This window comes from Haemorhous mexicanus, chromosome 2, assembly GCF_027477595.1.
Source record: "Haemorhous mexicanus isolate bHaeMex1 chromosome 2, bHaeMex1.pri, whole genome shotgun sequence".
NCBI classification, from domain to species: domain Eukaryota; kingdom Metazoa; phylum Chordata; class Aves; order Passeriformes; family Fringillidae; genus Haemorhous; species Haemorhous mexicanus.
Window position 1 is genome coordinate 121,203,173 of NC_082342.1, and position 69,996 is coordinate 121,273,168.

The window sequence follows — 69,996 nt, forward strand, 5'->3', positions numbered from 1 at the left end:
TCATTTAAGAGCTGACAGGTCTCATGTCAGGCTCGACACTGTTTTTCAAGCTGTCACACCCACGCTCTGCCTAAAAGCTGTGGAGTACAAGCGTCATCATTTATAATGCAAAAAGGGATCATTGATTATGCCCTGATTATTCATCATAATGCTTTCTTTCACGTCTACTTAATCATTGTGGTTTCTTGGAATATGCAAACCTTTCAGGCAAATCTTGCTGCAGAGCAATCCAAACAGAGCTGGGAGCTGACACCAGCTGGGCAAACAGGGCAGGAAGAGGGAACAATGCAGGGAACAGACCCCACCTCTGCTGGAGGAAGGGGCTTTGGGGTGGGGTCGGGGGGAAGGACCTGTAGCATCTGCAGGGCTGAGGGTTGAGTGCCAGTGCTGGAGAAATTCCTGGCTCGGGGTCGGTGTTTGCTGTGATGTCTTTGGGAGGATCGTGGCAAACCCTCCACACAGGGGATCAGCCAGCAAGAGTGAAAGCAGCAGGGAAAGAGAATTCACAGAACTCACAGAATTCACAAAAATCATTTCCATTGAGGTTGGAAAAGCCCTCCCAGCCCAGGGAGTGCCAGCTGTGCCCCATGGCCACCCTGTGCCCAGCCCAGAGCACTCAGTGCCACCTCCAGGGGACACCTGCAGGGATGGGCACTGCAGAGCTCCCTGGGCAGCCCCTGCCAAGGCCTGAGCACCCTTTCCATGGGCAAATTCCTGCTGCTGGCCAAGCTGAGCCTGCCCTGGCCCAGCCTGAGGCCGTTCCCTCTGCTCCTGTCCCTGTTCCCTGGGAGCAGAGCCCGACCCCCCCGGCTGTCCCCTCCTGGCAGGGACTTGTGCAGAGCCACAAGGGCCCCCTGAGCCTCCTTTTCTCTCTTCCCTCCGCCTTTTCTCTTATCTTTTGTTATCTCTAGACATAACAGTGAGGTCAGATAATTCCCTTCATCACCCTTAAGAAATCATTTCTAGGAAAAGCTGGTGGGGCAGCAGAATCTATCTCTGTCTGACCTCCAAAGAAAAGGATTTTATTCCACTAAGGAGTTCAGGGCTGGCCAACACCTTCCTGGAACCCTGTGGATGTTCTGGTTCTTGGGGCTGTTGTTGCTGCCAGATTGATTTGTTGAGGCATTTGTGTTCCCCACTCGTGCTGCACACAGAGGACATGGGACTGGCAGTGCCACCAGCAGTGTCACAGTGTCACAGTGTCACTTTGGGCCCTCACTGATCCCAGACCACCGAGCCCTGGAGCAAAGCAGAAGGTGCCTCTGGAATGAGATCCACTGTGCTTGGAGCTCCACCTTTGCTCCTGTGAAAGTGTTGTCAGGAGAGAGCTCAAACCTGAAAGGATGGATCAGTGAGAGGAGCAGAGCCGGAGGGCCCAAGTGCTCTGGGGCAGAGCCTTGAGGAGCCTGCATTTCTCCATCTAAAAAAGGGTGTGAGGCCATCTCCAAACTCCAGCTCCAGCAGTGCCTCAGCCAGCAGAGGTGGAATTCACAGAATCACAGCATGAAATAGATTGGAGAAGACCTCTGAGGTCATCAAGTCCAGCCTAAGAGCTAACCTAACACCTCCTCATCAACTAAACCCAGTGCCACATCCAGGCTTCCTTTAAACATACCCAGTGACTCCAGCACCTCCCTGGGCAGACAATTCCACTGCCCAAGGAATTATCCAAAGAATTCCCAGAATTCCCAGAACCCCTGGGTTGGAAGAGACCTCCAAGCCCATCGAGTCCAGCCCAGCCCCAACAGCCCAGCTGAGCCCTGGCACCCAGTGCCACCTCCAGGCTTTGTCAAACACACCCAGGGATGGGGACTCCACCACCTTCCCTGGGCAGCCAGGCCAGAACTTTCTCCCCCTTGCTGGAAAAACCTTTTCCCTGCTCTCCAACCTGTATTCCCTTGACAATTCCCTTGGAATTATCCCCAGGGGAGCTCTGTTTCTCCTATTAAAACCTTCTTGGTTTTCCCCCCTGTGAGCAGGAGCTGGGGCTGTTTGGCAGATGGATAACAAAGTTCTTGGAAAGGCAGAGCATCATTTTATGGGATCCTGTGGATTTTGGGATCACTGTGTGGCACAAGTCGGAGCAGGAGGCACCCAAAGCATGGGTGGCACCTTCCCTGTGCCGTGGGAGGCAAAGAGGGAGAGGAGACTTGGAGTTTTGATCCTACAGGGCACCTTGTCACCTCAGGCAGGACCAAAAATGCAGCACCCCTAGGGTAGTAGAAGATGTTTATGATTTTAAAATGTTCTGAAACATCTGCTGTACCTTTACTAAAATAAAGGCATATTTCAAACCATCTTCTTTTTCCTAAAGAGGCCACAGCATCAGGGGTGTTTAGGTTAGATTAGATTAGATTAGATTACCTTAGATTAGAGTAGAATAGATAAAAAAAAATCCCTGGCAGAGTGGTCAGGCCTTGGGCTGAGCTTTCCAGGGAGGTTTGGAATCACTGGAATTGTCCCAGAGCAGTCTGGATGTGGCCTTGGGGACAGGGTTTGGTGGGATCTTGCAAAATTTGCATTCCTTCCTTGAATAAAACCTACTCACAGAAAGAAATATCCATCTACAATACATTGATTTCTCTGTGGGTAATTCTACAGTCCTCAGAGAAGGGTTTTCTAGTTTTCCAAAGCAAAACTGAGCCATACAAATACTAAAAGGTTGCACAAAATCCAGGAAGAAAACTCAGAGAGCTGAGCAGACAGTGCTTGATGCCTTGTGCAGGCTGACCCAGAGCAGAGGCTGGGCAGAGTTCCAGAATAAAGCAGGGATTGATTCCAAGGATCTCCTGCATGGACCCACCTTGGGCAGCACCAGAGCCCAGCCAGGGCTGCACCCAAGATGCCCCAAAATGGCCCCAAAATGCACGGCCGGGCACGGGGTCTCTCCCTGGGATCAGCTCTGCTCCATTTGCACCTTGCAGTTCATTGTCCCAGCCCAGCTTTAGCCCAGGCACTCCCACCCTGCTTGTTTTTCTCTCTCCAGCCCACGGGGTTTGTGCTCCTGGCCTGAGATTTGGCTCCTTTGTCCTTGGTGCCCAGCTGGAGCAGGAATTGTTTTGTCTCCCTGCTCTGTGCACAGAGCTCTCCATCCCATAATATGAAGCTCAGACCCACACACTAAAGCAGCACAGAATGTGAAACATAGAAAAGCTCAAACCTGAGGCATCAGCCTGACCAACTAAACTCTTCCTCCTTTGCAAAACGCAGCCTTGGGGACAAAGGAAAGCTGCTGAGGAGTCTCCAAGAACCTGCAGGCTGAGAAAACCCCCTGAGAACCTTTAAAGCCTGGAGTTCCTGAAGCAGTGTCAACGCTGAGATTAAAACTGAGAAAGGCCCAGAAGTTCATAATGGCAGAAAAAGTAATGCTGATAACATTATCTGTGAGGTTAATTAATGCATAATCATTCCTGGGAAGCCTTTTCCTTTTGTTCCAGAGCAGGTTGTTTGCCAAGCAAACGCCAGGAGATGTGTGAACCACCTACAGCAAATGTTCCTACAATGAAATTCTCAGCAGTGAGTGGGGATGTTTGCTCAGGTTTGATTTCCACCACCTGTGCTGGGTTTACCAAGCGGGCTGGGAGCCCTCCCTATCTTTTGTGTTTCCAGCTTTTGTTGCCCAACAACCACAGCTCCTTCCCAAGTGTGGGAATGGGAATGGGCCTGGCTGGTTTCTCCCTCTGCCTGAAGCTCAGGGAAAGGCAAAGGGAGCTTGGAAAGGAGACTCCCTGCACTTGAACTCTGGAAGTGCTGTGGTTTGAGAGCCATTGCGGAACAGGGGATCCCAGGATTCTGGAATCATCAAGGTGGGAAGAGCCCCCCAGGATCACCCAGTGCCACCCCAGCAGCACCCCAAACCCTGTCCCCAAGGCCACACCCAGCTCTAAAGCTCACCTGAACTTCATCTCATCCCTTGGACTTTGCAGGAACCTGACCTTTGGCTGGGAGGGACCATCCTGGAGACTCCTGACAGCCCTCCAGGTGCTGGGTCTGGCAGCAGAGGAATTGTGAGTGGGAGCACCCTCAGGGTTTGTTTGGTGGCTGTGCAGGAGCCTTCTGCTTGGATTGCCTGGAATCACCAGGGTGGGAAGAGCCCCCCAGGATCACCCAGTGCCACCCCAGCCCCAGCAGCAGCACCCCAAACCCTGTCCCCAAGGCCACATCCAGACTGCTCTGGGACAATCCCAGGGACTCCAAACCTCCCTGGGCAGCTCAGCCCAAGGCCTGACCACTCTGCCAGGGACATTTTCTGTCCCAGTCTCCAACCTGAGCCTGCCCTGGTGCCATCTGAGGCCATTTCCTCTCCTCCTTTCCCTTGGGACAGGGCAGCAGAGCCCGACCCCCCTCACTGCCCCTCCTGGCAGGAGCTCCCACCCATATTTTGTTTCTATCCCCTCAGAGGAGCAGTGCACCCCTTTTTTATTGTCATGTTAAACGTGGCATTTACCGGAGCACTTTCAAAGCAGGCACACCCTCCCTCCATAGTCAGCCCAATGCTCTGTCCCTGCTGGGATGTAAAACGGGATAAAAAATTGGCTGGAGCAGATCCTGGGGTAAATCACTGCTGGGGTTGAGGTGGGAGCTGCTGCTGTGCTGCTCAAGTTTTCTTTGAGCTTCTGGTCTTTATTTAAGAGGTAACAGGTAACCAGATAATCTTCTAAAGGTTCAGAATAGAGATTAGAAACAAAATGTCCCTGGCAGAGTGGTCAGGCCTTGGGCTGAGCTGCCCAGGGAGGTTTGGAGTCCCTGGAATTGTCCCAGAGCAGTCTGGATGTGGCCTTGGGGACAGGGTTTGGGGTGATGCTGGTGGGGCTGGGTGGTCCTGAAGGCTCTTCCCACCTTGATGTCTCTGTAATTCTCTGTGATTCTCCCAGGATAATCTCACTTGCCAACACAAATGAATCCTCATCCTGGTGGGTCAGAGATCCACCTCCCTCATCCAGGTCAGCTCCTGCTGCCCAAACACAAACCTTGCTGCCCCTTTGCTGTCTCTTGATGGGTTTCTTGCTGTCAGCTCAACGCCAGGACTGCAGGTGAGGTCCTGCCCCCATTCCCTGCCCCCTCCTGCTGGGATGCAGAGCTCTCCACAGCTGCCCTGGGAAGGAGGATGTCCCAGGCAGGGTAGCAGCTGCTCCATGTGCAGAGCTGATAGCTGAGGACACTGCAGAAAACCTCCACATGTCATCAAAGACATTATCATCAAGGAGGTTTTTGCTCTTCAGGGTGGAAGCCTGCAGTTGTCTTCAAATATTCAGGAGGCGTGGTGCCCACATTCCTGCAGAAGGAGTGGAAACAGATGGAAACCTCAGCACAGGAAGAGGAGCTCAGGCCAGAGAGGTTTTCCTCATCCTGACACGTGTTCAGCGTGGTGCTCTGCAGGCTTAAAACTCTGGGTGGGCCACAGGAGTGGCTGCTGCTACTTCAAAAGTTGGTCAGGGCTGTTATTTCCTTCAGCTCAGGTTGAAGTTCAGGTTTTACAGCCCCAAGGTCAGAGCTGCTGCCAGTGACAGCCTGAAAAGCACAGCACCTTCTCACAGACAGGACAGAAAAGGGCAACAGAGCCCTGGTAGGTGTTGAAAACAGAGAATTACCCTCTGTTTTTTCTAACAGAGGGTTGGAAAAACCCTCCAAGAGTTATCAGGGTGGGAAGAGCCCCCCAGGATCACCCAGTGCCACCCCAGCCCCACCAGCAGCACCCCAAACCCTGTCCCCAAGGCCACATCCAGACTGCTCTGGGACAATTCCAGGGACTCCAAACCTCCCTGGGCAGCTCAGCCCAAGGCCTGACCACTCTGCCAGGGACATTTTCTGTCCCAGTCTCCAACCTGAGTCTGCCCTGGTGCCATCTGAGGCCATTTCCTCTCCTCCTTTCCCTTGGGACACAGCAGAGCCTGACCCCCCGGCTGTCCCCTCCTGGCAGGGACTTGTGCAGAGCCACAAGGGCCCCCTGAGCCTCCTCTGTTCCAGGCTCAGCCCCTGCCCAGCTCCCTCAGGAATTCTCCAGCCCCTTCCCAGCTCCCTTCCCTGCCCTGGACACGCTCCAGCCCCTCCAGGGCTCTCCTGCAGGAGCAGAACTGGACCCAGCCCTGAGGGACCCCAGCACAGAGGGACAATCCCTGCCCTGCTCCTGCTGGACACACAATTCCTCACCCAGCCCAGCTGGACTAACCCTGCAGTGCTCAGTGCCAGGTGAACATCCAGAGTGCCCAAATCCTCCAGGACTCACACTAAAACCTCTCACAGAATGAAGATGTCCTGGAAAAGCAAAAACCCCTGAAGTGGTTGGTTTGTGATTCATGCAGAGCTCCAGGTGTGTGCAACATGGAAATGCAATGGAATCATGGAATGATTCAGCTGAAAAAACCCTCCAAGACCATCAAGTCCAACCATTCCCCAGCATTGCCAGGCCACCACTGACCCATGTCCCCAAGTGCCACATCTGCAGGGCTTTAAATCCCTCCATGAGAGGAATGGCAGATTTGTCTTTCCAAAGCAGCTGTGGGGCTGCTGGGAGATAAAACCAGCCCTGGGAGAGAACAGAAATCAATGGGGAGGATTGCACTGAGTGATGAATGGGAAAAGAGATTTGCTTTTACAAATAAACTTTAGGTTTGCTGATAAATTAAATGGGACATTGAAAGATGAAAGAAAGAATGGGGAAGGAAACCCCCTGAATTCCATAAGAATTAAAAATGAAAAGGGAGGGTTGTACATTAGAGGGGAATCTCTGGGATCAGGTGTTCTGGGAAGTCTGAACCTCTCAAGTGCCTCAGAAATGGGGAAAGAGAGAAGGTAAATGTGGGAAATTGGGATAAAAAGGAGGCTGCATCCTCCAAAAATGTGAGAGACCCCAGGGGCTGCCCCATGGCCTCTCCTTTTATTGGAACAAAGTCAAAGGACTCCTCTGTCTCCTTTTGGACATCAACCCCTGGAGTTTGTGGATTGATTTCCCTAGCACCCAGGAATGGTGGTTGCACCACTTCCCTGGGCTGGATAACCCTTCCTCCCCTGGCCCTGAACCCTGCCCAGGCTGGGCAGGGTGAGGCTCAAGGCACCACCTCCTGCAAATCCACGAGCCCATGAATATCCCAAATGTCTGGGCAGGACCAGCATCCCCGAGCAGTGCTGCAGGATGCTCTCTAAATATTTCATCTAATATCCAGGTAAATTTGCAGAAAGCTCTCAGCACACATCCCCTGTCTTATTCCCTCGATACAATCCTCTATAAATCAGTCAGAAGAGTAATAAAAATTATCTTTACAGGGGAAAAGCTGTAAAACTCCTGTCTTTAAGACATTTCTTTGGCTCTGTAGCCATGCTGGGAGAATTACCCATGATGTCACCTTTGGTTTGGGTTCTCCAAGGTGCCCAAGGCAATCAGGCACTTGAAATGTTGATTTTCTTTGGGTGCACTTTTGAAAACTCCAGCTGGGTTTTTTTTCCCAGGAAAATCTTCCAGCGTGGCTTTGCAGCTCCTTTCCACCTCTCAGGGAGAGCCAAGGAGTTGTTTCAATCCCTCTGCAGGAGTGTATCAGCACTGAGGTTTTCGTGGTGAGCTGGGAGAGGAGTTAACAGCGCTATCAAACCTCAGTGTTTTATCCCAACACGGCTGTGGTTTGGTCTTCAAACAAACCCAGAGATAAGGAAATATCTGCTGTGAGCCTTCTTGCATCATGGATATTTGATGGGAGCAAACGGCGCCGTGTCTGGGTGATTCACACCTCGCTGCTGCTCCACAGGAGGTGCTCCAAGGGCTCTTATTCCTCCCCAAAGGGCACTGGGAGCTGCCCAGGGAGGAGGTGGTGATGCCTCAGGTTTGGCTTTTCTGTTTTTCACACTCTGTGCTGCTTTAGTGTGTGGGTCTGGGCTTCATATTATGGGATGGTGAGTTCCCTGCCCAGAGCAGGGAGACAAAACAATTCCTGCTCCAGCTGGGCACCAAGGACAAATGAGCCAAATCTCAGGCCAGGAGCACAAACCCCGTGGGCTGGAGAGAGAAAAACAAGCAGGGTGGGAGTGCCTGGGCTAAAGCTGGGCTGGGACAATGAACTGCAAGGTGCAAATGGAGCAGAGCTGATCCCAGGGAGAGACCCCGTGCCCGGCCGTGCATTTTGGGGCCATTTTGGGTCATCTTGGGTGCAGCCCTGGCTGGGCTCTGGTGCTGCCCAAGGTGGGTCCATGCAGGAGATCCTTGGAATCAATCCCTGCTTTATTCTGGAGCTCTGCCCAGCCTCTGCTCTGGGTCAGGTCCATGAGGCATCACTGGAGTCGCTGTGTCTGGGAGTGCTCCAGAGGTTCTGGATGTGCCTTTGGGGACAGGGTTTGGGATGATGATGATGATGGTGGCAGTGGATGATCCTAAGGCCTCTCCCATTGATTTTGGGATCTGCTCTCCCTAGAGCTATAGGAGCATCCAGAGGATCCTGTACTGGCTTTGCTCCAATTCTCACAGTGAATTCCTCATGAAAAGACCTGGGAAAAATCAGCTTTTCTGCTCCTATTCCCTGCTTAGCTCCCTCTCTGGCTCCCCTGTTACAATCCCATATTGGATGATTTGGTTTTGGCTTAAAACAACATCAGGACAACACAAAGAAGAGAATTTTATTGCAGAGAAATTGCAAAAGGATCCTGGGAAGAGCAGGAAAAGGCACAAACCCCCATTCACGTCATGAATCACACCAGTCCAAACCAAAAACAATTGCAATATTTCTCAACTCCCTCCAGACCTGACATTTAAAGCTCACATACATTTCCTGCAAGCCTTACAAGAGCTTCTTAAAAATATTCTTGGCTGCAGATAAGTGGTGAAGCACCAAATCCACGCCGTGCACACCAAGAATTTTAACCCAAATATTCATTAGCCTTTACTCTTTCAAAAAATTAAATTAAGGAATCAAAAAATCTGAGTAAGACACACACTGAGCCACATCTGGAGGATTGTGAGGGAGAAATTAAACAGCACTTGGTTTCGAGAGGGATGATCAGGACCTTAAGGCCCTGAAATGTCACTAAAATCCACTGAACAGGTCATGTTTTTCTTTTAAACCCTGCTGGATTTAAAATTACGTGCTGTTGAAGGAGTAGGACACAGTGCCAGTCCTTTTCCCTTAAAAGCTCATCACAGCTAAGTCAAACTTCCAAACCCAGAAAGGATTTACCCAAGAAAGGCTCCTTAAGACTGAAATAATAAAAGTGTTGGGCAGTTGCTAAGCCTGGCCTTAAGTCACAAAGTCAGAGAGCTTAGAGCAGACCCGGGATTTGTACAGGGTGATTCCCTGTGAGGGTGGGGAGGCCCTGGCACGGGATTCCCAGAGAAATTGTGGATATTCCCTCCCTGGAAGAGTCCAAGGCCAGGCTGGATGGGGCTTGGAGCAACCTGGGGCTGTGGAAGGTGTCCCTGCCCATGGCAATCAGATGATTTTAATCACTTGTTATAGATACATATTATAATATTGGCTTTTTGCAAATACTAAAATGGATTTTATATGTGTGGTGTTAGAGTAACTTTGTTATAAAGATATGGTTTTTATTCTGTTGTTAATTAAGCTCAGTGCAATAGCTGATATCAGTGTGCTTGTGTTAAAATGCCTGCTTGGGTGGGATGACACCCAATGCACACAGGATGAGCTCACCTGCTCAGATCTGCCAGCTACCAGCGCTCACCCTCTGAAGGCAGGGTGGGCCAGGGCCCAAAAACTGGAGGTGATGATAAAAAAGGACTAAAAGCACACCCAAGGAATACACATGCTCTAGAAAAGTGAACCCAAGAAAAAGATAACAATTAAACAATTCTTTGAAGGTGTAAAGTAGTTTGGGGAAAAGTTTACTGTGCATGAGGGGCTATGAATATGCAAAGGGCTGATGTAGTTAAAAGGTATTTAAGGGGTGTCCCCAAGGATAACAGGGTGCTCTTGGCTGAGCAATAACCTTTGCTCTGTGCTCCTTGTCTCCTCTTGTCCTTCACTAAACTTTTCACATTTTCACAGGAGAGGGAACGTGATTTTGACACCTTTGCTCTGTGCTCCTTGTCTCCCATTGTTCTTTATTAAACTTTTACATTTTCACAGGAGAGGGAACGTGATTTTGACACCTTTGCTCTGTGCTCCTTGTCTCCCATTGTTCTTTATTAAACTTTTACATTTTCACAGGAGAGGGAACCTGTATTTCACACCTTGGTGATCCTCTCCATTCAGGAACTCCCCCCAGTGCCCAGTTTGTGGCTGCCAGACCCATCCCACACCTCTGGTGGGGACAGAACTCGAGGAGAGGGAGGGGCAGAAGCATCAGGGCTGTGGAAACATCATCTGGCAGCTTCCCAAACCGGAGAGAGAAACAGCAGCTCCTGATGGGAACGGACAGAATCCATCCCAGCGTCCAGCCGGGACAGGGACTCCAGGGAAAAGCCAAAACCAGAGAACAAAGTGATGCTCTTGTCCCAGTTCCATCCAGGCTGTTGGCGCTGTCCCTGTCCCAACCCTTCTGGAAAATGTTTCTCCTTTTGGCCTCCAGGACATCTTGAGGCAATAAAGCTCCGTGAACCAACTCCACACTGCTGGGAAAAGCTCTTTCCTTTTGTTTTTGGGCTTTATAATCCCACCAGGCACCCCCTACTGCTTGTGTTTTGGGAAAGAAGATTTCAGCTCTCCCTATCTGCCTTCTCCGTGCTATTCAGGATTTTATAGGCACCCACCGTGACCCTTTCTACCCCATTTGTCCATTTTCCCAAACTCAAGGAAATTTCTATCTTTAATCTTCATTTCTGCAGGGATCACTTCAATCTCTGCTCTTTTCTTTAATTCTGCTGGATTCCAGAAGTGATGCCCAAAGCAGTGTCTGTTATATTTATTGTATTATATTAAATAAATATATTTAAATATATTATATATTAAATATAATTAAATATATTAATTAATATATATTATATAAGATATTTAATTATATTTAAGATAATTAAATATAATTAAATATATTATATAATATTAAATATATATTAAATGTATAATAATATATTAAATATAATATATTATATTAATTATATTAATTATATTATACTATATTATATTCCTATATTATATTCCTATATTATATTCCTATATTATATTCCTACATTATGTTATATCATATTATATTATTCATGTATTCTATTCTATTTCTATATTATGTAATATAATAATGTATTTATATTATATTATATTATATTACATTATATTATATTATATCATATTACATTACATTACATTACATTATATTAATTATATTATATTATATTATATTATATTATATTATATTATATTATATTATATTATATTATATTATATTATATTATATTATATTATCTAGGTGTTCCATTCTATTATATTCTATTCTATTTTATATCATAATATATCTATATCACTTATATATTCTATCATATCATACTCTATTCTATTCTATTCTATTCTATTCTTCCTGTCTATAAGGATTTACATCCATGAGTCATAAAGGGCACAAAAAATGCTCTGTTCATTAATTTTTGCCTCTTGCTGAGCTCTGAACCAGCATTTTCCCCCACCCCAACCCAGCTGTCCCAAGGTGACCCCAACACCCTGCAGGCAGCCAAATCCCCAAATTAAATTTGCCAGGGAACTTCCAAGAGGCTCAGGTGAAGAGTAAATCTGTAATGGGGTAAATGCATTCCTGAAGCAAAAGCTGGGATATGGCATCTGGGAGGGATCAGGACAGGCTGGACCCAGGGGATGAGGCCACCACAACCCCGTGGAGCTCCAGGCTGGGCAGAGGGGCTGGAGAGCTGGAAAAGGCCCTGGGGGTGCTGCTGACAGGGGCTGGACACGAGCCCAGGGGTGCCCAGGTGGGCAAGAGGCCCCTGGCAGCTGGGCTGGGTGAGGAATTGTGTGTCCAGCAGGAGCAGGGCAGGGATTGTTCCTCTGTGCTGGCTCTGACTCAAGGGCTGGGTCCAGTTCTGCTCCTGCAGGAGAGCCCTGGAGGGGCTGGAGCATGTCCAGGGCAGGGAAGGGAGCTGGGAAGGGGCTGGAGAATCCCTGAGGGAGCTGGGAAGGGGCTGAGCCTGGAGCAGAGGAGGCTCAGGGGGCCCTTGTGGCTCTGCACAAGTCCCTGCCAGGAGGGGACAGCCGGGGGGGTCGGGCTCTGCTCCCAGGGCACAGGGACAGGAGCAGAGGGAACGGCCTCAGGCTGGGCCAGGGCAGGCTCAGCTTGACCAGCAGCAGGAATTTGCCCATGGAAAGGGGGCTCAGGCCTTGGCAGGGCTGCCCAGGGAGCTCTGCAGTGCCCATCCCTGCAGGTGTCCCCTGGAGGTGGCACTGAGTGCTCTGGGCTGGGCACAGGGTGGCCATGGGGCACAGCTGGCACTCTGTGACATTGGAAACCTTTCCCAGCATCAGAGATTCTGGGATTCTCTGATCTGCTGGATGCTCCAACATCTCCAGGGGTGTCTGGGCTTCTCTTGCCTTTTCTCTGAGCACACAGCCCTGCACAGTCAGAATTGAGTGACACTGTGGGGTCTGGCATTCCACTCTCTCCTTCTGGTGGAAACACTTTCTCAATAAAATCCTGATCATTTCTCACCCACATCACCGAGTCCTCAGCTCCTCACGCCAGCACAAGGGAGAAAAACAAAGGGGTTTTGTGCATTTAGTGTTCTGCTGATTGGTGACAAAAATAAAGCAAAACATCCCTGAATACTCTTAATAAGATTGACAAGAAGACAACAGTAACTGCTGGAGGATAATCACTAAACACAAAGCTTTTGACTTGTCAGAGTTTGCCTTTAATTTTCCTCACAATTTCACATGGTTTTGTTCAATCACTGTTGGTTTTGTGCTGTTGGCTTAGGAGTCTCTGATGTGGCATTAATTTGGGAACTGTGAAAAAGTGACAATCAACAGAGTCAGGGCAGATGTGGCCCAACAGCCACAAAAAATAAAAAAAATACTCATATTGTTGAATTCTGCACTGTGTGTTATTGCACCAAGTTACTTCATAGGCAGCAGAATTAATAAATCCCCTTTTCCAAGGGGTCTGAATCTGCCAGATCCACTGAGATGGGGTCTGGTGTCTCCTGCCCTGTCCCAAGGGAAAGGAGGAGAGGAAATGGCCTCAGATGGCACCAGGGCAGACTCAGGTTGGAGACTGGGACAGAAAATGTCCCTGGCAGAGTGGTCAGGCCTTGGGCTGAGCTGCCCAGGGAGGTTTGGAGTCCCTGGAATTGTCCCAGAGCAGTCTGGATGTGGCTTTGGGGACAGGGTTTGGGGTGGGGCTGCTGGGGCTGGGGTGGCACTGGCTGATCCTGGGGGGCTCTTCCCACCCTGGTGATCCCAGGCAATCCAAGCAGAAGGCTCCTGCACAGCCACCAAACAAACCCTGAGGGTGCTCCCACTCACAATTCCTCTGCTGCCAGACCCAGCACCTGGAGGGCTGTCAGGAGTCTCCAGGATGGTCCCTCCCAGCCAAAGGTCAGGTTCCTGCAAAGTCCAAGGGAGAGATGAAGTTCAGGTGAGCTTTAGAGCTGGGTGTGGCCTTGGGGACAGGGTTTGGGGTGGGGCTGGTGGGGCTGGGGTGGCACTGGGTGATCCTGGGGGGCTCTTCCACTTTGATGATTCTGTGCCTTTCTCAAGAGTCTGGAGAGGAGAAGCTCCAGGGAGAGCTCAGAGCCCCTGCCAGGGCCTGAAGGGGCTCCAGGAGAGCTGCAGAGGGACTGGGGACAAGGATGGAGGGACAGGAGCCAGGGAATGGCTCCCAGTGCCAGAGGATGAGATCTTGGGGATGAGGAATTGTTCCTGGCAGGGTGGGCAGGGCTGGGATGGAATTCCCAGAGCAGCTGGGGCTGCCCCTGGATCCCTGGCAGTGCCCAAGGCCAGGCTGGACACTGGGGCTGGAGCAGCCTGGCACGGTGGGAGGTGTCCCTGCCATGGCACTGGCTGACCTTTAGTGTTCCTTCCAGCCCAAACCATTCCATGATTCCACAATTCCATGCCAGCTGTGCAGTTATGATCCCCAGGGCTAATGTAACATTCTGTCTGTCCTCTCTCTGAGTGACCCAAAATCTCAGGGGCAGAGCAGAGGTGCCCAGGGCAGTGCCACCTCTGTACAACTGCAGCAGGGAAAAGCTGATTTATGGCACGGGAAGCTCAGAGCAGGACATCCCTTAGGAAGGAGCCACCAGAAGAAATCCACTTTTAACCACAACCCCAGCTGAAATGCAATAGCCACAGCTATCACTGAGACAATCTGCCACTTGCCAAGGAGAAAACCACAAGAAATGGCTAATAAAAACCGACCTCTGTGAAGCACAAAAAGAAAACGTACATTACTGTTATGTTGTGGTTAATTCCCAGACAATACTGCAAAACCAGGGTGAAGTGCTACTTCCTGTCCCTGAAAGGCAGAGAAACCCAAACAGGGAGAATTCCTCCGCCTGAGGAATGCAGACATACATCATGTCTGCAGGAATCATAAAAAAGATCAAATGCAATATTTTCTTTCAGTGCAGACAGCAGCTTTGAGATTTTCCATGCAGACAGCCTCGAAAAGCGCCTCCAGCGTTTGCCAATTACTCCTGACAAAAACCATTTGGTCGTGAGTGATGTTTTCAGTGAAATAAAGCAGCGGAGAAAACGGACCATGATGAAAGGGTTCTTTTCCTGCCTCTGAAGTTTCGGGAGGTTCTGCACTCAGGGCTGGGTCTGTGCTTCCTGCCGGGGACAAATCCCGCGGGATGCCAGCGGGGAGGTGAGCTTTGTTTGACAGTCAGAGGAAAGGAACTGCTTTTCATGTTCTGTTCAGCAGCCAGAGAGTTTCTGGCTCTAAACAAAGGAGGAGTTGCTGGGACTTCTGTTCCACATCATTCCTCAGAAATTTCAGGGCGTTAATGGAGGGAATGATTCCCCAGTTGAAGGGGCTGGGGCTTTCTGCCACCAGCAGTCGATTTATGAGTCAGCTGCAATCAGTAAGAGCCAGGATATTCCCTATTTTTTCATTATTAGTATTTTTAAAATATTATTTCTATTTACTTTTAATTATTTATTAATCCTGGAAAGCTTCAAGACAGGTAAAAATAGCTCAAGCTCTCCAACAGTGTTTAAAGAATGATTTAAATACCTCACTGTTAGCTCTTTCTGGACTTTTCTCCTTTTAGGCAGAGGATTGGGGTCCATTTAGCTGCACAGGAGTGCTTGCCTCACTCCTCGTGTCCTCTTTGCTGTCTGCTGGGCTCACGAAGCACCACAACCCTGCTGCCCCTGGAACCCCAAATCAGCAGAAATTTGTCTCTTCCTCCCAAGGGGAGCTGCATCTTTCCCTAAGTAACACCACCACCCGCAGCAGCTGCTGTGTGAATTACCCAAGGAACGCTCCCATTTCCCCCCCTGACATTCAACAGTTGCATTTTTGTTGGCTTGGATCCAAATCTTGAACCAGTGGGGAAAGCAGGGGGAAGCTCCAGAGAATCTGGGTGAATTAAGAACATTTTTCACGCTGTTTCATCTTGCAGGGGTCTGGGGTTTCTTGGTTTCACAACCCTCTGCCCATTTTCTCTAACAAAAACATTTTATTTGGAAATTAGGAGTGTTTAACCATTTGGTTTTTCTCAGTGTTGTTTCTCTCTTCCTTTTTTTTCCTTGCTCTCCACAACTCCCTGACTGATTTATCCTGTGGAAGGAGTTCCTGCCCATGGCAGGAGTGGAACTGGGTGGTCTCTAAGGTTCATTCCAACCTAAAAAATTCTGGAATCCTGGGATTCACTGATAAAACAGAAAATGGGAGAGTTCCCACCTGGGATCTGTGTCCATATCCATCTGTGCAAGGAGCAGTGACACCCCCAGGACAGTACAACAAAAAGGCTCCAGCACTGCCAAAAAAATTCCCAAAGGTCCCTCTTGATCCCTCCCCAACATCCTCTGCAGGCCAGACCAGCCCCACCGAGCATCCCTGTCCTGGCAGAGATCATCTCGTGGGAAGGACACCCAAATTCCCTGAGATTCCATCCCTGGGACACCCAAATTCCCTGAGATTCCATCCCTGGGACACCCAAATTCCCCAAAATTCCATCCCTGGGACACCCAAATTCCCTGAAATTCCATCCCTGTCCTTTCAGCTCTCATCTCGTGGGAAGGACACCCAAATTCCCTGAAATTCTCTTGGATTAAGCCCTTTTCTGACCCAGAGATGGGGTAACTGAGAGGCATTTTAAAAACTTTTATTCCATTTTCAGTCTCATGTGAAGGCTGAGACAATACAGATGTTATAATTCTCCCCATCACAATCAGAAGCCAATTATTCCCTAATTACAATAAACTGTAAGTTTGCTGTTTATTGATTGTGGTGTAAAGTGAAGTACACAAGGCACTATTATTGACATTGTTACTGTAATAATTTATTTATAGAAATATCATGTTATGTTATATTATGCTATTATATTAATTATAATAATATTATATTATATTATATTATATTATATTATATTATATTATATTATATTATATTATATTATATTATATTATATTATATTGTATTATATATTAGAATATTATATGTATTATATTATATTATATTATATTATATTATATTATATTATATATTTAATGTATTAAATATATATTTAATATTATATGTATTAAATATATATTTTATATATTATATAATACATGTATTAAATATTATAAATTTAATTCTATAAACCTAAAATAAATAAATATAAACATACACTGTAACACACTATGCTTACTGTAATAAACTTATTTTGTATGCACACTAGATAAGCTTTTTATTAAATGTCAGATTTTTTCTATAAATCCATTTCCCACCCAATTCCTTGTTGGTTTCTTCTGGACAAGCTCTGGAAGCCAGCCCAGGCAGGCTGGTAGAGCCAGGAGTGGCCCCAGGCTCCTGCTGAGAGTGTCCCTTGTCCCCTCATCGCTGCCTGCCAGGGGTGCCAAGGGCCCAGCTGGCCCTGCCAGCTCCTGCCAGAGCAGCCCCAGCAGGAGGGAGCCCTGAAGGGGCACATCCAGAGCCTCTGGAATGTCTGCAAGGGATGCAGAGCTCAGCTGGAGATTCCTCCTGCCCCACTCCAGCACCATGGAATGGTTTGGGTGGGAGGGACCTGAAATCCCACCCATGCCCACCCCTGCCATGGCAGGGACACCTCCCACTGTGCCAGGCTGCCCCAGCCCCAGTGTCCAGCCTGGCCTTGGGCACTGCCAGGGATCCAGGGATGGAATTCCATCCCAGCCCTGCCCACCCTGCCAGGGAACAATTCCTCATTGCCAAGATCCCACCCAGCCCTGCCCTCTGGCTCTGGGAGCCATTCCCTGGGTGCTGTCCCTGCATCCCCTGGGAATTGTCTCTCTCCAGCTTTCCTGGGGCTCCTCCAGGCCCTGCAAGGCCACCCTGAGCTCAGCCCAAAGCTTCTCCTGTGCAGGTGAGCAATGCCAGCTGTGCCAGCCTTTCCTCCCAGCAGAGCTGCTCCAGCCCTCTGCCCATCCTGGTTCCAAAGCCCCTCCATCCTCCAGGGGTTCCATGCCAATCATCCTCCCTGATTTCCCCAGATGATGCCCCAGGAGTCTCAACAGGTGAATGTTTAATCCCATTATTTCCTATTTCATGGGGAATTTTCCCTCCCAACCCCATGGAACAGTTCATTGAATCATTACTGATCTCTAATTCTGGGTGACTCAAAGTTCCCATGAGAATTCCAGCTCTGCTCTCTGGCAGTGGGAGCCATTCCCTGTGTCCTGTCCCTCCAGCCCTTGGAAATTGCCTCTTTCCATGTTTCTTTCAGCTCCTTCAGGTCCTGGAAGGCCACAATGAGGTCACCCTGAAGTTGCCCTTCTCCAGATTCCCCCCAGGCAGTGGAAATGTTTCAATCTGCTCCATCCAAGGAAATTATTGAGAGGGATTTGTGCCAGAGATCCATCAGGCCCCTAATTCTGAAGGAATAAAACACAGGAACAGACATTTCTCCGCTGCAATTCCACTCATTAAACCATCAGAGTGGAGTTCATGGAATCATCAGGGTTGGAAGAGACCCCCAAGACCATCCAGGCAATGATTTGAACTCTGTCTCTAGTGACAGTTCCAAGAGGAATGCCACGAGGAAACTTGTGAGAGAAACAAAAACTAAGTTACATCCCAATAAAACTGAGAGGATAAAAGGCTACAAACCTTCGTGTTTCACTGTCAGAGCAGAAAGAAAATTACATTTTGAACTAATTATCTAAATACAGCTGGGGTCTATCACTGAAGGCAATGCTTTTTTCTGTTGTAAATGTAGTACAGAAAACAGGATTGTAATTGGATGTGGATTTACTGGAATTCTTTGTTTCCCTGCAGTACAGCTGCATCATCTAGCGGACAGCACAGAGATTGCACTGGTTTTACATTTTATACCATTGATTTGGGGTTAATTACCTGTGGTTTTCCCCTAAATGCACCTCAGTGCAGTGATTTCTAAACCTGAATTCTGGGATTATAGATATCCACTGGAACATGCAGTGAAATGAGCTGGAAATTGAACTTTTTTTCTTTCCATTTCTGGAATATTTTGGGTTGGGAGGGACATTACAAATTTTTTCACCCCCTGCCAGGTTACTCCAAATCCCATCCAGCCTGGCCTTGGACACTTCCAGGGATCCAGGGGTAGCCACCTGACCCTGTTACTGTTTAAAGAAACCCATAAATATTTTTTGGGATATTTCCCAGTGTCCCAGACAATATTAAATCCATCACTTGAATCACTGACTGCAAACAAACATTTCAAATCCTGCCCAAGTGTGGCACTTTTTGGACAACATCATTTTTAAAATCATTTCTTTGGGAATGTCATCTTGGCAGTGTTTTCATGGCTTATTTAAAAGCTGTAATTATCAGGCTGTGAAGTTGATACTCCCTTATCTTGTCCCAAACCAGACAGGCCTGAGGGCACTCAGCAGTGATGGATGAGCTGCACACATTACAGGGGAAACCTCTCAACTGGGAGCCACTTTCTGCAGCAGATCAAAGGAAATCCAGGTTTTATTGACATAAACTGACACGGCAAAGATTTTGTCAGGAGGTTTCATGTTTATAATTTTTCAGTGACTTCAGTGAGTGCACTAAATCAACACCTCTCTTAGAAAATAAAAAAATCAACTGTGCTATTTCTGCCTTGTGCTCTTTACACGTGAAATCTGGTGGTTCTTATTGCCTAAACAAACCCAGTTTGTCTTTGAGTGCCTTCCCACTTCTGCTCTCCTTGATTCTGGAATCACCAGGGTGAGAAGAGCCCCCCAGGATCACCCAGTGCCCCCCAAACCCTGTCCCCAAGGCCACACCCAGCTCTAAAGCTCACCTGAACTTCATCTCTCCCTTGGACTTTGCAGGAACCTGACCTTTGGCTGGGAGGGACCATCCTGGAGACTCCTGACAGCCCTCCAGGTGCTGGGTCTGGCAGCAGAGGAATTGTGAGTGGGAGCACCCTCAGGGTTTGTTTGGTGGCTGTGCAGGAGCCTTCTGCTTGGATTGCCTGGAATCACCAGGGTGGGAAGAGCCCCCCAGGATCACCCAGTGCCACCCCAGCCCCAGCAGCAGCACCCCAAACCCTGTCCCCAAGGCCACATCCAGACTGCTCTGGGACAATTCCAGGGACTCCAAACCTCCCTGGGCAGCTCAGCCCAAGGCCTGACCACTCTGCCAGGGACATTTTCTGTCCCAGTCTCCAACCTGAGCCTCCCCTGGTGCCATCTGAGGCCATTTCCTCTCCTCCTTTCCCTGCCCCTCCTGGCAGGAGCTGTGCAGAGCAGTGAGGTCCCCCCTGAGCCTCCTTTTCTCCAGGCTGAGCCCCCCAGCTCAGCTGTTCCCCCCAGGATTTGTTCTCCAGCCCTTTCCCAGTGATTTTTGCCCTCTCTGGCCCAGCTCCAACCCCTCAGTGTCATTTTTTGGGTGACACTGCACAAGCTGGGAGAGAATCCAACTCCCTGCCCAGCTCTGGCCCAGGTCTGTAGCACACTGAGTTTATTCCCACTGTTGCTCAGATTTGCAGCTTCAATCTGAAAGGGAATTTAGACCAAGAGGGAAATCAAGCTTTTCTTTTTTTTTTTTTTTTTTTTTTTTCCCCACAGTAAGATCCCAGCTCAGTCCTTTTTCAGGGAACAGAGAGCCAGAGTGAAATGTTATCACTGAGGAGATGCTGTTTGCAGCTCAAAGTAGAGGCTGAGAGGGAGAATTTTCACTCTGAAAACTTGATTTAGTCTGTAAAACATGGAGAGAGCACTCCCAGGGCTGCTGCCTCCTCAGGCACCTCAGCCTCAGCTCTGTCTTGCACACAGTTTAGGTTGAATCAAAAAAGTTTAAGCTTAAATTTAAGGTATATTTTTATATGTGCACATAAATTGCTGTGCTCTGCCTTCTTTCCTGCACTCCCAGACCCCTTTCTGCTCTCCCTGGAGGGTGTGTGGGAGTTCCAGGAGCAGAGCTCATATCCAAAGCACCTGGAATAAACGTGGAGCCCCCAGCAAAAGCAAATCAACTTCTGTCAAACTCAGATTCACCTCGCCAGGCACATTGCACAGGAGCTGTTCTTAAAATAATCCTTAGGAAAAAAACAAAGGGAAACAGCCAAACAGCCTTATCTCCTTTAACTCTGGCACCATTCTGTGACAAAATGATAAAATTAGAAACACAGCTGGTGTTAGAGAATGAAAAGGGGTTTATTAAAGGAAGGTCAAACAGTCACAGGGGCAGGGCTGAGCCAGTCACAGAAGGACCTGGAGAAAAGCTGGTGCGAATTCCCTACAGAACAGCATTCCCAATCCCAAGGAACCTCAGGAGGCACTCAGAGCCTGCAAATCCCAGAATCCTTAAGGCTGGAAAAGAGTTTAAGCTCAAAGTCCAACCATCACCCCATGGTCACCATCAAACCAAGTCCTCAAGTGCCACATCCACGTTTTTGGACACTCCCAGGCATGGGGGACTCTTCCCTGGGGATCCTGTTCCAATGTTTTACAGCCCTTCCCATGAAAAAAAAATCCTGCTATCCAGTCTGAACTGATCAGGGCTTAATGGGACTGATCAGAGGGTAAAATATGGTGGCAAGTGAGTTAAAAACATAATTTAGGTAAATCTGAAGGTGAATTTGGCCTCAAGGATGTAATAAATGGAGTTCCAGCTCCAGAAAGGATTTTAGAAAAATAAAACAGACAAGTCTGGTAGAAAATGAGGTAATATATTTACAAAAAATAAACACTTTTTAAAATCACATCATGGAAAATAATGACAAGAGAATCCCAATTCCAAATGGAGTTTCTGCAGCTTAAATAAGGGTCCTGCCCTGAAATGCCCTTTAGAAAAATTCTCTTTTCTCCAAAGCAAGGAGCTCGAGCTCTCCACTTCAGCAGAACCTTTTGTGTGAAGGTCAGCAAAGAGCAAAATTATCCTGATGAATTTTTAAATTATTCTTTGCTGCTCAGGTCCACTAAAAGAGTAATAATCTGGCAATAATCCCTGAGCAGTTACAGCTGTCACAGCTCCAGGGGGCTCAAGTTGTTCCTAAATTCGAGTTGCAAAGAATCTCAGCTGATTTTTGAAGGATCTTGAGGTCTTCTGAGCGCAGCATTTCCACCAAAGCCAGGTGGCTTTTGAGGTTCTCTCTGTCCCTTTTCAACTGGGAAATCTGCAGTTGAGACAAACGGGATGAAATGATTCAAAATTTTGATTATTTAACAGGACACGAAGAGAAAATCTGTGGAAATCTGTAAGGATTTTATTATGTTAAAATAGTGGGGTTTTTAATTCCACAAGAGGAACTTTAGCTGTAAAAAGGGGGAAAAAAAGAGGGAAAGGGAAAAATCATCAAAATTCTTACTCAGAAAATGACAATGTTCTGATAGAGAAAGGAACCTGAGCTCCTTGTTTTCCCAAGTTACCTGGAGAAGGACATGCTGGGTCTCCTCTATTAAAAACTGACAAATTTTTGCTGCTGTAGCCAAAGCCTGCTGTTCATTCCTGGCTGAAGGGACATCACCAAGCAGGATCCTCCTCCAGCAGGCACTGGAACCAAAATGTTTAAAGAATACAGAATTATTTGCTGCCCTCCCCAGCTGGATGCCAAACGTGGCTCTGCTGCCCTGGCCCTCACCTGGGCTCGTAACCCAGCCCAGGGATTTATTTTTAGTTCTCAGATCAATTTCTTCCACTCAGCAATGAATCTTCAAAGCACAAACAACTCTGAACAAGCCTTTTCTCATTAATTTATTCCCTCATTTCATTTATTTCAAGCAAAGTGCAGGTAATCATTTTCCATCCCTGATATTTGAGGCAGATTTGCCATTTGGAATAAATGCTCCAAGTGCACTGAGAGTCCCTGGAGATGAATTACAGCAACTTCCTTGGCCCTGGAATTCCAGCCTGTGGAACACATGACTCAAGGAAATCAAGCCAGGTTAAGAGCATTTAAAATTTCATCAAACCAACAGGAAAAAGGCCTGAAAGGAGCCTGAACCTTGGGGGATTATCTGGAGCTTGAAAGAGAAAATAATATAGGAAAGAAAATCACCAAAGGAGAGGGAGTTTAGAGTCACTGGTGTTCTCTGCCTTTCCTCTTTTCACTTCTCACCTGGGGTCAGCAAATCAGACACAGGAGATCCAAAAATTGCCCCAGTGTGTCACTCCCAGCCAGTAGAGAACAAAGAGTGAGGGGAAACAAAATATTGAAGGGGCTGGAAAACAAATCCTGGGAGGAGGGGCTGAAGGAGCTGGGGGGCTCAGCCTGGAGCAAAGGAGGCTCAGGGGGGACCTCACTGCTCTGCACAGCTCCTGCCAGGAGGGGCAGGGAAAGGAGGAGAGGAAATGGCCTCAGATGGCACCAGGGCAGGCTCAGCTTGGAGACTGGGACAGAAAATGTCCCTGGCAGAGTGGTCAGGCCTTGGGCTGAGCTGCCCAGGGAGGTTTGGAGTCCCTGGAATTGTCCCAGAGCAGTCTGGATGTGGCCTTGGGGACAGGGTTTGGGGTGCTGCTGCTGGGGCTGGGGTGGCACTGGGTGATCCTGGGGGGCTCTTCCCACCCTGGTGATCCCAGGCAATCCAAGCAGAAGGCTCCTGCACAGCCACCACACAAACCCTGAGGGTGCTCCCACTCACAATTCCTCTGCTGCCAGACCCAGCACCTGGAGGGCTGTCAGGAGTCTCCAGGATGGTCCCTCCCAGCCAAAGGTCAGGTTCCTGCAAAGTCCAAGGGAGAGATGAAGTTCAGGTGAGCTTTACAATGAGTTTTCTTCCTGAGACACATCAGCCATGGAAGATCTCCAGCTTTGACACTGCTGTTTATAACCTCTCCATCTCTCCCAAGCAGTGAGTTTGCTAAAAAACAAATAATTCTATTTTTTTGCTGGATTTTGATACTAGAAGCAAAATTTTTCTCCCAGAAAAACTGAATAAAAATCTCACCAAGAAACAAAAAACTCCAAATACTTACTCTAGGAAATCATGATCCTTTAGAATGGAAACTTTGGCCTTTCTCTGCTTGTCCAGTGGCGAGAAATATTTGAGGAGAGTATCTGCAGAAAAATACAGTTTAAATATTTAAATAAATTGTATGTAAGAGAAACCACAACCATCAATTCTGAGAAAAGATTTCAACCATGTTTTTCATGTGGGACTAAGATCAAAACCTGTTAAATTTTGGAGAACTTTCCAGAATTCTCAAAAGCTATCAGCACTCTCCAGGATTGTGTCCTCATAACAGAAATCCTGACTCAAACTGAAGTTATGGAACACTCCAAGCAAGCTCAGTTTGTGGAGATCTGGATTTCAATCCTCAGTGGTCAATCTAAGACATCCAGCTGGAATCTCTACACAGATGTTGTTAATAATAACAATTTTTAAAAATGAAATGGTAACAAAAACCATTTTTAACTAAGCAAAAATTAAATTATTAAAGTCAATGCAAATAGGTATCAAACCCTTTTCCACTCCTTGAGGATTTACACTCTCAGTTCTCTGGGTTTGTGCCTTTCAATGCTCAGACAATCCATAAACCCAACCTGCTGAGACATGAACACTGCTGTGAGGGTTGTCCATGGCAACAAATCCATATTCCAGCAGCAGCCTCTGATTATCATGAGGTCCATAGCAGATCAAAACTTCCTGGTATTTTCTGCAATGTGAATTTGTCCAAATTTCATAGCTCCTTGTCTGCTCATTAAAGCCAGCCTTGACCTTCAGGGAGTGAAAAATAAAAAGTTTTTACTCCTGGTAAGGTGAAAAAGGAAACAAACCTTTGAATTTTTAAACCTTAGAGGATTGAAACTCTTGTTCAATTGTGGGGAATTCTTGGAGAGACCCCAGAGCTGCACACACAGATGGCTCCACACGGGGTTGGCCTCTCCTGTGTGCCCCAGCTCAGTGGTGGCACCCAGAGCCTGACAGAAGGTGGAAATTCTCTCTGCACTCCCCTCAGGCTGCTCTGAGGCTTCAGCCAGAGGTGAAGTCACACAAGGACCATGGAACTCAGAATTTGTGTCAGGACAAAGAGTTTGTCTTGCTTTTAGGAGCAGATCAGGGGGGTGTTTACAAGTGGCTCTTCCCAAAAGATGTTTTGGATGCAAATCTCCCCCAGCCACTCTCCCTTGGCTTTGCTGCACAAACTGAAATATTTGAATTATAGAATTACTGAATGTTTGGGTTGGAGGGACCTTAAACATCTCATCCCATTCCATGGCAGGGACACCTCCCACTGTCCCAGGTGCTCCAGCCCCAGTGTCCAGCCTGGCCTTGGGCACTGCCAGGGATCCAGGGACAGCCCCAGCTGCTCTGGGAATTCCATCCCAGGAACAATTTCTCATTCCCAGTGTCCCACCCAGCCCTGCCCTCTGGCACTGGGAGCCATTCCCTGGTCCTGTCCCTCCAGTTCCTGAGGAGCTGAGACATTTCTCCCCCTGTGAGAGCTCTCCCTGCTCTCCCCACACTCCTCATCCATCACACAAATGCAGATGGCATCGACAGAGTGCACTTTATCAAAATAAAGACATTTCCTGATCTATTTTGAGCTTCTTACCTGAACATTTGGGCTGTGGTTTAGCAAATCTAAATATGGTGCCAAAGCATAAACATCTGGCTCCAGGGAGAAACACTCTCTGTGGGGATGTTTCATGTAGATTGTCCTGGTATTTACAGTGCACCAAGCCCACTGCAAAGCACTGAAATTAAAAATACTTCCTGTGCTCTCAGCAAATAAAGGCTGCAGGGAAGAGAAGAAAGCTTTGGAAGATCTGAACAGCTCTTGGATCATCATTTTTTGCTCCTGAGCCTTCCTTTTTAAGGGTTTTGGGAGAAGATTGATGACATCAGGCTCCAGACAAGCAGGGCAGGTGTAAGTCTTGGGTAGGACATCCAGGTAGGGCTTCCATGGAGATTTCTCCCCAGCGTGTTTCTCTGCTATCAAAAACGTGCACAGTGCCAGCAAAGGGGACACAGGGGGCTTCCAGCTATTGGAAAATAAAAATACAATAAAAATAGAAATTTTTAAAGAGAGAAATAAAAAAAAAAATTAATACATATAAAAGGTAAAATAAAAATAAAATTTCTTAGAAAGGTAAAAATAAAATAGAAATAAAAATAAAAATAAAAATAGAAAGGAAAATTAAAATAAATTAAAATAAAATAATAATAAAAAATTTAAATTACAATAAAAAATAAAATAGAAATTAAAATAAAAATAAACAAAAGTAAAAATAAAAATAAAATAGAAATACAAATAGAAATAGAAAAAAAAATAAAAAATTAAAATGAAAAGTAAAATAAAAATGAAAATAAAATATACATAAAAATAAAAATAAAAATAAGGAAAAACAGAAGTAAAATAAAAATAAAAATAGAGATAAAGTAATAATAAAAATACCAATGCAGCAGACCCACAGAGGTGAGATGGAAATGGACACAGCAGAGTTTTACCTCTCTCAGAGCTCTCTGGAAGTTATAAATAGCTTCTATTTAAAACTTCTTTGTGGTTCACCTCCAAGTCCTTTGGCTGATTTCCAAGGGGCAATAAAAGCTGGATTTAAAAACCATTTCAGGTGCACCCCTTGGGTTGCCTTTTTTCAGGGTACACAAGTATTCAATGCCCAGCACGGGGCTTCCTTCCAAATCTTCCACAATTCCAATCTGTTCCTAATTTTCTAAAAGGCCTTGGCTTTGCAGCCCAGTTTCATCTTCCTTCTCCTATTGCAGCTGACTCCCAAATTCCCAAAAAAAACACCATTCCTAACTGGCATTTAGGGCCAAGCAGGCTCTGAGCTCCAGCTGCAGCCTGTGCCCTCTCTCCAGCTCTGCCAAGCTAAAAGGGGATGTTCAGCATTTATCAAATGTTCAGAATTTATCAGATGTTCAGCATTTATCAAATGTTCTGTGGGGTTGTGAGGTCCCCAGGACGAGGTGAGAGATGAGAATCTGACTCCATGTTCTCAGAAGGCTGATATATTATATTTATATTACATATTATATTATATTTATATTACATATTATATTATATTATATTATATTACATTATATTACATATTATATTACATTATATTACATATTATATTATATTATATTATATTATATTATATTATATTATATTATATTATATTATATTATATTATATTATATTATATTATATTATATTATATTATATTATATTATATTATATTATATTATATTATATTATATTATATTCTTTAAGGCTATCCTAAAACTCTACTAAAGAAAGAGAAAGGAAACATCAGAAGGTTTAACAAGAATGATAATCACAAACTCCTGACTGACTCAGAGTCCAACACAGCTGGCTGGGATTGATCATTAATTAAAAACAATTCACACAGAAGCAATCAAAGATGCACCTTTAATAAACAACCTCCAGACCACATTCCCAAGCAATCAGATAATTATTGTTTTCATTCTTTTCTGAGGCCTCTCAGCTTCCCAGGAGAAAATCCTGGGCAAAGAGGATTTTTCAGAAAATATCATGGTGACAATGCTCAGTATTAAAATTTTCCCTACCTGAGCATTCCACAGCCCTGAAGTGCTGGCACCACTCAGGATATTCAGTTTAAAGCTCCACCACCCCTTCAGAGAATTCATTACTGCTGGAAAAAAACCCCTAAAGGCCACCAAGTGTCACTTGTCACTTACTTCTCAATGTGTCCTCCCAAGCAGCTGCTGAGGACAGTGCCCGTGGTGAGCAAACACTTCTCAGGCAAGGAAATAATCACATCTCCTGCCTTTGAGGGAGGAGGAAAACAAATTACACACAAAACCCAGTAAAAATCAAGGGTCAAGACTCATTTAATTACTGTGGGGACTGGTGGTTTCACATTATGGCTGCAACAGTCCAAAAGTCAGAAATTACATTCACAATGCATTTCTGAGCTTTGCTTGTTGCAAAAATCATTAAATGTCAAAACACCCTGAAGGGCTCCTGCATTAGAAACAACATCACCCACCTGAAGAGCTTTTGTTGCCATCAATCCTCTGCCTGTCCCTGAAGGAGGAACAAAGAGCAGCAGTAAATAAATGTAGATGTGGAAAAGCAGTGATCTGTGATCAGGGCAGCAGGGAAAAGCTCTAAAAGAACAGACACCATGTGTAACCAAACATAAATTCAATGACAGACTGTTCCACATAGATCTCATTTCTTTGTTCTCCAATTCTCTTTATTTTTCAGGATCTTTTCCCTGCACATCCTGCAGCATTTGCTGTCTAATTCCAGCAATTGTTCAGCTTTTTTTTTTTCTCCCACCTATGGCAATTATTCACCTTCTTTTTATCCATTTTTTCCTCACACACGTCTTTCATCACCAGCTGCAGCTCTTGCTTTCAGAGTTTTAACTAAACTTTAGCATTTCTGGTCACAAGATTTCTCTCTGATCCATTCTGTTCTTTCTGCTCTGTCTATAATATTACAAAATGTTTAAAATACAACCTACAGAAAGAGAAAAAAGTATAAGTATAAATCTTTAATGTAAACATTACTAAGTGAACCTCAGCTCTCTGCTGAACTTGCTTGGGGATAAAAAGAAAAACAAGTTATAACAAGGCTGAATTCCAAAAACTGTTTTATTAACACTTCAAATTTGGGCTTTTTCAGGTCTCTGTATCTATTTTTTCATGTTAAATTGACATTACAAGAATCCTGGAAGAGTATCAGTAACTGTTTTTTTCTTGATCCAGACAGGATCATAATTCAAAATGAAAGCAGGAATCTAAAATTCTTAGAAGATTTAGAAATTTGTACTATCAAGAAATAATTAAAGCATTACCCCAGAACTCTGCTGGCCTTAAATTATTGTCTTCAAATCCTCTCTCTTTTAGCCACTTCTTAAGTCTAATGTATTCCAGCTTGTGACTGCAGTTGACTAAAAATAGAAAAATAAATTAATGCTATTAAAGAGCATTCTGTTGGACAATAAAGGAAATATAAACATTTTACTGTATAGTCAGAGAAACTGTATTTTGAACATTTTAAAGCATAACAGAATGGCAAGAAAGAATTGAACTAAATAAATTTGGGGTCTCTGGGCACTGGGAGGTCTCAGAAATGTGTGAGTTATTCAGCATATCCAAGGAACTTTAGAATAATGTGATATTTGCCATTAGGCAAAAAAGAGAGCTCAGAAAATTCACCGTGCTCTCCTTGGGACCATAAACTAAAGCTCAGATATTTGTGTATAAAAAAGGTAACATTTACGAATGTAATTTTCCAAGCACAAAGGCTTTTGAAATTATAAACAAGAAAATGACACCTTGAGGAAAAAAATGGTTTATTATTTAACTTCCAGGTATGATGATACCTCCATCTATAAAACTCTTTGAGTGCTTTCTTCTTCTCTTTCGACCTGTCCTTCCTCTGCTTTTCTTCATATTAAACAACAGATTTTCCTTTTTTTAGACAACCTAAATTAAAAAAAAAAAAATTAAAATAACTGATTCAGAAACATTTAAAGTCACATTCAAATTTATTACTGAGAGGGTGGGCAGGCCCTGGCCCAGGGTGCCCAGAGCAGCTGGGGCTGCCCCTGGATCCCTGGCAGTGCCCAAGGCCAGGCTGGACACTGGGGCTGGAGCAGCCTGGCACAGTGGGAGGTGTCCCTGCCATGGGACTGGGATGGGATGGGATGATCCTTCAAAGACTTATGGAATATCCTGAGTTGGGAAAGATCCACAGGGATCCCCCAGTGCCACCCCTGCCCTGCCCAGACCCCACCAAGCCCAGCCTGGGCATCCCTGGCAGCGCTGGCCAAAGGCTCCTGGAGCTCTGGCAGCCTCGGGGCCGTGCCCATTCCCTGGGCAGCCTGGGCAGTGCCAGCACCCTCTGGGGGAGAACCTTGCCCTGATCTCTTTCCTTTTGCCAAAACTGCCCCGAACTAAGAACTAACCCTCCAAGCGCAGCTTTTCCCTGCCAGGACGGAGGGCCTCAGGGAGCCGGGATCACCCACAGGCGCTCGGGCTCCTCCAGAGGCCGGCCCTCCATCCCATCCCATTCCTTTGGGTTGAAAAGACCTCAGAGATCATCGAGTCCAAATCCCATCCCCCGTCATCCCATCCGAGCCCAGAACTGGGAATCCTGTGCTAACCAGACCCCCATTCCCCGCCCGGCACAAACCCCGGGGACGGGAGAGACAGAAACGGCCCCGGCCGCGCTGCGGGAGCGGAACTTCCTGAGGGAGCGCCCGTGCTCCGCGCACTGCCCCTGGGAGCCCCAACCGCATCCCCCCCTGCCAGCCCACACTGTGATTCCCGAGTCTCTCCCGCGGGCTGGAATAGCAGCCCGGTGTCCCAAACCCACCTGCAAAGGGGACACAAGGACCGACATTGCCTCGCTGTCCCTCTCCGCGAGTCCCCGCCCGCTCCCGCGCCCCTGAGGCGGGGCTGCCCCGCCATCTTAGGGGCGTCCCCATGTCGCTTCCCCGCGGTGTGCGGGTGTGTGTGCCTCGGGTATAACGTGTTCTGTCCTTGCTGTGTGGAGCTGAGGGACGAGGGAGAGGCGCCCGCCGTGCTGGAGGTGGGTGATGGAGTGCTGGGTGTCCCCCCCGGACCCTTCACCCCCGCGTCCCCCCTGAGGGCGTCGGGGTTCATGGCGGGTTCCCTCCCCGTGAGAGAAGGCGGAGAGAGGGAGACTTGCGGTGAGGGGAGAATGGCGTTCCCGACCCTGGGGCGTCACTCCGGAGATTCTTGGAATGATGTACATTCGCTGGATGCCTGCTTAGGGTTACAAGTAAATTGGAAGAAAGAGATGGTAATGATGCCAAAAGGGGGCAAAGCCAGCGTTTAAACTTGTTTTTATGGGGGAAGTGCAGCTTCTTTCAATGCCCTGTATCGCTTAGAAAAGCAGCAAGCAGGTTTTCCGAGGCTGTGTTACACAACCAGCCATTGTAGTCGGCCTGTGCTCTGCTGTTTTCCCCCGAAAAGCTGTAATTGCTCCCCCTGCCTGGCGCTGGAAGATAAAGATACCCCATCCTTTTTTTATATTGTTGGGAACCTTAAAGATCATCCAGTTCCAGCCTTTGCCGTGGACAGGAATATCTTGTACTAAACCAGGTTGCTCAGGTTTTGAGCCTGAAGTTTTCAGCAAAACTTGAGCTGACCCAATTGAATATTCCCAAAAGGTGGAAAGTCTTTCTGTGAGGTGTAAGTGCAGAAGAGCTTACTCCCACAAAAAGTTAATTTAGTTCTAAAGATTAGTCACGGGCATTTTTTAGTTGAAACATTTCTTTTGTCTGTTTACCCATCACTGGTTGGCCTTGCTCAGAACACTTAACACCAGATTTCTCCGTGAATACCTCGTGTTGCCTTAGGAATTTGCACAGGAATGTGGTTTCACATAATCCAAGGTGGAATTTTAAATAATTTTTAAAAGGAAAAATACTTGCCTAGGGAGGCTCCACACTGCTGGAAATGTTCAAGGCCAGGTTGGATGGGGCTTGGAGCGACCTGGGATAGTGTAAAGTGTCCATGGCAATGAGACAGTCTTTAAGGTTGTGGGGGTTTTAGTTGTTGCTTTCTCTGGATTTGAATTGAAGGCACTCCAGACGGTGTTTCATGTTTGGATTTAAGTCTTTATTATTTCTTATCAGTAAAACAGTCTCACTGCTGTGAGTTCGGCAGCTTTTCATTAGAAGGCACAAAGTGACCAACAATCTCTTGTTAAAAACAAGGATTTTTAAGGTTGAACTATCCAATGAAGAACCGACACCTGGATTATTTTCCCTTTTACCCCAATAACTGATCCCACAGAGCTGCAATGGGGACTTTTCTGCCCAATTACAAAATGCCACCCAAACCCATGGAGAAGGAAGAAGAAGGTGAAGAAGAAACCCAGGACCACACCCTGTGCCCTCCATCTTGCTTCCATCCACAACATACTAAAAATCCCAAAACCTCAATTCCTCACCAGGTGACACACCTGCACTGCTCTCTATAATCTATTGCACACTTCTGTGGATTCCAGTCTGTCTTGAAGTCTGGGAAACTTTCTCCATGGATGAGGGTCAGAGTCAGTGCTGCCTGGGGGTCAGGGCACCCCAGAGCAGACAGAGAAATATTCCTGGTGTCCTGGGCTTCCACAGTCCCTTCCCACCCAGGCCATCCCATGATTCTCATTCCTTTCCAAACAGCCATTTTGTCTGTCTGACTGACCTTTCCTTTGCTGTTGGCAGTTCCCGTGACCTTGGCTCACGTTTTGAGGGGACAATGTCCAGCGTGCAGGTGGCTGTGGTGACAGGCTCCAACAAAGGGATCGGCCTGGCCATCGTGCGGGCCCTGTGCAGGCAGTTCCCGGGGGATGTGTACCTGACGTGCCGGGATCCCGGCCGTGGCCAGGCTGCTGTGGCCCAGCTCCAGCAGGAGGGGCTGCACCCACTCTTCCACCAGCTGGACATCGATGACCTGCAGAGCATCCGAGCGCTCCGGGACTTCCTCAAGGACAAGTATGGAGGGCTCAACGTGCTGGTGAACAATGCTGGCATCGCCTTCAAAGGTAGGAAGTGCTCCTGTGTTCTGTGGAGAGGGCAGTGGGTGCATCCAGCACTTCTGTGCCAGTGCCACGCTGCATTTTTGCTCAGGCAAACTTGCCATCTTAAGTAAGATGTGAGAACAGTGTTCCAGAGCAGGCTCAGCTTGGCCAGCAGCAGGAATTTGCCCATGGAAAGGGTGCTCAGGCCTTGCCCAAGGAGCTCTGCAGTGCCCATCCCTGCAGGTGTCCCCTGGAGGTGGCACTGAGTGCTCTGGGCTGGGGACAAGGTGGCCATGGGGCACAGCTGGCACTCCCTGGGCTGGGAGGGCTTTTGCAGCTGTAACAATTCATTGATGCTGTAAACATGCCTCCCTGGAGGGCTCTGTGTGCACCACACTGAAGTGTTGAGGCACACAGGGCAGGTGGGCTGGGCTGGGTTGAGTGCCTCAGTGCCCAGGAGTTCCAGCAGGGCCATGGGAGCCCATCTCCATTGGGAATGGCTCCCAGTGCCTCAGGGAGCTGCTGTGTTTTCTCTCTTCTCCACCCCCATGCTCTGTTCTGTGCTCTCTGCTCAGGGATTCCAGCTGATGAAAAAGCACCTTTATTGTCCCTGGGTGGGCTTTGCTGTCTCAGAGTTTCTCGAACCATTCAGTCACCTCTAAACTACTCAAATCCTGCTGTGCTGGGCAGGAATGTAACCCTTTCACCTCCCAGCGGGCAGAAAGGCAGGGCAAGTGAGAAAGACACAGCAGTTTCCAGGTGGAAGGATGCATTCTTATTGTGTATGAAATCCAGAATCAGAATTTGCTCCAGACAGAGCAAATCCCAAGTCTGGCTGATGGTTTTATGGAGGGGATTGTGCCCCTGTACCCCCCACAGGTGAGAGCCCACCTGCAGAGCTGTCCCAGCCCTGGAGGAGCTGCAGCTGCTGCAGAGAGCCCAGAGGAGGCTCCAGGATGGGCAGAGGGCTGGAGCAGCTCTGCTGGGAGGAAAGGCTGGCACAGCTGGCATTGCTCACCTGCACAGGAGAAGCTTTGGGCTGAGCTAATTGGTGCATTCCAAGGGGGAACAGCTCCACACTGAGAGAGAGTAGGGAACTTCTCATGGAGTGGAAGTGCAGTGATGATGTTCTGACTCTTTTGCCTGTTACTTTATAGGAAAATTGCTTAAGATCACCTTCTTGAGAAGCAGCTCTTAATTGAATTGTCTGAGCTTCAGGGTGTGCTCAGGAAAAATTCCAGCAGCAGTTAAAACATCACTTCCGCATGCTTAGCCTTGACTTTCCTGGAGCTGAGAGCAGCTGAGTCAGCAGCAGGTCACACAATTTAGGAACTGTTAAAGTTTAACTGTTAAACTGTTAAAAACTGTTTAACTGATAAAGGAACTGTTGCTGAGTATCAAGCACAGAGGGTGTAACATCTGTGTAAGAACTTGCTGTGATGCTTCTCTCACAGTTTTAATTTTTGCTTCCCAGATTGCTGTTTCTACCCAACTTGCTTCTTGCCTCAGCAAGTTTTTGCTGCCATCCCAGAATTTATGCTTTCTTCTTAGCTGTAGCATTGATGCATTGTTCACAGGGGTCTTAGGATGAGGGAAGAGATGAGAAAGTTGACTCCATATTTCAGAAGGCTTGGTTCATTATTTTATGATATTTATTGTGTTAGAACTATACTAAAAGAATAGAAGAAAGGATTTCAGCAGAAGGCTGGCTAAGAATAGAAAAGGAATGAATAACAAAGGTTTGTCTGTGACCCAGACAGTCTGGACAGCTGGACTGGGATTGGCCATTAATTAGAAACAACCACACGAGACCAATCCCAGATCCACCTGCTGCATCCCACAGCAGCAGATAAGAATTGTTTACAGTTTGTTCCTGAGGCCTCTCAGCAACTCAGGAGGGGAAAATCCTAAGGAAAGGATTCTTCATAGAACATGTTGGTGACATAGCATTATGTGCTATTGCAGCCTGTCAAAGATTAGGTTTGCCATTAAGTTTTGTTATTTTGGTTTTGTGCTGCATTTCTCCAGCCAAGTCCTTGAACCAGCAAAAACTTCCTGTAGCAAATGGTGGTGAAGCTGTGGTTGTCTTCTGGATGGGCCTCTCTGGGAAGAGTTTTCTGATAAAGCTTCTTAAATCAGTGGAGTTCAGGATGTTACCAATATCCTGTTAGACATATGAGTTTGGGGTTTGGGCTGTGAGGAAGTTCTCTCTCACAAGGAAGGCAGGATGTGGAGCAGGATTTGGGGTTCTGTAGGATTTTAATTCTCCCCCTGCCATAACCCTGGCCATGGGTCATGATCTGGCTTCATGTGTGAGGTTTAAATGCAAGTGAGTGATTTGCAAATGAGTGTGGGTCATTAAACAGGCTTTATAATAAAAACCACATCAAATAATGACCTGTTACAATTTCTCTTTTGAATTATCGTGGATTTGGGTACAATGAACACCTGCCCAGTCTGTGATCATATGCCTGTTTTCTAATTATTAAAAACAGCAACTCAGGTAAACTTTTGAGGTTTGGTAACTTCTATTCAAACAGTGTTACAATTCTAATTTTTGTTATTTTTTTCCCCCTTCTTATGACCAGTTCATGACACCACTCCATTTGCAGTCCAAGCTGAGGTTACACTGAAGACAAACTTTTTTGGGACCAGGAATGTTTGCACAGAATTGCTGCCTCTTGTGAAGCCATATGGTGAGTGAAACATAACAAGTGGAGAAAGAGTTTTGTTTGAATTTTGGCCCTTTTCAATGGGAAATGCTGTCCAGTCTCAGGCACTGCACCACTGTTTCAGATGTGGTGCTGTGATGTGTTTGCTGCTGTAAATGAAATATAGTCTCTCCTAATATTTAAATACATCAAGGTTTTCAAGGAAAAAAGAAGTCAAGTGCATGAAAAACAGGTTTTTATTTCCTGAGGGAGAAGGAATAAACAGAGTGAGTGAATTCTGGGGAGAGAGGAAACCATGCCAGAGTTGCAGTCTAGAACTCTTAATAAAGTCATTAACAGCATTAATTTCTGTGGCTTTTAAGATTTAAATCCCCAAATTCACCACAGAATGGCTGTGAAGTAGCAGCAAAGAGGAGAAACAATTAAACATAATTTTGGAGATGATGAGTGATTTACTGATTCAGCTGACTTGTTCCTCTCACTGAAGTGCTGGGAGATTAAATCCTTACATTTTTAAATCTCTAGGTATTATTTTTGCTGTAGTAAGAGTGTACCTGCTGAATGTGAAGTTGTTTCCTGGAGGTTTATCTGAAACTTTTGCAGGTTCACACCTTAAATTACCTCTCCTGGTATTTACTAGAAATCAGAACATTGAGTTCATCTGATTCTCCAGGAGCTCTACAAAACAGCCAACCTAAAATATTTTACAGGTATTCACCTGAGGAGTGAATCCAGAACTGGAGAGCAGCCCCACTTCAGTGTGAGCTGAAAATGTGCTGGTGTTCACAGGGGTCCCAGGATGAGGGAGGAGATGAGAGCCTTGACTCCATGTTTCAGAAGGCTGATTTATTGTTTTATGATCTATATTATATTAAAAGAAAATTATATACTAACACTATACTAAAAGAACAGAAGAAAGGATTTCATCAGAAGGCTTGAAAGGAATGAAATGGAATTATAATAAAATCTTGTGAGTGACCAGAGACTTGACACAGGTGGCTGTCATTGGTCATCAAGTAAAAACAACTCCCATGGACCAATCACAGATGCACCTGTTGCATTCCACAGCAGCACATAATTATTTTTCTTTTCCTCTGAGGTTTCTCAGCTTCTCAGGAGAAAAAATCCTAGTGAAGGATTTTTCACAAAAGATGTCCGTGACAGAGAATGTGTGGAAAAAATCCCTTTTTGTTCTCTTTTCAGGCCGGGTGGTGAATGTGTCCAGCATGGTGAGCAGCTCCGCCCTGCGAGGCTGCAGCCAGGAGCTGCAGCAGAAATTCCGCAGTGACACCATCACTGAGGAGGAGCTGGTGCAGCTCATGGCCAAATTCGTGGAAGACACCAAGAGAGGAGTCCATGAGAAGGAGGGCTGGCCAAACACTGCCTATGGGGTGTCCAAAATCGGGGTCACTGTCCTGTCCAGGATCCAGGCGCGGCTGTTGAACGAGCAGAGGAAAGGCGACCACGTCCTCCTCAACGCCTGCTGCCCTGGCTGGGTGAGGACAGACATGGCAGGGCCCAAGGCCACCAAGTCCCCAGACGAGGGGGCTGAGACCCCCGTTTATTTGGCCCTTTTGCCTTCCAGTGCTGATGCTCCTCATGGCCAATTTGTCAGTGACAAAACTGTCAAACCCTGGTGAGCTCAGGGAGGTGGGGATGGAAAGGGCTGAGCTCATTTTCCTGATTTCGTTCCTAATTCCATCATTCCCTTTTCCCTCTCCCCTGGGATGGCTCTCATGGAGCTGGGATGAGGAAGCAGGTGCCTTATCTCTTATCACAGTAGAATTTTCCAGGATCCAGAGCTGTTCTGGAGGCTGCACAGGGTTTTCTAAAGAGGATGGGGCTGTTCCAGAGCTGTGATCTGTCTGGGGGGAGACTCAAGACTAGAATCACTGTTGGACACACATTCCTTACTATCAGAACTAAATGAAATTAGGTGAAAATAAAAATAGCACTGATCCATCATTTATAGCCAAACATAATCAGTTGGTGTTATTAATATATCAATAAATAATTACTGATTTGTATTCTGGTACTTAATTATTGTGATACTAAAAACTTACAAAGTCAGAAAATATATTTTCATTCTCTGCAGCAGAGTTTGTGGCTGGGATTTGTGGTGTGTGCATTGGATACAGAGAAAATAAACTACAGACCTGACACAGCAAAATGTTCCTCAGTTCCTTTATTGCACAGCCAAAAGTTTCCTTAATAAAATCTGAATTAACTGCTCTCCACATAGCAGCAACAAGAACTGTGGAGTGATATGGAGAGCTCTACATTTCCTGAAATGTTGCTTATTGCCTTTCAAAGTCTCAGAGTTGAAAAACTGCCTCTTCTGAGGCTGAAGGAGCTGGAAACAATTGCCCATAAAGCTGTTGTTAGTAATGACAAATCAATGAGGGGCTTGTTAATTGTTAATCAGGAGTCAGGGAGGCAATGCTGGCTGCCTTTTGGCATTGGCCTCCCCCAGAACAGCTTGGGTTGGGAAGCCTTGGAGTGGAAGGCATTGGGAATAAATATAGTGGGGGATTATTAATTGCCTATCAGCACAGAACAAAGGGCTGGTTATAAATTGGTTTTTTAAGCATACAGGAGCGTTGTTTTTGTGAAGAATTACCTCATCAGTCATGCCCCAGAGCTCCTGGAAGAGAAGGCCAAAAGTTCTCAGGATAATCTATTCTGTGGGAAGGAAAAAAAACTCAGAGACCTAGGGGAAAAAAATACAAAAGTGTTGGAACCCTGGCTGCTGAGAATTCCAGACTTTCTGAGCTGCCAGGCACTGACCCCCAGAGAACACTGCAGTGACCTGAGGGCCTGGAGAAGCTTCCAGAAGGGAATGACAGAACTGGGATTGTGGGTGTGGGATTTGGATAGAAGTGTGTGATATCACAGGGTGGGAAACTCAGAGCTGAAGGGTTTAGAATATAAAAATATATATACAGAGAGCAAGACAGAGGATTTAGGGCAGAGGCTGCTCCTTCTTCTCCATGGGTTTGGGTGGTTTTGTGTCAGTGGACAGAAAAGTCCCCATTGTGGGCTTCAAGTGATTAGTTACTGGGTTAAAAGTGGGAATAAGTTAGGTGCCATTTCTTAATTGGACAGTTTACCCTGAAAAGACCTTGGAGAGAAAGATAGCCAGCCATTTTTGTACCTTGTTAGGGAAATAGTGCAGAACTCACAGTTTGTGAGACTGTAACATAGACAAAAAAAAAAAAACATTTGAGTCTGAGCATGAACTATAATCTCAAATGCTTTCAATCCCCATCCCACATAAGAAAAAATAAACCCAGAGCCAGCACAAAAGCTGTGAAAGTTTTGTCTGCTACACTGTAACTCAACCCTGCTGATGAGAAAAAGCAGTTTGTGTGTGTCCTTCCAGTTGTGTTCCTGGGAACTCAGCAAAACACAGCGTGGCTCTTGGATTTAGTCAGAGCTTTAAGAGACTTCATCCTGCAGTGGAGAACCCTGCCTAACTCTTCATCCCTCGAGTGCTGCCTGAATCACTGAGCTTAAAGAGCTGTCTGTCCATCTGTGTGGCATCTCCAAACATTCCAAACACACCTCGGCCTTGTTTTGTGCAAGGACTAGGGAGGGGCTTCACAGCTGGCCTGCAAGCGAAGCTGAGTTGATAGAAGAAACAACAGTTCATGGTTTTCGAGTGTATCCATAGCAAGGAAGAAGACAAGGCCGTCAGAATGGAAACAGATTAGAAAAGATACATGAGAATCTTTGTAAGCTGGACCACGTGCAGGAGTAGATGTGTATAGGTGCCTTATTGAATTTCTGTAAAACTTTTACCAATTATATTGACGTTAATTGCTTTGCACCAATGAATATAAGTTATTGTGATGTAGTTAAGGACTACAGATCACGCTTTGTTAAGAGTCAATAAGATGGAGAACACACAGAATAAAAAATTTCTTCTTCTTGGACCCTGGTCATGTGTGTCTTTGTCATGTCCGACCTAATGGTGACACTTTTTATTATAAATACACATTTAGTTGCTTTGTTGCAATATCTCTTAGCTTTACCATAGCTTCTTCTATTTTATCCTAAGCATCAGTTGCCTTGTTACTTCATCCCTTTTACTCTACTATGCTTCTTTTATTTCCATGCTTTATTTAGCTCTTGGGTCAGAAAGTGTCAAAGCCGTCCTTTCCATCTAGTTTTGACACAGCAGATACAATTCCCAATTAACACAAATCACAAAAACATTTTTCACAGAGCACAAAGACAGACGGTGCTGAAACTGTGTCCATGCCCTTCCAAATGCACCCGGACAGCGGCCCGAGGGGCTGGGCTGGGCTGGGCCAATGTCACACCTGGGCCCAGGTGTGTGAGATGTGACACTAAACCCACAGGCTTTAGTCTATTTGGGATAAAGAAAGGAGGGTTTTAGTCTCCTTGGGATAGAAAAGCACTTTGGATTGCACCAGTCTGTTGTACACTGGGCGTAAAAGGCATAATCAATACTAAAGTGGAATCATTAAAAATCTGTGTTGGTCGAAAGTCATAAACAGGTAGTTAGCAACATCTCTACTGACAAAAGGTTCAAGAAAAGAAAAGCTATGCTATAAAATATATGCACAGTTTTGTCATTTGTTGCTCTTGTCTTTTACAACTTTTACATTTCTTTCCTGTGCTCCTCTGTTTTCTGGAAATATTGAAGCAAAACTGAGCAGCACAAGGGAAAACCCAGCAGCTGGCTCCAAGGCTGCAGAATGGGTGTGGAGCTCCCAGAGGACTCCCACGCCTCAGCCGGGCACAAAAGCCCCTCTCCTTTCCCAGGCTGCATGGCAGCACACAAGGAGGAAAATCAGAGTTCCCCCTGATTTCCTAGGCTTGCCCTGCACCATTGATCCAGAACCTCCTCCAAGTGCGGGGAGTGAGAGGAGACGGATCAGGCGTGCTTCTGGATCATCTGTTTTCTCTCCAATTTTCCCCTCTTGGCACAGCTTTGCAGTGTTGACCTGCAGGTGGGAGCACATCTGATGTCCCCCAGGGCTCTCCTCTGGGCAGGAAAGTTCTCCTAAACCAACGAAAAACAGGGATGGGGCTGGGAGCCACCTGGCATAGTGGAAGGTGTCCCTGCCCACGTGTCACCATGAGATGAGGGGGAGATGGCTCTGCCCCAGCTGAGGGGCAAATGAGACCATGGGATGGCAACAGAGGGATTTTATTCAACACCATGGATGTGACTGCACAAGAAGCGTGAGGAAGGGAGAGAGAAAGAAAGAGGACACTCCTGTCAGAGAGAGGAGACACAGAGCAGGAGAGAATCAGCTGGAGCTCCATGAGCTGTAAGGTTCCAGCCAACGCCAAGCGCTGTGTTGTGTAGAAGTTGTACAGACTCCAGAAGTGACTCCAGAGCTGCTTTCTGCTGAGCAGGCCCTGGACAGGGACAGGGGAGCAGAGGGGGCAAGGCTTCAGCCACAGGCTCAGCAGCAAGTTCCTTCTGCTGGATGTTCTGTGTGCAAACTAGAAGTGAAAATGGGGAGAAGAGCCTTTGCAGCACCTTCACAGCACAGCAAGCCCGGGAAGGAGCAGCCCTCGCTCCTGGCCCACGCCAAACCCGCGCTGCCTTCCTGAGCCAGCTCGGCTCCCGGGCCACGGGCAGCGTCCCAGCGGGGCTGTGCTGGCTCCGCTGTGCCGGCTGCTCAGCCCTGCTGCCAAGGGCTCTCTCCCAGCACGGCTCTCTCTCAGCCGGGCTCAACGGGCGCCTTCAGTTCGCCTGCAGAGAGCAGCGCCAGCCCTGCCCTGCCCTGCCGGGAACTCTCCCGCTGGGCTGGGGCTGAGCACTCCCTGCTCACAGGGGACTCCGCGGCACTGGCTCTGAAAATCCATCGGCACCGCTGAGAGGCTGGAAATGAAATCTGGGGACTCTGTTCTTGTGCCTTTTTGGAAACTTTATTAGAAAACACAAAAATACTTAAAGAACAGGAGCAGTGTTTGGACATCATAATATATCGTAATAACATAATATGATATATCACTATTTTTGTATCATACACTGTAACAAAAATATACAATATGAAATCAAAATAAATTATTTTCTAGTTTTATTTACCAATTCAACTTTCTCTTCACTTTTCTAATCTTATCCTTCTGGATATTATTCTTCTTCTTCGTACTACTCTTTCTTACTACTCTTCTTCTTTGCTACATCTATATATATTTTAAAATTCTTACACCCATGCCTACTCCTATTCCTATTCCTATTCCTATTCCTATTCCTATTCCTATTCCTATTCCTGTTCCTGTTCCTGTTCCTGTTCCTGTTCCTGTTCCTATTCCTATTCCTATTCTTCTTTTTCTTCTTCTCCTACATATTTTAAATTCTTATTCCTATTCCTAGTACTCTTCTTCTTCTAAGTATTTCTAAATTCTTATTCCTGTTCTTCTTCTATGGATCCTTAAATAAGCCTTCTCTATCTTGTCTTCTTTGTCTCTGTTTTCTTTGTCTCTCTAGTCTTCATCTTCTTAGTCTTCGTTGGCTTCATCATCTTCATCTTCTTTGTCTTGATATTCTTCTTCCTCTTCTTCATCTTTTCCTCATCTGTTTCACTCCTCTGGCCGTGGCCTCAGGCAGGAACAGCGGAACAGCCCCCGCAGCGCCCGCAGCGCCCGCCTGAAGCGGGAGGGACGTTTCCTGGGCACGGCAACAGCTGGCAGCACCTCCTGAGCAGCTCCGCAGCGGGCAGCAGCTGCCGGCTCGGCCTCGGTGGGACAGCCTGGGGCAGGAGAGGAGCTGGGCAGGGCAGGGGCTGCCAGCTGGGACAGCTCTTCGAGAGAAGAGTCTGCCCATGGGGACAGCAGGGACTCTATGTCATCTTCCTCTTCCACGCTGATGGCGTCAATCTCCAAGTAGGCATCCCTCTCGCTGCAGGACTCACTGTCCCAAACCGAGGTCTCTGGGCTGCCTTGCAGCAACAGCTCTGGCCCTGCCAGCTCCTCAGCAGCTCCGCACCAGGATGCAGCTGCCAGCTCGGCTTTCGTGGGACAGCCCCAGGCAGGAGAGGCGCCGGGCAGGGCAGGGGCTGCCTCTGCTGCCACCTCTGTGCCCATGGGGCTGCCACAGCTGGGCCCCTCTGGGGGACAAGGCTGAGGCTCCTCCTCACTCACTGGGCCCACAGTGGCTCTCAAAAAGTCCCAAGCGCCAGAGCTCAAATTGTCATCCTGGGACACGTCTTCAAGAGAAGACTCTGTCCATTGGGACAGCTCTGACTCTGTTTCTTCCTCCTCTTCCTCGCTGTAGGTGTCCCAGTCACTCTCCCAAGGCGAGGCCTCCTGGCTGCCTTCCTGGGACAGCTCTGACTCTGCCAGCTCAGACTCAGCCACTGCCCAATCCAGCTGCTCCCTGGGGGCCGGGAATGCCAGCTGGGCAGAACTGGTGCTGGGGGGCCTGTGGGGGGCAGGCACCGGCCTCTCTTCCCTCTCTGCTCTGCCTGTTCCTTCCACTGCTGGATCCTCCCTTTCATCCTGCAGCTGCTGCCCGAATCCCTGGATCTCCAGCAGTACCTGGCTCAGGATCACACAGCTGATGAGCCAGGCTAAGTCCAGCAGAGCCTGGCTGCAGCCTGGGGGGCTGACGGGGCCAGGGACTGGGCTCTGTGTCCCTGCTGATGGCAGCTTCTCCCTGGGGGCAGGAGGCTCTGCTGCCTCTTCTGCCTCAGCAGCCAGAGGCTCCAGGGACTGCTCCTCCTCAGCAGCTCCCACCTGGGCAGCAGCTGCTGGCTCGGCCTCCGTGGGACTCTGTAGGGAAGGAGAGGCGCTGGTTAGGGCAGGCACTGCCTCTGCTGCCACCTCTCTGCCCACTGGGCTGCCACAGCTGGGCCCCCTGGGGGACAAGGCTGAGGCTCCTCCTCACTCACTGGTAGCAAAGCTCTGTCCCACATCTCAGAGCTGATGTCACAGCCCCGTTGGGACAGCTCCTGCCTGCTCACATGCTCCTCCCACGGGGACAGCTTTTGCCCACTCCCATCGTCCCACCAGGGCAGCTCTTGGGCTGCGGCGTCTGCTCCTTGGGACAGCTCCTTGTCACTGTGCTGGCTCTCACCTGGGACAGTTCCAGCTCTCTCCTCTCTTCCCATTGGGACATGTGACAGTGCACATCTTGTCCCCATGTTCAGAGGTCTTCGCACCTCCCACCTTCCCTCTGGGAAAGCTCTTGGGCATTGTCCCACTGGGAATCCTCTGGGACACTCACATCTCTGCAGGGACTGCTCATGAGATCTTTCGTCTTCTCCTCATCCCAGATCCTGCTGCCATTTCCTGTCTATTTCCCACTGGGCTATCTCTTGGCTTGTCACACATTCTTCCCGCTTGCACACCTCTTGGTACATCTCACTAAGGACTCTCCCCACTGCTACAGCTCCCGGACTCTGACAGTTTCTTCCTGTTCCGAGAGCTCATGGTGTGTCCCACCTCTGCACTGGGAAACTTCCCCAACTCTCACACCTACCTGGCATTGGTACAGCTCTTGGCTGCTCCTGGATCTCTGCTGGGACATTTCTCGAACTCTCAGTATTTCTACTCTGTGGTACATCTCTTGCTTTCCCACTGGGAAAGCTCACGGTCCACCTTGACAATGGCTTCTCCTCCTCCTCAGTCTGTGACAGTGGCAGGACTGACCTGCCCACTGCCCCCGACCACTGCCCGCTGGGGGCCTCCAGCCAGCTGGGCAAGGGGCTGGAGACCGGGAGTTGGAGTTGCCTTGGTCCTCGTCGCTGTCCTTGTCTGTCACTGTCCACCTCTATTATTGTGGGCGTTCAGCGCAGACAGACACAGGGAGCTGCTTCCTGCACAGAGAGCGGCTCTCCTGTGACTGGGCACGCCAGGGCTCTGCGCCCCTTAGACACCCTCAGCCAGGCCGGGGCTCCCTGATGTCACAAGGCTCTCTGGCCACCAGCACGTCCCACATCACAAAGGGCCCTGACACCGTGGGCCCGTGTCACAAAGGGCCACCGCCGGCAGCCCAGCATCAGTGGAGCAGCCAGGAACTGGCTGGCAGCAGCCCCGCACTTGTGGCCTTTGGCCCCTGCTGTGCCCAGAGCCCTCAGAGGCTTTGGCCACGCTGCCACAGGACAGCCCCAGCCCCACAGGGCACAGCCCTGGCTCTGCCGGCTGCGCTGCCCAGGGCACCAGGAATTGGCCGCACGGACGGGCCGGGCACTCGTGGGCAGCGTCTCCAGGAGCCGCGGGAGCCCGGGGAGCAGGGGTGTCCCTCAGGGCTCTGCCAGGCACCGGGGCTCACCCTGCCCTCAGCAGTGACAGCCGGGGGCACCGAGCGCGGCCTCGGCGCCTTTGCCGGGCACGGGAAGCCGAGCGGGGCAGGGGCAGCACGCAAGGCCGGGGCCGTGCACGGGCACCCGGCCGGGCTGGAGAAGCGGCACCACGAGAGCCTCCTGCGCTGCCACAAGGCCGGGGCCCGGCTGCTGCAGCTGCCTCGGGGCAGTGCCTGAGGCACCGACTGCTGCAGCTCTGCCCCGGCCTCTGCGGCGCCACGGGCACCGAGGCCGGGCCGGGGCTCGCTCCCTGCTGCCCGCAGGGCGCTGCCGAGGGCTCCCCGCCCGCCGGGGCCGGGGCCGGGCGCTGAGGGAGCGGCGCCGCCATTGCTGCCGCCCTCAGGGGCTCTGAGGGGAGCGCGGCTCCCGCCTGTTGTCCCTTCCCTCTGTCTGGGCAGCGCTGACTGACCCCCTGAGTTTTCCGGGGAGCCTGGCAGCCCCTCCACGGCACTGACCCCATTCATCAGCTCCCCCAGTGCTCTTTCAATGTCCTTCCCAACAACCTACCCCAGGGTGAGCCCCATTTTCAAGCCATGCCATGAATTTTCAGCCACAGCAACTCAGGGGAGCTTCAGCATCTTCCTCCCTCAGTGCTGTGCTTCCCCAACTAAAACACTGGGCACCATCTCCACGAGAAGGAAGAATTTTATTGTTTCCATGAGACAGCTTTCCCTGGGAACCACCAGGACAGCTCTCTAGACAGTCTCTCTCATGATTTTGGTGAGTTTCTGGATCTTGGACCTTGTTGACATGTCCACGTACTTCTCCCCAATATTGACAATCATGCCACCAAGGATTGCTGGGTCAGTCTAAGGAAGGAAAATTAAACAGAAAGTTGATTAGCAGCAGTTTCTTACCATAGGACACAAGTTTTACAGTAGTAAAGAAAAAAAAAATAAAATAAAGCCCTTCAAAGAGCCTTTTTTGAGATGATTTTGCTGTCATTGCATTCCAAAGTGAAGATTTTATAAATGAAAACATCATTGTGTCTATAAAAAAACAGAGAACTATGTAACAAAACAACTGGAGTCAACAAAATCTTTTTGTTTTCATAAAAATCAGAGACACAGAAGCCCTTAACACAAACTTAGTGACACTTATTTTTAAGTCAAAAATCCAGACCTTACCTTAGTCTCCAGTTTCAACACCTCTCCTTTGGCCAAGAACCCATTCAGAGCACTTTTCAGTTCACTGAGGTTAGCCTCATCCAAGGGCTGAAAACAAAGAACAGAAGAGCAGAAAAATTAAGGACTTAAAAATACTCAAATGATATGACAATAAATTATATAATAATATTATACACTCAAATTATGTAAATTATATAAATTTTCTCCTCAGGTCCCTTTGAAAACACACTTCCACCAGGAAGGCAGCATCCTGGAACAGGGATAACCCAAGGGCAGCACAGGAACAGCAACCACTTTGTGCCCTCCTGATTTCATGAAACATTTTCCTGTTTGGAAGAAGAACAGGGGCAGCTCTACTGGGGCAGCTCTCAGGCTGGGTGCAAACCAGCCTGACTTTTGTCAGCCCTTGGGCTCACACACAGGAAGGAAAGCCATGAGCTGTTGAGCTGCAATGGGATGAAGAGTTTTCATTTTGGACCAGAAGCTGCAGGATATCAGCCCTCTGCAGCAATTCGTTCAGCTTGGCAGAGGTGAGACATGTCCTCACTGCTCTCACAGCAAGTACTTCAATCACAGAGTGCAGCCTTAACCAGGAGAGGTTTGTCTTTCTTCCCACTCCCTGTCTTTGCTCCCTGTGGAAGCCCAGGGCACCAGGAATATTTCCCTGTCTGCTCTGGGGTGCCCTGACCCCCAGGGCAGCACTGACTCTGACCCTCATCCATGGAGAAAGTTTTCCAGACTTCAAGACAGACTGGAATCCACAAAAGTGTGCAATAGATTATAGAGAGCAGTGCAGGTGTGTCACCTGGTGAGAAATTGAGGGTTTGGGGTGTTTAGTGTGTTGTGGATGGAAGCAAGATGGAGGGCACAGGGTGTGGTCCTGGGTTCCTTCTTCACCTTCTTCTTCCTCCTTCTCCATGGGTTTGGGTGGCATTTTGTAATTGGGCAGAAAAGTCCCCATTGCAGCTCTGTGGGATCAGTTATTGGGTTAAAAGGGAAAATAATCCAGGTGTCAGTTCTTCATTGGATAGTTCAATCTTAAAAATCCTTGGAACAAGAGATTGTTGGTCACTTTGTGCCTTCTAATGAAAAGCTGCAGAGCTCCCAGCAGTGAGACTGTTTTACTGATAAGAAATAATAAAGACTTAAATCCAAACATGAAACACCGTCTGGAGTGCCTTCAATCCAAACCCAGAGAAACTGACAACTGTGACCCCCACGCTCCCACTCCCTGGCTTTGCTCCCACTCCCTGGCTTTGCTCCCACTCCCTGGCTTTGCTCCCACTCCCTGGCTTTGCTCCCACTCCCTGGTGGCTCGCTGCAGAGCCCCCAGCCCACCTGGGCCGTGGTGACCGTGCACACCACCTCCCCTCGGACGGCGCTCATGATCTTCCTGAAGGCAGAGACGATGCCCGGGGTGTAACGCAGGCGGCCGTTCTCAGCCAGCAGATCTGCAAAACATCAAGGGCTTCAAACACCACCAGAGACACATCCCAACAGCCATTCCAATGGATGGCACTGCTGGGATGTTCTCCTGAAGCCCAGAGGTCACTCACTCATCAGGTTGACAGTGACTGGGGACATCTTCTCTCTTGCCAGGGCGTCATTCACGGCTTTTTGTTTCACTGAGCTCTTGGTGTGAGGGTTCATCACCACACTGGACAGCTTGGGATCCTTCAGGAGGCTCTGAGGGGATACACAAGGATGTGACAAACGCCAGGGGTTTTCCTGGCGTCACAAGGCCCACCTGGAGCAGCCAAAGCAGGCAACAGGAGCACTCCTGGAAGGAGAATAAAGAGCTCTGGAGCTGATGGGAAGTGAAATGGCAGCTCCAGCCAGAGAATCAGGGAATGGTTAGGGTTGGAAAATACCTTAAAGATTGGATGGATAAGGACACCTTCCACTATCCCAGATTGCTCCAAGCCCCATCCAACCTGTCCTTGGACACTTCTAGTGGTGGGGCAGCCACAGTTTCTCTGGGCACCCTGTGCCAGGGCCTGCCCACCCTCCCAGGGAACAATTCCTTCCCAATATCCCATTTAAACACCAGGGCCACAAGCAGGCAGTGCAGGTGCCAGCAGGCTGGGGGTCTCACAGATCACAGAAACCCAGCCCCCTCCCTACTGAGGAGCAGCAGGGAACCCTCCCCACTCCCACTCCCGGGAGCCCCGGCTATGGAACACCTTACCCACACCCGGGTCAGCTCCTTCTCCACCTGCTCCAGCTTTTTCTGCTTGCTGGCTGCCGAGTAGAGGGCGGTGGCATAGCGCCCTTCCAGCCCGTACACCTGGATGGGCGGCTGCGGGAGAACGGGCGGGCGCTGAGCGGGGGACCCGGGGAGAGACCCCCGCTCCTCGCCTTGGCCAGCCGGGAGCCCCCCTTGCTCCCTCCCCTTACCGTGACCATCTCGGCCACCCGCCTTGAGTCCCTCACGACCCCCTGCCCTGTCACCTGACCAGCCTGAAAACCCCCTTGACCAGCCCGGGGACCCCCTTGATCTCCTCACGGCCTCCACCTCCTCACCTCGACCAGCCTGGAGACCCCTCCGGGCCCCTTCAGGACACCCCTGCCCCCTCATCTTCACCAGCTTGGAGCCCTCCCTACCTTTTCCCTCTGACAACGCCCCTGCCCCCTCACCTTCACCAGCTTGGTCACTGGTCTCGCCGCCGTCGTACTCAGCTGCCGCACCTGGGAGGGAAATAAGGGGGAGAATGGCGAGGTCGGCGCAGCCCTTGACGATCGGGAGGAAGGGGAAGGTCCGAGACCCCGCGCGGGGCTGGAGGGCGGCAGACAGGACTGCTCCCTCCCAAAGCCGCCCAGGCCCCGCCGCCCCTCAGTTTCACCTTCAAGACGAGCCCGGCTGCCGCCGCCATCTTTCCCGGCCGCCCCTAGGGTCACCGCGCACTGCGCAGGCGCGGCGCGGCCACGCCCACCCCGGCGCCGTTAGGTCCTCTCCTGCCGCGGGGCACGCTGGGAGCTGTAGTTCCGCGGGGTGGCGCCTTCGGGCCGCGCGCCCCCTGTCGGGCCATTGGGGGAGCGCAGCTCCCGCGCCCAGCCGGGGTCCCTGTGCCACCGGTGTCCCAGAGTGTCCCTTTGCCACCGCTGTCCCTGTGGGGTCCCTGTCATGTCCCCAGTGTCCCTGTGGGGTCCCTGTGTCCTCAGTGTCCCTTTGCCACCAGTGTCCCTGTGGTGTCCCTATGTACCCAGTGTCCCTGTGCCCACAGTGTCACTGTCACTGTCCCTGTGCCCATGGTGTCCCTTTGCCCCCAGTGTCCTTGTGCCCTCAGTGTTACTGTCAGTGTCCCTATCCCTGTCATGTTCCTGCCCCCATGGTGGCCCTGTGCCCTCAGTGTCCCTGAGCCCTGGTGTTCTCCATGGACTTCTCCAGCAAGGGTACTTCCCACAGGATGGGTTCTTCAGGATCAGGCTGCCCCAGTGTGGGTCCTTTCCACGGGGTCATTCCTGCAGGACCTGCCCCAGAGTGGGTCCCTTTCCCATGGGATCCCAAGTCCTCCCACCAAATCTGCTCCAGGGGGGCTCCTCTCTCTACAGGCCCTCAGATCCCTGCCAGGAGCTGCTCCAGGGTGGAATTTCCATGAGATCACACCTTTTGTGCATCCCCTACTCCCATGTGGGCTCCTCAAGGGCTGCAGGTGGATCTCACTTCCTCCATGGATCTCCAGGGGCTGCAGGTGGATCTCAGCTCCTCCATGGATCTCCAGGCAGATCTCAGCTCCTCCATGGATCTCCAGGGGCTGCAGGTGGATCTCAGCTCCTCCATGGATCTCCAGGCAGATCTCAGCTCCTCCATGGATCTCCAAGGGCTGCAGGTGGATCTCAGCTCCTCCATGGATCTCCAGGGGCTGCAGGTGGATCTCACTTCCTCCATGGATCTCCAGGGGCTGCCGGTGGATCTTCAGGCTGCAGGTGGATCTCAGCTCCTCAAGAGGCTGCAGGTGGATCTCACTTCCTCCATGGATCTCCAGGCTGCAGGTGGATCTCAGCTCCTCCATGGATCTCCAGGGGCTGCCAGTGGATCTCAGCTCCTCCATGGATTTCCAGGGGCTGCAGGTGGATCTCAGCTCCTCCATGGATCTCCAAGGGCTGCAGGTGGATCTCAGCTCCTCCATGGATCTCCAGGGGCTGCAGGTGGATCTCAGCTCCTCCATGGATCTCCAGGGGCTGCAGGTGGATCTCAGCTCCTCCATGGATCTCCAGGCTGCAGGTGGATCTCAGCTCCTCCATGGATCTCCAGGCTGCAGGTGGATCTCAGCTCCTCCATGGATCTCCAGGGGCTGCAGGTGGATCTCAGCTCCTCCATGGATCTCCAGGCTGCCCCTGCCTCAGCCCCACCTGTCTCTCCATTCATGAGCAGCATCCCACAGGTTCTTCCAGATTCAACACCAGCTGTGTTCCCCTCACAGAAACCTCCAAACCCTGGGATTTATTTCCTCCCCATGGATGAACTCCATCCCAACACCTCCCAATCCAAAGGATCTTCCAGGTGGGACAGGCAGACCTGTCACTCTCTCTGGTGACCTTGAACAGCTCACTCAGATCCCTGAATTACCTGGGAGGGTTCCACTCATCCTATCCCTAATTCTTCCACCTTTTTTTATTTTCCCCCACAGAAAATGGATGGATGGATGGAGGGATGGATGATGGAGGGATGGAGGGATGGATGATGGATGGATGGATGGATGGATGATGGATGGATGGATGGATGATGGATTGATGGATGGATGGATGGATGATGGATGGATGGATGATGGATGGATGGATGGATGATGGATGGATGGATGGATGGAGGGATGGATGGATGGTGATGGATGGATGATGGATGGAGGGATGATGGATAGATGATGGATGGATGGAGGGATGATGGATGGATGGATGAGGGATGGATGATGGATAGATGATGGATGGATGGAGGGATGATGGATGGATGATGGATGGATGGATGGATGGATGGATGGATGGATGATGGATGGATGGATGATGGATGGATGGATGGATGGATGAGGGATGGATGGATGGATGGATGGATGGATGGATGGAGGGATGGATGATGGATGATGGATGGATGGATGGATGGAGGATGGATGGATGGATGGATGGATGGATGGATGATGGATGAGGGATGGATGGATGATGGATGGATGGATGGATGGAGGGATGGATGATGGATGATGGACGGATGGATGGATGATGGATGAGGGATGGATGGATGGATGGATGAGGGATGGATGGATGATGGATGGATGGATGGATGATGGATGGATGATGGATGATGGATGGATGATGGATGGATGATGGATGATGGATGGATGGATGGATGGAGGATGGATGGAGGGATGGATGGATGGATGATGGATGGATGGATGGATGGATGGATGGATGATGGATGGATGATGGATGGATGATGGATGGATGGATGGATGGATGGATGGATGATGGATGGATGATGGATGGATGGATGGATGGATGGATGATGGATGGATGGATGGATGGATGGATGGATGGATGGATGGATGGATGATGGCTGGAGGGATGGATGGATGGATGGATGGATGGATGGATGGATGGATGATGGATGGATGGATGGAGTGATGGCTGGCTGGCTGGCTGCGGGAATTCTGCAGGATCCGAGCACTAGGTGCCGCTCTTGCTGCAGATCCCGAGCGCTGGGCTCGTTCCCGGATGCCAGGACAGTTCCAGAGAGGCTCTTTGGGAAACGCGGCTCAGCGTCCCAGCGGGAATCAGGCAGCAGCTCCAACCCGATTTATTTTGGCTGTCAGGGTTTAATTCCCTCCTGTGTCCCTGGCTGCATCCTGGATGACACTCCAAGGCACAAGGACAGGTTTGAGCCTGAGACACAGCTGGGCAGGCTGGGAGAGCTGGGGGTGCTCACCTGGAGAGGAGCAGCTCCAGGGAGAGCTCAGAGCCCTGCCAGGGCCTGAAGGGGCTCCAGGAGAGCTGCAGAGGGACTGGGGACAAGGATGGAGGGACAGGAGCCAGGGAATGGCTCCCAGTGCCAGAGGGCAGGGCTGGGTGGGATCTTGGCAATGAGGAATTGTTCCCTGGCAGGGTGGGCAGGGCTGGGATGGAATTCCCAGAGCAGCTGGGGCTGCCCCTGGATCCCTGGCAGTGCCCAAGGCCAGGCTGGACACTGGGGCTGGAGCAGCCTGGCACAGTGGGAGGTGTCCCTGCCATGGCAGGGGTGGCACTGGGTGGGCTCTGGGATCCCTCCTGACCCAAACCTTGCTGGGATTCTCTCACTGTTCTTTCAATAACTTTAAGAACTACACTACTGAGAAAAAGATGTCTAAAATGTAGAAAAATACTTGCTTTTCTTCAATAAAAATCTCTTTTTTGGATAAGATGCCTGCACTGAAGTTTTCAAATGGATTCATTTCAAGCATGTTTTCAAATTCCAAATTATTTTATTGTTATTCCAGAACACTCTGTGATCTTGAAGCATTTTAATAGACTGAAAATCTGGCTTTTTGAGTGAAATCACTGAGTGCTGAGGGCACTTAACTGAGCTGGGGATTGGGTCAAAGCCTGACAATGCTTTCAAGAATTATAATCAGAGCACCTTTCACAGGTTAATTTTGAACAAATAGCATCCCCCAGATGATAAAGAGTTTGTACCGTGATGCCTTCCACTGGAAGGAAAATTTAAGCCTGGATAAAACCTGTCCTTGTTTTTGGGTATCTGTCACAATAATGGACTCTGCTATTGTCATAGATGGGAGGTTTTAGGAGGTTTTCCTCCTGCAAAGCAATTAAATATAATATTCTAAATAAATATTGCCCCTTTGCCATGTCCCTGGTTTCAGCCTGGTCACTTAATGAGCACTTGAACATCTGCAAGCTCAGGAGAAACACCTGGAAGAACATTCCCTTGTGGGTCTGCCCCTTTAGTGCTTGTAGGGTTGTGACCTTAAAGTGCTCATTTTAGTCATGTGGGGAGAGAAGAAACATCCCTTTTTTGTCTCCTGCTGAGTCAGAGCACCACTGAAACCATGCCAAGTGTGTGTTATCTTCCTTTCACTGAGAACCCTCCAGAAAGAAGGGGACAGTTCTCAGGCCATGCTGGTGCTGGCGAGGTGCTTCCCTCAGGGCTCTGCTTCAGGAGGTGTCCTAAAGACTGGAGCAAGGCTTGTCCAGCTCCAGCACCAACTGATGGCACAGAGAGCTGGAAGGAGGAGGTTTTTAACAACCCACCTGAGGTCCCCACAGTGCCACAAAACCTGCTGGGCTCACCTTGCACCAGGCCAGGGCTTTGGGAAGAAACCCCAAAACCCCTGTAAGGGTCAAACTGCTGAGCCCAGGTTTGGGAGCAGGGCTGGAAACACCAAGTGCTTCCCTCCCTCACCTCACAGCTCACCTGACACCTGATCAAACTGCTGAGCCCAGGTTTGGGAGCAGGGCTGGAAACACTGAGTGCTTCCCTCCCTCACCCTGCAGCTCACCTGACACCTGATCAAACTCCAGAGCCCAGGTTTGGGAGCAGGGCTGGAAACACCGAGTGCTTCCCTCCCTCACCTCACAGCTCACCTGACACCTGATCAAACTGCTGAGCCCAGGTTTGGGAGCAGGGCTGGAAACACCGAGTGCTTCCCTCCCTCACCTCACAGCTCACCTGACACCTGAGCTCTGTTGTTGCCCACCTGTTATTCAGTAATTGCACCTGGCTCTGCCCAGGACTGGGCACCTGGGAGTCTCAGAGGAGCCAGGATGGAAATGGAAACAACTTCCTGACCAGTTCCTCTGGAAAAAGCCTTTGGTGTTTACCAGCAGCAGGGGAGTTTTCCTCTCCTGGTGGTCCAGTTCATCCCAGAGAACCTGGTCCCAAAAGGTCAGGACTGAACTCACCCCCATCCCAACCATGGGCTTGTTCCTGCAGCTGCAGGAGGGCTTGGAGGAGCTTTCTTGGGGTTTTTCCCTCTTTCCCAAGGGCTCCAGAGGCACAGCTGGTGCTGGATCCAGCCCAGCTGGGTGTTTTCCACACCTCTGCTCCACAAGCAGCTCCCCTTGGGCAGGTAAATCAAGAGCTCCCTGGGGATGGAGCCTGTGCCCCCCCTCCAAAATCCCCTGCCCAGGCACGACCTGACTCATTTCCCCATTCAAAAAGGGTTTTTCACTCAGTGGCAGGGAACAGAAAACCTGTTAATTTTTTTTTCTCCCCTCCAAACCGGAAAGAATGATTGAAAACACACAAAAATGGTCAGGGGAATTCCAAGCAGGGGCAACGCCACTCGAGGTGGGGGACTGAACTCTCTGCCCTCAGCAGCACAGCACTCCTCCAAAAGCTCTCGAGCTGCAAAATGAGCACCTCAAACCACATTTTCCTGCCCTCCCAGGGGGTGTCAGGTTAGTGTCTTTCACAGGAAAAAGATTCATCATTATTTTGTTGTGCATGTGATGCTTCCGGGGGAGCTCGTGGTGGTTGCAGTTATTTTCCATGCAACTGTTGTAAAAGGGGGAGAAAGCCATGACCAGGTGCCTGTAGACTTTAAAAAAATAACCCAAATTCTTTTAAGATGCTGTAGAAAACCTTAAAAAAAAAATAATTTAAGGGTGAGCTGGCTGGGGGAATAAACACTGACTGCAAATCTTTAACTAGGAAAGGTGATGTGGGTCCACTTGGATTTTCTTTGAGATTATTTGATTCATTAATTTGTTTTATGAGGTTGGCTGTGAAATATCAAAGGTAAAAATAACTGTTTTGGGAAACTCTGAGGGCAACAGACACGGGGTTGGTGGTACCAGGAGCTGAGTGCCACCATCTCCCACCTTGGCAGGGGAGCAGGCAGAACGTGGCCCTGAGGCTCAGGAGATTTGGGATCTATTTTCAGCTCTGCTTTGGACCTGCTGATTGGCTTCTAATTATTCCACACCTCAGTTCCCCCATCTGCAAAAAAAGCAGGATACCAGCATCCTTTATAAATAGCTCCCAATTCTGTTGATGAAACAGAGTTTATTAATAGCAGTGGTACCTTCTCACACATGCTTCTGAGGGGAAAAAATCGTCGTAAATTCACAAATGTCACTCAAGTGATGGAAATGTGCAAGTGGCTCTGGAGGAAATAAAGCAGAGGAGGAGCACCAGGCCTGGTTAGATATTAAGGCTCCAGTTTGTCCATTGCCACAAGAGGGAAGCCAACACTAATAAAATAACTTTATTTGTGCATTAACCGTGGTTTTTGTGGAGGGGTTTACCCCGTTTCAAGGCTGTTGTTTGTCCTCTTTCCTCGTGGCAAACTTGCACTTGATCATATGTCAAAAGCCAGAGAACATTATTCCACATTCCCTTTGGTCAATGTCCTGTGAAATGGATTCCATGGATTTGCCTGTTTGAATGGCAAATCCATAAACCTGAAACAGAAAGCTGGGACGAAATTGAGCTGGTTGCTCTTGGAGTGAATTTTTAAAAAGGCCTCGTACAAGTAAGGGGAAGTTTGGTGGATGTGGGGCTTGAAAAAATAAAGGTGGTGTTTCCCCTCCTGTGGGTGAGCATGAGAAATTAAAGACTAATCACCAGCAGAGGTATTTTTAGGAGTTTTTACACCACAGCAGTGACAAATTAATTCAGGAGGTCTTCTGACTCTTGTTCACAACGCGTGTGAGCATCTTCTCTGGGGATTCATCTGTTACAGCAGAGCTGCTCTCACTGACTCTGCTGAGACCACGGGACCTGCAGATTTGGGGGATTTACGGGGCAGGGAGGAGCCTGTGAGAGTCACCCTGGCTGGGGTCACACATTGATGGCATAACCCTGGTGGCTCAGGATTTGTTGTTACATCTCCACCTCGGGCGTTTGGGAAGGGCTGAAAGCAGGGCTTGGGCAAGGAGGGGCTTTTAAACCTGTTCCTGTGAAACTGAACAAAAAATCCTCACCCAGATTCCTTTGGTGGATCTTTTCCTGGCTGTCCTCTGGATCTCTGTGAGATAAGAACATTTGAGAGTCCCTGTTCAGGTTTCTGTAGAGCTTTGGGACATTTTTGTCCCTGGCAAAGTGGTCAGGCCTTGGCAGGAGCTGCCCAGGGAGGTTTGGAGTCCCTGGAATTGTCCCAGAGCAGTCTGGATGTGGCCCTGGCGTGCTGCTGGTGGGGCTGGGGTGGCACTGGGTGATCCCGGAGGGTTTTCCCAGCTTTGATTCTGGGATTCTGAGAAGATCCAGCACTTTTTAAACTCCACCTCCAGGGCAGGTTGGATAAGTCAAAGCTCTCTGATGCTCAGCCTGGAGAAAAGGAGGCTCAGGGGGGACCTCACTGCTCTGCACAGCTCCTGCCAGGAGGGGCAGGGAAAGGAGGAGAGGAAATGGCCTCAGATGGCACCAGGGGAGGCTCAGGTTGGAGACTGGGACAGAAAATGTCCCTGGCAGAGTGGTCAGGCCTTGGGCTGAGCTGCCCAGGGAGGTTTGGAGTCCCTGGAATTGTCCCAGAGCAGTCTGGATGTGGCCTTGGGGACAGGGTTTGAGGTGCTGCTGGTGGGGCTGGGGTGGCACTGGGTGATCCTGGGGGGCTCTTCCCACCCTGGTGATCCTGGGATTGCTGGCAGTGCTCAGAGATCATAATTCCTGGTGTTTGGAAGTCAGGATTTTTGAGGAATGGCAGAAAAGGGAAACCCAAGCAGTGCAGAACATCCCCTCTGGTGAGATTTCCTGTGAAGACCCCGAGGATGTTCCCTGCAAGGGCAGAGAGGGAACCAGGGCAAGGTTGGGAAAGTCACAGCCAGGGATTGCAGTCCCCAGAGGACATTTGCATAACAAGCTGCTTGGTTAATTCTTTTTTAATATCCTTTAGGAACATTTGGGGTGTTTTGTTCTCCTCCCCTCCACGGCAGGCAGGCCTTAAACTGCTGCCCTAAAGAATCTGCTGGGCTCAGAGGGATGGTCAGGCTGAAAAGGGGAAAAAGGCAGGAATATTCCCCTGGCCCAGGTGGGCAGCCCCCTCTCCCACATTGCTCAGGAATTCCCACCCTCCCGTCCCTTCTCCTTCCCCTGGGATGCTGTCTCAGTCCTCGTGGATGTGTTTGACTCTGAGGACACGAGCAGTCACACTGGGCAGATTCACATGACTCAAACCATGCCCTGGCATAGGGATCTCCTGAATGAAGGGCAGGGGAGGAAATGGCCAGGTTAAAAATAATGCCTGGGCTTTGTCCCTGCTGCAATGCCTTTGACACCAGTGGAATTGTACAGGCTGAACTGGGTCCAGCTCCCTCACCTGCCACTTTCCACTGCTGTGTTTATGGAGGGATAATAGTCAAGCACCCCGTGCCTGGCTGGGAGGAATTCAGGATCCTTTGTGTCCTTCAGGACAGGATTGTGCCCCTGGAGCTCCAGCAGAGCTGTGCTCCCCACATCCCCATAGCCCAGACACTGCCACAGGGCTGGCTGGGGTGACAATCAGAGCAGGTCTGGCCTGTCCTGTCCCCTGGGACACTCTGTGGCCTTCTCAGGGGCTGCTGCTCCTGGGCCAAGAGCCCCTCTTGTCTTGCTTGGGCTCCTGGTTGCTTCTCTTTGTGTCCAGCACCAGTTTCAAACAGCTGGGAGGTGAGCACTGAAATAAAAACGTAACAAGGCACTGAAGAAATCTCTCCTCAGGATGTTTCTCCCTCTTTTCCGTGCCCAGGTGCCCACGTGGTGCTTTTTGGGAGTCCCCAGGCTGTGTCACAGTGACTGGAGTGAGACCAAACTCACTCTCGTGTGCAGTCCCCCGTGTTTTCCTGCCGATCCCAAAGCTGTGCCACACCCACTGCCGGGAATTCCCAAACCTGGGCAGTTTTGGGGGCAGCAAAACCCAGCCCAAAGCACAGCTGGGCCAGCAGCCCCGAGCACCCCGGGCTCCTGAGGGATCTCTGACAGATCTATCTTTAGTCCCACTGTGAGTCACACCATTGTGATCTGACTTTAGCCTTTGTCGGAGGTATGAGCCAGGCCATGGGACTGGCTGCGGGCGAGAGCATTATGGGATGGAGCTGTAAAATTCCACTGCTGCCTCCTCTCCCAGCCAGCGAGGAGCGGGGGGTGTGAGGCTGGCACAGCACCGCGGGGCATCCTCGGCACGGGAAGGCTGCCGGGCACAGCTGGGCACAGCTGGGCACAGCTGGGCACACGGGGACGGCTCGGGGTGCCCGCAGCGGCGGCTGTGCCAGCCCGGCTTTGCGCGGATGCTGCCGCGTTGCTAAGCGACAGCGGCAGGCAGAGATGCTCCTGCATCCCGCACAGCCGCGGGGTAGCCGAGCTGGGCCGGGCGGTTCTGCTGGAAAAAGGTTCATTTTCTGCTCGCCAGACGGGCACGGGGGTGCTGCCGCCTCCCCGGGTGGGATGGGAGTCACGGGATCCCCGGGATCCCAAGTCCTGCCGTGCCCCGGGGGCTGGGCAGCTCGGGGAAATGGGAATAAACAGCCAGGGGGTGATGGGGATGGGACAGACAGAACGATCCCTGCCACACAGAGCCCCTGCCAATGGTTCTTTCAGGGATTCATGGGGTCACCGAGGGTGGGAAAGCCCTCCCAGACCATCGAGATCCCCCCTCTGTCACCGAGTGCCACCTCCAGCCCTTCCTTGGGCACCTCCAGGGCTGGGGACTCCAAACCTCCCCCCGGCCAAATGGAATCCTCTGTGAGTCCCACGTGTTGGTGTGACAAACACAGACATTGACTGGACATTCTGGGACAGTTTTGAGGCCCTCAGCACCCCAGGCCATTGGTGATCCCACCACAAACCAGTGGGGATTTTTTAGCCTGACGAGTGAGGTTTTGGCAGAGCTTCCCTGCCGAGCCCCCTCCTTGAAATGATTCCAGGACCAGCTGTTGCACACAAAAAGAGGAGCCCAATCCCATTCTGGAAGAAGCTGAGGGGTTGTTCTAGAAGGCAAGGAGCAGCCAGCCTGGTCCCCAGGGCCACAGAGAAGGTGACACCCGCAGTGTCCCGTGCCAGGGCAGGAGAGGCCTCTGCACAGGCAGGGCTTTGAGCACAGCCCAAGTCCCCGGGGCTGAAACGATCAGTTTTTGGGCAGATCACGGCTGGCAGCAGGTGCTGAGAGGGGAGGGATGCAGAGGAGCTGATAAAAGGCAGCAGACAGCTCCTGGCACGTGAGCCTGGCTGGGTTTTTCCGCTGCGCGGGGCGGGAGCCGAGCAGAGGGGGAAGCAGGGCAGGAAAACCAGCCTGGAAGCATCCCCAGCAGTCTGGGGACAGAGCTCAGCAGCTGCCCTGCCCTTGGCTGGCACCTGAGGACACCCCAGCACCAGCCAGAGCAGGGGCTTGTTCGGACAAATTTTTGGGGAGCAGCAGTTTTGTTGTGGCTGAGCCCCTCCTGTAGCTGCACACCCTCCTGCTCCGGGGCTGGGAGCAGGTAAATCAGGCACAGATCTCAAATGGTCTCCTCGTTCAGGCATGGGTTGGAATGAGATGGATCAGAGCAGGTTCTGGAGGAGCTGAGGCACTGCAGCTTGAGGCAGAAATGCTCTCGTGGCGCTCCGTGGCGTTGGGCCAGGAGCAGAACAAAGGCAGCCACAGAACTTCCATTTTTCACCAAATTGCAGCAGACTGAGGCAGATTTGGCACTCAGGGCTCCTCAGCCCCTCCCTCAGACTCCTCAATTTTTGTTGATACAGAAGGCAAATTTAATAATTTAATTGCAGGAGAAGATGCTCAGAATTTGCAGCGAGTGCAGGAAACCCACTGAGCACTTTGGAGGGAAAACCGCTGCTGCAGCCACATCCTTCAGGCACAAGGGCCAGCTACAAAATCTGGGTTTGCAGCTTTTTTCTTTGTCAGGTGAGAAAAAAAAGAATATAATCTGTCCTTTTTAATTTTTTTTTAAAACTTTAATTGGAGTGATGGATTTTCAGCAAGATATTTCCTCCAGAAAACACTTCAACAAAAGCAGCGACAGTAAAACACAAGGGGTAGCAAAAACGTGCAGAATTTCACCATAAATTTGCAAATCTTTCTGTCACCTGGTGAAGAACAGAGCTGTGAGCACGGGCAGGTCCTGGAACTGATTATCCAGGAAAATTTTGGACTCCCCATCCCTGGAAGTGTCCAAGACCAGGCTGGACAGGGCTCAGAGCAAGCCGGGATTGTGGAAGGTGTCCCTGGCCGTGGCAGGGGGTGGATGGAGATGAGCTTTAAGGTCCCTCCCAACCCAAACCTTGTGTGATTCCACGATTAACACAAATGATGACTTATCCCAGCTCTTCCTGAGGACTGAGAGTCATCACAAGGAAATTTAGAGGAGAAATTGCTCCTTGCCCCCAAACGGCGCCGAATTGGGCACAGGAAGGAGAGCAGCACTCAGCTGGGCACAAGTCAAAAAAGAAACACGATAATCTCTAATGAAATTGGAAATAAAAAACAGCCTGAGGGTGTTTTCTCTCCGAGTTTCAGGGTAAATACCACTCAGTTTTGGGTATCATTAATATCTGATTATTCCAGCTCCCATTTAGCAGTGGCCCCACCCAGCCCAGTCTCTGTTTCAGGGGCACGTCCCAGCAATTTGCCAGCTGGAGGTTGTGCTCAGAGCTGGAAATAACTGTATCATCATTTCATTAGCACCTGGCTGGGGGAGAGGAGCCATTAATCCAGCTCGGGAGGCACCTCCTGTGAGAAATGAGGGAGGAGGCCCCACTTCAGACTCTCCTGTAGTGAAAAGGAAGCTGCAATTATGTCTTGACATTTTTCTGCTTCCTCAAACGGATCACCACCGCTTCTTCTTCTTTTTTTTTTTTTTAAATTTTGTTTTCATTCTCTTCTCTTTACTCGCAAGAAATGAGGTTTGATTGTTTGTTTTGTGCTACAGGAGATGTCACAGCCTCCTTTTTGCTCCAAGTGACTCGGGGTCGATGTAATCTGAAAAAACAACTGCAACAGAACAAACTTATCACAGATGAATCCCCAGGGACTGACTCTGCTGCTGCTCCCCCTCAAGAGCTATTTTGCATTTCCCTTTCCTTTGTGTCCAGCCTGGCGGGTAAGGGAGAAGTCAGCTTGTCCTTTACCTCTGCTGCTGGGCCCTGCATGTGGGAGGTGTTCCTGGATAAAGGAATTCCTGTGCTGGGAATAAAAGGAGTTGATCATTCAAAACAATCTTTTAAAACCCGTTTGGCCCACCAGGATCATCTCCTCAGCCCTCCTGCAACACTCAGGCCATGGATCCTCAAATCCAGGCCCAAATTCCTCTCCTCACCCTCTGAGAAGTGTTTGAGGGTGCTTTTTAGGTTAATTTGCTTTTTATGTTCATTTCAAATCTGGTCCTTGGATTTTGCCTTTGGATTTGCTGGTGAGGAGCAGCCAGGTTTGCTCACAAGACATCTACAAAGATTTATTGAAATACTGCCAGAAGCAGGCTCACATTTATAACTTTAATTAATATATTTATTTAATACATTTAGAATCACTGGATGCATTTAGGATCACAGAATGGTTCGGGTTAAAGACCCTGTGATTCCAACTCCCCTGCCAAGAGCAGGGATGGCATTCCCAAGTCAGCTTGCTCATGGCCTCCCTTACTGTTACTTATATTTGCTTTCAATTCTACTGAAACATTTATTTCTGCCTATATTTCAAATTGCAGCAAATTGACAAATGAACCAAAAAAAAGGAGTAAATTTTTGTGCTGTTTTAATCTTTGTTTATTTGGAGAAACATTCCCCCTAAGCAGAGAAGAAAGAGAAATCAAGATTTTAGTTTTTTTGGGGTTTTTTTTTTGTAGATGTAGACATTTCAAGATGTTTTTCCTTTTTTATTTTTTTCAATGAGGGGAAAATAAAAACAAAAATAGTATAACTCCTTCCTTTCTCCAGTCATTTTTAATAGCAGAGCCCTAAAGTCTGGTTTGGAAGGGGGAAGATGCGTTACAGAAATATCTCAGCAGGATTTTTTTGCCCTGCTCCTGGCCCAGGGACAGAAACACCCTCCTGAATGTTTTTCCAGCACAGGGAAGGCTGCTGATGGCTGCTGCAGAGAGCAATTTTGTTTGTCCCTTGCAGTGGTGTCCGTGTCAGAGCCACCTGACAGCCCCAAACCACCAGTGAAGAATGCCCCCAAAAATTCAGGGACGGGGAAAAATCCAGGGCAGTGAGGCTTGAGCTGCTCAGGGCTGATGGCAGAGCTGCCACAGGAGCTCCTGGCTGGCCACAAACCTGTGGGGGAGTGCCAGGAGGCAGCTCTGGATGCTCCCCTTGTCGTGCAGGTGTCACCTGAGCCCAGGGAAGCCATGCCAACTGCGCTCCCAGGGACTCCTCAGCCCTGGAAATGTCCTGCAGCCCAGGCTTCTTCCTCTCTGCTGGGCTGGGGAAAAGGCAGAGCTGGACCCTGAGCTGGTGGGGCTGAGGTGGCCCCGAAGATCTCAGGGAGCTCTGATCTGTCAGAGCTCTGAAATTGGAGAAGGGCTGGAGGAAACCATTCGTGGCTGAATTCACACAGGAGTTGTTGTCTTGCAACTCTGCTCACTGTGTTGGTGCTTGGAGGACAGAAGCAGGACAGACAAGAGGACAGAATTTCCAGCTCCTTGCCCAAGCTCCCGTCACACAAACAAACTGAAATTTGTCCTGGCTTCTTGTCACAGCCTCCCCTGGATGAGTTTTGGGGTCCTGCTTGCTCCTTGACAGGTCTCTAAAATTCCTGTGAGGTTCTGCCTGAGGCTGGAGGGATCCCCTGCACCTCCCTGGCACAGAATCCAGGAATTCCCGAGGCTCCCAGCCCACAGCTGTGCCCCATGGCCACCTTGTCCCCAGCCCAGAGCACTCAGTGCCACCTCCAGGGGACACCTGCAAACCTCCAAACCTCCCTGGGCACCTCTTTCCAAGGCCTGGGCACCCTTTCCATGGGGAAATTCCTCCTGAGCTTCTTCCTCTCAGCTGTTTTCATCTCCTCCCACAGCTTCTGTTTGTATTTGATGAACCTTTTCAGAGGACTCTCATTTGCTTTGTCTTTAAAACATCTTTCAAACCACTGCAATGGCATGAACAGCAACAACAAAAAAATATTTAAAAAATTAATATTTATGAGTTGCATCTTTTAGTTCACTGAGCAGTTCTGAAGAGCCAGTCACAGGAAACGGGGTTGGGAAAATCTCTTTGCTCATCAGCCCCTGTCAGGGCTGAGCTGCTTCTCCACGGGAGATTGTCAAATGCTTTTTCCAGCTCATGTTGGACTGGCCAGATGAGACATTCCCATGTGGGTTCCCGTTGGGGGGAGGTGGGTATTGCAAGAAATGCTGAGAATCCCCCCCTCACCAACTCTGCTGCCCTGGGGGAAGGTGCCAGCAGAGGAAAACCAACCCAGAGCACATAAAATCCCTGCCCAGAGGTTTGGAACAGCAGCTGATGGGCAGGAGAAGGATACAGAGCCCATTTGTGGGTGACATTTTTCCAGTCTTTAAATTTAAACAGGGTTAATTTAGAAAGTTCTAGAATGGCCATATCTGTTTCCAGGAAAAAAAAAAAAAGAAAAAAAAAAAGAAAAAAAAAAGAAAAAAGGAGCCTGGATTTCTCAATCAGCTCAAATGTCCCTGGCCATATGTATTGGCATTGGGACTCCTCTTTCCACACAAAACTAACCCCAGGATTAGGAACACCAGTAATTATTTGCTCAAAGTGAAGTCTAGAAATAAACCTCATCAGGATCCAAATCTTGTTAAATATTTTGTGGTGCTGCTGGACAGAAGGAAGACATTTCAGATTTGTAGTTATAATTAACTATTAGGAGGGAGAAAATGCTCCCAAAGTTTCCTTCCCTTTTTCTCTCATTTTTCAGAGACTTTTTTTGTGGGCAAATTCTACAGCTGGAGAATTGGAGAAAATATTGGAAGAGGGATGGGAGTTGAGAAATGGAATTGTGCAAGTGCTAAATTGATATATAGGAAAACAGGGAACACTGGCTGCCAACATAGGGCAAAACAAGGAAATCCAGGCTGGACTCTTTGAGACTCAAACAGGATTTTAAGAGAATCTCTTTATTTGCAACAGAATTAGAAGAGTTCACATCAGCCCCAGAAGCTGTTTAATGAAAGTGAGTCCACTGGCACAGGGATGGAATCCCCACAGCAGGATCCACAGGAAGTTTTCCAGGGTACAAAGTGGGAAAGAGAGGCTGGAGTGAGCCAAGGTGGCAGAGTCTGCAGTGCCTGCTTGTAGAGCTTGGATTTTGGCAGAGTGTGACATTGTTGGATGGGGCTTTTCTGTTGACTGTGGAGAGAGCTAAATCTACATCTACATCTGTACCTGTGTTATCTCTGTAGCTGTGTCTGTGTCTGTCTCTATAGCAGTACCTACATATCTGTATCTCTGTAGCCAATCTATGTTTATATCTCTGTGTCTCTATATCTCTGTCTATATCTCTATATCTACAGTATTTCTATGTATTTCTGTATCTCTATATCTCTATATCTCTGTCTATATCTCTATATCCTGATATATATATCTCTTTATATCTCTATATCTACATTATTTCTATGTATTTCTGTATCTCTATATCTCTATATCCCTATATATATATATATCTATATCTATATATCTACATTATTTCTATGTATTTCTGTATTTCCATATCTCTATATCTCTGTCTATATCTCTATATCTACATTATTTCTATGTATTTCTGTATCTCTATATCTCTATATCCCTATATATATATATATCTATATCTATATATCTACATTATTTCTATGTATTTCTGTATCTCCATATGTCTAGATCTCTGTCTATATCTATATATCTACAGTATTTCTATGTATTTCTGTATCTCTATATCTCTATATCCTGATATATATATCTCTCTATATCTCTATATCTACATTATTTCTATGTATCTCCATCATCTATTTATCTCTATGTCTATGTCTATATATCAGCATCTCTATATCTCTCTATGTAACTAGATATCTATAGATCTCTGTATATCCATATTTATATCTATATTCTATATCCATATCTATATTGATATATCTGTATCTAGATCTCTAGATCTCTATATCTCTATCTATAACTGTATATCTATATCTAAATCCATATCTATATTGATATATCTGTATTTATATCTCTTTATCTCTATCTATCTATCTATCTATCTATCTATCTATCTATCTATATAATCTATATAGCTTTATCTATGTCTATATCTATATACCAATGTCTATATATCTATATCTAAATCCATATCTATATTGATATATCTGTATTTATATCTCTTTATATATATATATATATATATCTGTCTCTATATCATCTATATAGCTCTATGTCTATATCTATATATCAATGTCTATATATCCATAACTATATATCTGTATCTAAATCCGTATCTATATTGATATATCTGTATTTATATCTCTTTATCTATATATATATATATATACCTGTCTCTATATTGTCTATATAGCTCTATCTATGTCTATATCTATATATCAATGTCTATATATCTATAACTGTATATCTACATCTAAATCCGTATCTTTATTGATATATCTGTATTTATATCTCTTTATCTCTATCTATATATATATATCTGTGTCTCTATATCATCTATATAGCTCTATCTATATCTATATCTATATATCTATAACTGTATATTTATCTCTAAATCCATATCTATATTGATATATCTGTATTTTTATCTCATTATCTCTATCTATCTATATATATATATCTGTCTCTATATCATCTATATAGCTCTATCTATGTCTACATCTATATATCTATAACTGTATATCTATATCTAAATCCATATGTATATTGATAGATCTGTATTTTTATCTCATTATCTCTATCTCTATCTCTCCATATAAATACCTACATATCTCTGTCTCTGTCATTTATATAGCTCTATGTCTATATCTATATATCAAAATCTAGATATCTATATCTAAATCCCTATCAATATTGATATACCTGTGTCTATATCTCTTTATCTCTATATCTCTATCTCTATCTCTATCTCTATCTCTATCTCTATCTCTATCTCTATCTCTATCTCTATCTCTATCTATATACCTATATTTATATATCTATATATCTACACATCTCTGTCTCTGTCATCTATATAGCTCCATGTCTATATCTATATATCTATATCTAAATCAATATCTGCATTGATATACCTGTATCTATATCTCTTTATACCTCTATATCTCTATCAGTGTATCAATATTTTTATATCTATATATCTATATATCTACACATGTCTATATCTATACAATCTCTATATATCTATATCTCTATATCTATATCTCTATATCTATATCTCTATATCTATATCTAAATCCATATCTGTATCTATATCTCTTTATACCTATATATCTCTATCTATATATCAAAAGCTTTATATCTATATATCTATATTATGTCTATATCTATATAATCTATATATCTCTATATGTATGTATCTATATCTCTATATCTATATCTAAATCCATATCTGTATTGATATATCTGTATCTGTATCTCTTTATACCTCTATATCTCTATCAATGTATCAATATCTTTATAGCTATATATCTATATATCTATCTATATAATCTACATATGACTACGTCTATATCTATATATCTATATCTAAATCCATATCTATATTGATATATCTCTATCAATATATCTCTTTAGACCTCTATATCTCTATCAATATATCAAGATCTTTATATCTACATATCTACATATATCTCTATATCTATATATCTGTATAACTATATATCTCTATACCTATATATCTGTATAACTATATATCTCTATATCTACATATCTGTATAACTATATGTCTCTATATCTCTGTATAACTATATATCTGTATAACTATATAGCTCTATATCTCTATATCTGTATAACTATATATCTCTATATCTATCTATATATCTGTATAGCTATATATCTCTATATCTATCTATATCTCTGTATAACTATATATCTCTATACCTCTAGATCTCTATATCTATATATCTAACTCTATATCTCTAGATCTCTAGATCTGTATAACTATATATCTCTATATATCTCTATATCTCTAGATCTCTAGATCTATATATCTAACTCTATATCTCTAGATCTCTAGATCTGTATAACTCTATAGATCTCTAGATCTCTAGTATATCAATATCTCTGCCTATCTCTATCTGCCCATCAATATCTCGGTATCTCTGTCCATCCTGTCTCCCCATCCCTGTCCCCAGGCTGTGTGCAGGGAGTGCTCTCCAAGCCTTCCCAAGGCTTTCCCCCCTCTCCTGGTGCTCAGCTCCCCCCGGGTGCTCCCTGATCCCTGCCAGGGCCTGTGCACCCCCTCTGCTCTCTGCTTTCCTGGAAGGTGGTGAGATGGGAGACCTTTGGAGTTTCCAAATGGATGAGCCCCTTTGAGTCAGGCTGGGATCAGCCCTGCAATCTCAGCCTTTACTCATGACACCTCTGCTTCTCATTTTTTGTGACCTGCCTTTCCCAAATGCCACGAGGAGCAGGATGAGCCCCTTCAGCTCCTCCTCCCAGGCCAGGGAATCACAGCTGACTCAAATCTCTCTGGTCCTTGTCCTCCCCGAGAGCAGCTCTGGCAATTGTTTAAATTATTCTGGTTGTTACTTGCCCCAGGCAGTTCTGACATCAAGGCTTTCTTGTGCAGCTCTCCAACACTTCTGAGAGGAAGAGGTTGGAGAACCTGTTGGAATTAACCCAGAGGAGCTCTGGAGCCAGGCTGGGAGAGCTGGGAATGTTCTCCAGGAGAGGAGAAGCTCCAGGGAGAGCTCAGAGCCCTGCCAGGGCCTGAAGGGGATCCAGGAGAGCTGCAGAGGGACTGGGGACAAGGACAGAGGGACAGGAGCCAGGGAATGGCTCCCAGTGCTGGGTGGGATCTTGGGAATGAGGAATTGTTCCCTGGCAGGGTGGGCAGGGCTGGGATGGAATTCCCAGAGCAGCTGGGGCTGCCCCTACATCCCTGAAAGAAAATTAATTAAGTGCCCATTTCTACAGGTCAGCTACAGAAGTGAAAGAGGAAACAATTGGCTGGTTTGATTTGAATTTCTGTTCCTCTTCTTCCTCCTGGCTGTTCCAGAACTTTCCTCTCCCCTCACTGGGAGCAGAAAGAGGCCACTTTCCCTCTCTGCTTTTTTCTCATCATTTTATCACCTCACCAGTGCATCCATCAGTTTGTTGGTGATTTCACAGCACAGCTCACAGGCATCCCCAGAGTTGTTTTCTGGAAATGAGTAAAACAAACATCAGGAAGAAAGCTGACACAAAATGTTTTGGTTGTTTTTTTGGGTTTTTTTTTCCCCTTTCTTTCTTTTAATCACAAAATCTTGCCCGGCACCGATCAATGCTTTTTTTTAAACAAGAATTGCTCCAGATTAAACAAGAAAAGAGACCAAACCACCCAAGGTTTGCTTGTTTTGGACACTGTTCTTGCAGAGGTGTAGCTGCTGAGCATCGTGCCACTTTGATCAGCTGCACAGAGAAAACACAGAGCAAGTTCACAATTTATTCTGCCAGCTGCCCAGGCAATTATTTGAAGCTCCTTAGTTCACCTGACCTTTAAAACTTCTTTTAACACACAATCACATCTGATCAAGTGGAGTGTTAAGGTCAGTTCTTGCTCTCAGAGCAGAGCAGAGCCAGCCTGTTGTGCAAGCAGAGCTGGACATTTAAAGGATATCATTGTTCTGCAATTGCAAGAGAAGATGACTTAAAAAATCCAAGACTAAAGGTGATGTGGAATTAAATTGTGGTTCAGAGCCAAACAAACTGAGCCAAAATAGAGCCAAAGATAAAAGTGCTGCCATTAGGCCAGGCCTTGGCCACTTAAACTCAGCTCTGGATGCTCTGTGCTCGAGCCCTGAGGAAATGAAACCTGTAGAAAACATGTGCAGAATCTGGTGGAATATTCCATGCTCCCAGACTGGAACATTCCAGCCCCATGGAGCACCTGAAGTGCTTTTCACACACAACTGAAGTCAGGTCTAATGGCCAGGGGGGAAATGCTCCCCCTGCTCCCCCCCTGCTTCCCTCTCAGGTTAAACTCCCACTGACTTCACTGGCAGTGTGTCTTCATGGAAGAACAATCGGATAAACCTCAAGGTCTGGCTCAGACAGTGGCCCCAGTGGCTGCTGAGGCTATTCAGGAAAAGAAAGCCTGTTTGGGGTGATGTTATCTTTGAGGAGAAACACTTTGCCCTTTGGCAGCTGCTGCTGGGAGAAGGTTCCAGTCCTGTCCCTGCTGGGATTCCAGCTCAGGGCCTGGGGATGTTCTTCCTTTGGAGATGTGGGAGCTCAAGGTGGGGCAGAGGGATGTGGAAGTGCCCTGATCTTGGCTTTCTGTGACCCAGTGACAGCAGAGAGGTTGGTTTTGACCACAAGGGAAGCCAAAAGTCTGTTTGCTGCAAGGTCTGTCATGGATTCCAAAGGCTGGACCAATTTTAAATCTCAAGCAATCCCCCTTATTCAATTCACCGAGGAGAGAACAACCTGCAGGGAGTAAACAGGGAGTAAACAGGGAGTAAACAGGGAGTAAAACATTCTCCTTTTGTTTCTTCTCCATGTGCCATGATACCAATGACACCTGGGATTGAATCTCCTTAGGGATGAGAGCTGGACCTGCCCCATCCCAATCTCATCCCATCCCATCCCATCCCATCCCATCCCATCCCATGCCTTGGGCTGAGCCCAGTTCGGATCAGGAAAAGGGATTGGGGTTGGGATTGGGGTTGGGATTGTGTCCCTGTGCCCCACAGGTGATTTCCCACCTGCAGAGCTGCCCCAGCCCTGGCCCAGCCCTGGAGGAGCTGGAGCTGCTGCAGAGAGCCCAGAGGAGGCTCCAGGATGGGCAGAGGGCTGGAGCAGCTCTGCTGGGAGGAAAGGCTGGCACAGCTGGCATTGCTCACCTGCACAGGAGAAGCTTTGGGCTGAGCTCAGGGTGGCCTTGCAGGGCCTGGAGGAGCCCCAGGAAAGCTGGAGAGAGACAATTCCCAGGGGATGCAGGGACAGCACCCAGGGAATGGCTCCCAGTGCCAGAGGGCAGGGCTGGGTGGGATCTTGGGAATTGGGAATTTTTCCCTGGGATGGAATTCCCAGAGCAGCTGGGGCTGCCCCTGGATCCCTGGCAGTGCCCAAGGCCAGGTTGGACACTGGGGCTGGAGCAGCCTGGCACAGTGGGAGGTGTCCCTGCCATGGCAGGGGTGGCACTGGGTGGGCTCTGGGGTCCCTTCCAACCCAAATCTTTCTGGGATCCCCAGCACAGGGGCTCCTCTTTCTCACCCTTTTGTGGAACTCACCCATGGCCTGGTGAGGGGACAGAGGGACAGAGGGACAGAGGGACTCTGGGTGCAGCAGGAGGGAGGAATGAGCTGACCAGGAATGAGCTGACCAGGACCTCGTGCAGCTCAAAGAGGGGAAAAAAGAGGAAAGTCTGGCAGCAGGAAAAGGAAACCTCATGTTCCAGAACCTGCTGAGGAGCAGAGCAGGAGCTGGAGGGGCTGGTGGGTGCCAGGGTGACACAGCCAAGGGGGGCAGGGTGTCCTGGGCTGTGGCCAGCAGGCTGAGGAGGGGACCCTGCCCCTCTGTCCCCCTGGAGCACCCTGCCCAGCTCAGGGCTCCTCTGTGCTGAGGGATTTGGACACGCTGGAGCAGCTCAGGAATGGCCCAAAGGTGCTGGAAAAGGGTGGAAACGTGTCCTTGGGGAAGGGCTGGGAGAGCTGGGGCTGGGGGAAGGCTCCAGGATCTCATCCATGCCCATGGACACTGCAGGGAGGGGCAAAGGGACAAAAACTGCCCTGGAATTCCCAAGGAATTGTATTTTGCATCCATGTGAACCCCAGGGTAATTCATCCCCTTTAATGATGTCACAAGGAGTCCTGGCATGGGGTGACACATCCCTGATCTGAGAGGGGGAGGAAAGGAAAGGGGCAGGGCCAGGCTCTGTGTGCCCAGTGCCAGGGCTGGGGGCACAGAGG

The 69,996-nt window shown here is 48.4% G+C and overlaps 3 protein-coding genes across 6 annotated transcripts; 1 reads left to right on the forward strand and 2 right to left on the reverse strand.

Moving 5' to 3' along the window:
- Window positions 1–21,192: 21,192 nt before the first annotated feature.
- SETD4 (SET domain containing 4) lies at window positions 21,193–29,944 on the reverse strand. Of its 4 annotated transcripts, none has more exons than XM_059840155.1 (11): window positions 29,806–29,944; window positions 28,811–28,913; window positions 28,280–28,375; window positions 27,464–27,501; window positions 27,153–27,241; window positions 25,039–25,468; window positions 24,026–24,200; window positions 23,458–23,539; window positions 23,124–23,204; window positions 21,912–22,035; window positions 21,193–21,658 (listed from the first exon to the last, which is right to left on the reverse strand). In XM_059840155.1, the coding sequence occupies exons 2-11, from the start codon at window positions 28,878–28,880 to the stop codon at window positions 21,524–21,526; spliced, it is 1,320 nt and encodes a 439-aa protein (XP_059696138.1). In that variant the 5' UTR covers window positions 28,881–28,913; window positions 29,806–29,944; the 3' UTR covers window positions 21,193–21,523. The 4 variants fall into 4 exon arrangements, with proteins under 4 accessions (XP_059696138.1, XP_059696139.1, XP_059696140.1 ...); XM_059840156.1 differs by having other exon boundaries at window positions 28,763–28,913; window positions 29,806–29,852; XM_059840157.1 differs by having other exon boundaries at window positions 27,464–27,584; window positions 28,763–28,913; window positions 29,806–29,852.
- On the forward strand, window positions 29,881–36,813 carry CBR1 (carbonyl reductase 1). The gene is made up of 4 exons (XM_059840160.1): window positions 29,881–30,021; window positions 31,676–31,995; window positions 34,560–34,667; window positions 35,847–36,813. The coding sequence occupies exons 2-4, from the start codon at window positions 31,710–31,712 to the stop codon at window positions 36,281–36,283; spliced, it is 831 nt and encodes a 276-aa protein (XP_059696143.1). The 5' UTR covers window positions 29,881–30,021; window positions 31,676–31,709; the 3' UTR covers window positions 36,284–36,813.
- Window positions 36,814–44,557: 7,744 nt separating this feature from the next.
- Window positions 44,558–48,005, reverse strand: ATP5PO (ATP synthase peripheral stalk subunit OSCP). Its single transcript, XM_059840161.1, has 7 exons — window positions 47,901–48,005; window positions 47,695–47,745; window positions 47,246–47,356; window positions 46,614–46,743; window positions 46,396–46,508; window positions 45,058–45,144; window positions 44,558–44,739 (listed from the first exon to the last, which is right to left on the reverse strand). The coding sequence occupies exons 1-7, from the start codon at window positions 47,928–47,930 to the stop codon at window positions 44,626–44,628; spliced, it is 636 nt and encodes a 211-aa protein (XP_059696144.1). The 5' UTR covers window positions 47,931–48,005; the 3' UTR covers window positions 44,558–44,625.
- Between the last annotated feature and the right edge of the window lie 21,991 nt (window positions 48,006–69,996).

Excerpts from the sequence above, each read along its gene's own strand:
- ATP5PO (XM_059840161.1), bottom strand. The coding sequence starts at position 47,930 with ATGGCGGCGGCAGCCGGGCTCGTCTTGAAG. Across the intron at positions 47,746-47,900 it reads CAGCCGGGCTCGTCTTGAAG|GTGCGGCAGCTGAGTACGAC; the intron begins GTGAAACTGAGG and ends TTTCCCTCCCAG. Across the intron at positions 45,145-46,395 it reads GCACGGTCACCACGGCCCAG|CCCTTGGATGAGGCTAACCT; the intron begins GTGGGCTGGGGG and ends CTTTGTTTTCAG.
- CBR1 (XM_059840160.1), top strand. The coding sequence starts at position 31,710 with ATGTCCAGCGTGCAGGTGGCTGTGGTGACAGGCTCCAACAAAGGGATC. Across the intron at positions 31,996-34,559 it reads TGCTGGCATCGCCTTCAAAG|TTCATGACACCACTCCATTT; the intron begins GTAGGAAGTGCT and ends TCTTATGACCAG. Across the intron at positions 34,668-35,846 it reads GCCTCTTGTGAAGCCATATG|GCCGGGTGGTGAATGTGTCC; the intron begins GTGAGTGAAACA and ends TTCTCTTTTCAG.
- SETD4 (XM_059840155.1), bottom strand. The coding sequence starts at position 28,880 with ATGAAGAAAAGCAGAGGAAGGACAGGTCGAAAGAGAAGAAGAAAGCAC. Across the intron at positions 24,201-25,038 it reads ACCACAGCCCAAATGTTCAG|GTCAAGGCTGGCTTTAATGA; the intron begins GTAAGAAGCTCA and ends CACTCCCTGAAG. Across the intron at positions 21,659-21,911 it reads CCCAGCATGTCCTTCTCCAG|ATTTCCCAGTTGAAAAGGGA; the intron begins GTAACTTGGGAA and ends TCTCAACTGCAG.